Genomic DNA, 65770 nt, shown 5'->3' with positions numbered 1-65770 from the left:
CGGTGGTCCTAATTGTCTTATCATGGCAAATGCATCTTTTTTTAGTGCTTCTAAATTATCTGGTGATGTTCTTAGATTTTTTAAATCTCTAAAACCTATGTTTGACTTTAATATTTTATCCATATTTCTATTTACAAGCACATCTTTTGATGTGATTTTTCTTCCTTCATAAGTAAATTTTCTTAATCTAAAACCTGCATTTTGATTGACAAATTTGATTTCAGTTTTTACTGCTACTGTAATTATATATTCAATATGTTATGCAAATTTTCTATCCTCATTCCTTAATTCCCATTGGATTATTTCTTGATATGTAAATTTGCTTTTTATGTTTAATGGTCTTGGTTTTCCACAAAATAGTTTTGGATATGCCATTTCTTCAGTATTTTCATCTACAAATAATACTAATGGGTGTTGTCTTTGACCACGTGCTATAACTAAAACTTTATTTATAAAATTATCTATTTGATTTGCATCTAAGAAGCTAATTACCATAGTATCTGTTGGTAATATTTCATTATTAGGGTTGTCTATAAGATTTTCACTTTTATCATCTTGATTTAATTCTTGTTGTAATTCGTTTTCTAATATTATTTGTGTGTTATTATCTATATTGTCTAAATTTTGTGCTTGTTGAAACCAGTTTTCATCTATATTAATTTTATTTTTCTTATATAGTTTGGTTTCTTGTAATGTTTTTATACTATTATAAATATAATGTGTTCTGGCTATTCCATATTTATAATAATATTTATCAGTTAATCTTTGTTTCAAATGAATTGTTATTGTTTGTGTTTCTTCAAATTTTCTTGGTAGTTTATTAATTATTGGTTTAATATTAGTTAGGACATTTATTATTCCTCCTTTTATGCGCTGCTAATATTGAGGTTGATTTGGTATTGTTATATTTACAAATAAAATATGTAGAGCTATCATATTCTCCTCAATATCATTTAGTTGTTCTATATATTAATCAATTTGATTCATTCTAATTTTTTCTGGACTTTTATATTTTTCTTTATTTATCATGTATTGATTGCATGCATATTCTTGTTTTTTTATTATATTTAAACCAAAGTCTTTTACATATTTTACATGGATATATCGGTATATTCTGTATAGCTTCATTATACATTTGTAGTGCTTTCATACTTTTTGGATTGTTTATGTCATATTCATTTTCTTGTTGATCTTTCTCTTTTATTGTTTTTTTTTCTTTGCTTCTAATATAATATACTCTTCTTTTAAGTTTTTCATCTGATATAGTACTCCTTGTTCTTTATCGAAAAATATTTATTTTTTCATTTGTTTGTTTTTGTGAGTTCCAAGTTTCCATAACTATTTTGTCTTCTTCTGTTGTATATATATTTTTTTGGTTTTGTAAAGTATGTTCTTCATGTTTTTCGTTGGATATATTAATAGTTTTTATTTGCTCATTTTTATTCTTTCTTAATAAATAATAGTATCTAGAAAGAATTTATTGCTCAATTAAATCAATATTATGGTTGAATTTTAGTTCTTTTGCTTTTTTATTTGCAGATCCTTGAATTGATAACAATTTTGCATCTAGAAGTTTTGTCCATTCAAATTTTCTCTTTGTCATAATTTTGCCCTTTATAGTTAAATGCCCTTATTGCCCTTGATGTCCTTACACCCACCACATAGGTGGGTGCATCCAGATTAGTTTTTTTTATGATTGTTTAGCTTATCAAGATTTTTTAAAGAGATTCAACAATCAAACCGAATGGACTATTTTTGGCCTACTTTCAGCAAGTATTAATTCTCTATCTTTCAATCAACAGTTTTGTGAAGGCTGATAATTGATAATCTAGACCAATAGAAACAATCAAAGACCTTTTACTTCTCAATGTTATTCTGTTGAAAGCTATTTATGCTTGTAGTGCACGTGGTTTTTACCCTTTATCCTATGGTGATTTACCATAGGATAACACCACGAAGCGGAACCTAACCCTCTATGTGCCACATGTCAGATGCTACGTGTCACATGCCACATGTCCATAAACAGTGGTGTGGAACCTGAGGTTTAGGGCCTTGGGCCATTGAACGAAGGAACGGTGCCAAACTCCCAAGCATGGAGCCAAGGAGTGACAAAATCGAACCACGAAGCAACTCTCAAGCATATATCGCAAGAAGCAAAAGGATAGGGGCATGGAGTGACTTGGAACAGTCCTAAAGTAATCAGTATCCCAATGCCAAGACAAGCATGCAAAACGGAGCCAAATGGAGTCTGGTGCTATTTCAGCATACCAATGGCCTAACGTGAGGACATGGGTACTTCACTAGCTAGCATGGTATGGAACTTGGGCTTAGACCCAAGCCAGACACAAAACAAAGATAGGCACGCAAACAAGAGCTAGACTATGCCTTAGGTTGGTTGGCCATACTTGACCTACCCATTATCCCTACTATACATTTGGAACCCACAACCCCCCCTGACCCCACCCCCCCCCTCCCTCTTGAGGAACACACGCTTTGGGCTTTCACCCCAAGCCTCCTTTAATATCAGGAGTTAATTTCTAGGACAAGCTCGAAACTTACTAAATATGGAATGGCGATAGATTGTGAATTTAGACACGGGATGAACACCATTGTATTCAGGCCGATCTCTACATTCTGTAGATATGCCAAATGAGCAAATCTGGACACTTTCCATAAATAGCATTTGGGACTAAAATGAGGCTAACACAAAAGGCATGATAGCGAGGGTGTTTGGGAGATACAGTAAGTTATTATCCAGCGATATTGAGGGATTAATCTCAATATGCGAGGGTTCTTGTTAAGCCAGTGCAAGACAGAGCAAAAGAGAACTAAGAGCCAGGCTGAGTATGCTTAGCTAAAAACACATAGGAGTTCCTACTTTATGTCCATCTAGCTAAGTACAGGTGCTAAGCCCAGTTTATTAATACTCGAACAAGAGGGGCTGATAAAGGGAACCAGCAATACCGACCTCCTACCGTCGTGGTAGTAAGGAAAGAGTGTCCGTAAAGACTGACTGACAGGTAACTTTCAATACCCGAAGTCACATTCGCGACAGTGCCCTAAAGCTATATTAAGTCTTTATTTAAATGAGCCTAAAATGGGCTTATGAGAGAAACGTGAGCACAAGTACCAGACTCGCACATTCTTAGGTAATTGACTGCCTGCTCAATTGTATTGTTTCTAGATCTCTTTTTTTTGGGTTTAACACCACTACCTCGCATGGATTCTTGGGTCTTGCCACTTGAGCAGTTGAATGGATCATGCAATAGGAGATTTCCGAGGGAAGGTGACATTTTGTTTTTGTAAGTCTTTCAGGAATGGTCTTCATCTTCTTTACGCTACACTAGATTAAAGGACTGGACAGGGCACTGGACGTGGTTAGAAGATTGAAGAGAGATCCAGCACAAGGTGTGTGATCATTCCTCCTTTTTTTTTCTTTCTTCCTTTTGTTTTTCCTTTTCATTCACATAAGCTCCCACAGGATAAGAAGCTCTAGAGTAACATCGTGGCTTTGTTAGTTTTTGGAGCTGGTTTCTCAAGTTTGGATTTAGTACTTTGCCATTGGAAACGTAGAGTCTTTGCAGGTTCAAAAATTATACTAGAGGATACAAATGTAAGGATAGTGTCATCCCAAATCCTATGAGACAGTAGCTCTTCCAGTGCCTTAAACTTCTACTTCTGCCCAGAGAGAAGATTTTCATCATTACAAATCCGTAGTGAGAGCATCTTCAGACTCTATTGACAGTGGCAACCCTGGATAAGGTAGCCAAGTCCAAAGAAAGTTGTTCAAAATGTCAAGCAAGATATCTTCGACCAGGTAGGATGATTCCACAAACAAGTAACATTGTTCTCACTATGGAGACTGGTATCTAGCATGATGTTTTCAGTTTACAGGGTTGGCTGTGGAAAACCCTTGCACGTCCAATGACAAATCCCTGAAAAGTCGATGGACTCAAAGATGGTTTGAAGTAGTTTGTAACTTTCTTTCTCGTTAGGACATTTTTTTTATATACCTTGATGCAGGTACTTGAAATGATTTCTTTTGAGCTACTACAGGGTGAAGGAGAGCTCAACATTGCCAGATATCTAGGGCCAAGAACCAAAGCAAACCTTTGATGTATGTGTGCCTTCCCATTTAACTTTCTTCTAAGCTATTTTGTTTTTCTTTTGTAAGTTATCCAGTAGAATCTAGTAAGAGCACGGTCATTCAGAAGCAAGAGCCTTAGTTTAGCGATCCGCAAGCTCTGTGACAAAGAGATGTCAAAGATACAAGGACTTTTCCAACCCTTTTGCCAAGAGCACTACAAGAGCGTACATGGCTTCAAGCATCTAGGTCAAACAAATCAACAACAAAGCTAAAATTTGGAATTGCTTGTGGCTTAAGCTCTTTCACATTCATTTTCTTGCACATTTACTGCAAGATGTGGTTTAGCATCTAGTATAGAAAGCAATACACCACATTCTTCACCTAGCTTCTCTGAAGCCCTTAAGGAACTCCTTAGCCAGATGCACAATGATCATTTTCCTGGATTCCGGTGTTAGGCGTACAATGTTAATGTGGTAGATTACCTGAGAGGGGCTTTCAGAGGCAGCTTGTGTTTATTGCATATTAGTTCTCTAATTGATTGTGCAATGCAATCAGTAGCAATCTTGTGAGTCGTTGCCATGGGATTTCTAGTTTGTGTGCTTTGAAATCTAGAAATTGTTAAAAGAAGCACTGCAAGATTTCATGAATAGATATTTGTATTATAGAGAAAGCAATTGAAAAATAGACAAAAGACAATTGTATCTATTTTTGGTTGTTGGCAATTTCCATGGCTGAATTGTTTGGTGTCTCAAAATGGACAATAATATTTGCCTCATTCAATAGAAAGAATCCTGTTGGTTTTGAAGACAGATAAACGGCAATCTTTTCTGGGGACTCTATAGCAAACTTGACCATAGACCCTTCATCCAAATTATAAATTTTATCCACCATTTTATCATGCACTATAACTCTATATTCCATCATATCATTTGATATAATAGAACCAGTTATTGTAGCTGATTTACGAGGGATGGAACACCTTTTACACTTTGCACAAACAACAAAACTATCTTCTCTCTGCTCTAACATTGTGAAAGAGCAAAATGAGCAAAAACTTTCAGCTTGAGTGAGGCTCTGTTGGTTGTCAGGGATGAAATATCCACTAATCTGTATAATTGGAAGTTAGAGTTGAAAGTAGATGTAAACAATTTACATTACCTTGTCTTTAGAAGTGAGACCACGGTGTGTTTTATAAACTTCATTGAGCCTCTGAATTTCGTTTGAATCAACTAGTGGCAAAAATAAAGTACTTCCAAGTGTTGCTAAATCACCTGATACACTCATGCTTTTCATAATATTAAAAAATAAAAACTTTGGCATATATCCAACATACAAATCTGCTACAATATGATGATATTGCTCTTCATGCTCCAGGTGCATATAGAGCTATGAAAATATCTTAGAAATAGAAAATTAAATAGGAAAAAACATTACGATAGTAACGTCCAAAGGATTATCAAAAGAAGCAATCTTTTTTTTAGGAAAAACACCAATGTTGATTACAACAGCATGTCTAGCTTGTGGATAAATTCTAGTAGCCATTAAAGATGATATAGAAGCTCCTCTAGTTGGTTGTAATCTTAATTTAACATCAAAATCATCTATAATTTGAATGATAGAAGAATCTGTAATATAAAGAACTTTTTCTGAAGTTCCATGGTGGTAAACTGGGTTTTTCTGTCGTTCAACCCATCTGCAGTGAGAGAATTATAATCTTGTTAATTTTTTTAAAAAAAATTACAAACCTTGTAAGTGAGAAACATTTACCAACCATAAATTTATTATATAATCGTGCACACATGGATGAATCGTCATATTAAAGTTTGCAAGCCATGCATATCTGTACAATCCATTATATAAGTTAAGTATTTTGCACTTCGCAAAGTGTTCTTTGCAAGATGAACTTTATAAGTTCCATACCTAGGCAAAAAGCAAATCAAAACTACAGAAAAAAAACGATTTCAAAACCATACGTAGATAAAACCTTCAGCTCAAGAATTTTGGTTGAATTTGCTTTTTCAAAGACAAGTGATGCAATAGTGGCTTTTAGGATGGTCAACTTTGTCCTCTTTGCTTGTGAAACTACAAAACCAAAGAGAAATAAATCAAGAAATACTAAGGAATAAAGAGAAAAACTAAACCTTCATAAGAATTTGTTTCTGTAGACAAATCCTCAGTGTGACGACTGAACAATATCCATAGCACAATCCAAATCTGACATATCTATGTGATTGATTAAACAAAATTACCTCTAGTTAATTTATACTAGTAAAAAGATTCAAAAATAAGCTAGACTTCACTTTGAAGAATCGAAAACAAAAAAGAATAAAACTTTGAGCTAAAAATTAAAATCTGTCAACTTGCCAAACTTAGGGTTATGGTAGACAATAAACCAATTCGGCAGGTGACAAATCTTCTGAACCTTTTCAACCTTTTCGTGCACTGACTCTCCTCATTTGTAAACATCCTTGCTAGATACTTCTCATCATCGACCAAGCTGAAGCTAGAAGCAGCCTGACTTTACTCCTCAACTGCTACAATCTCCCTCCATCGGTCACTTTAGAAAAGAGGAATGAATAGGAATAGAAAGATTGTCCTCCACTGATCGTTGTTTTCTACACTGCCCACTCACATAATAGGGAGCCATACAGAGGAAGATCTATGCTCCATCCATAGATGCATTCCAGGTTGATTGATTGATTCTGGGCAATCAATCAGTACTGCCATAGTGGGTTTCTGATCTTGGATTGTGGCTCTCAGCTCAAACCTCCAGGGAGAGCCAATTCTCAATCAATTCACTAGTCCAAATATAATTTTCTTGACGCTTCCCAGGGACAAGAGCAATCCATTGGAGCCAGTGGACAATGCAGTGGCCAGGAATGATGATAGCATCATGATTGATCTCGAGGGGGCACTACTCAAATCCTTGAGCTGGTTTCAATGCTTCATGCTTGTCACAATTGAGGCTAGGAGGCCTCTATGAGCGCTCCTCCTATTTTTCATTCTTCCCTTCATGTGGATCACTGGCTGCTTCGTCCATCCAGTCTTGGCTCCAGATTCTCTGCTTCTGGATTGAGGGCCTTGGCAGTGGAACTTTGAGAGCTCCCTTGCAATTGCCATTATGGACATAGAGCCCAACCAATGCACTTTACATTACACAGTTTCTTTGGCTCATGCTCCAAAAACCATGTATGCTCATGATGATACAAAGTGGTTAGAAAAGTTTATAAATTATAAACATTTTTATAAATTATAAATATAAAATTAATCTAAATGAATAACCACCATTGGATGATAGAATATCCAAGTATATTCTAAGTATATTCATTACCATCCCAGTCCTCCTACAGGTTTGCTTAAGCAAACCAAAAATTCTCCACATATTAAAATCTTATTAGTTTAAATAATATTTAATACTGTATTATATAAACTGTCATATTTCACTTCTATTCATCATGAAGAAATAAGCATTTATATTTTAATTTTTTAATCTCAATACAACCACTTAAAATTATATATAAGTTTTTGTTTCAAATAATATTTATTCTTTATTTTTAAAAATAAATTAAATTTTTTTATATTATTATTTATTCTAATACTAATATTTAAATTATAAATGATGAAATTAGGGAAGAATCAGAAGGAAAAATTCCTCTAAATATTTATCTATCTACACCAAAATCGCTAACTGTTGATTACAGTTTTCTAAAATAAATGAAAAATATAAGTGATCAATATGTTTAAAAGATGTTTTTGTTATGGACCTTTATCACTGGGCTAGCTTCAAAATATGGTTTTGACAAAATTGTAAACACTATAAAATATTTAAATTATAATTCTTTATTGCAAAAGTAATTATTCCAATCTGTGAACTTTTATTTTAAATATATATTTTAAAGATGATAAGCATGTTAAAATATATTAAAACTAGGTTGTATGGTTATTTATTTAAAAACATTTACAGAATAAATTCTCTTTTAAAAGCTTTTAAGAATGAATATTCTTTTCTTTGCTTTGTGTAATATAAAAATGTTTCAATACTTCTTGTTTTTAGATTTATATGAGTTATGGCTAATTAAAATATGACTTTGCATGTACTCAAAATGTTAAATCAAATTACTTGGATCATGTTTTGTTAAAATAAAATTATTTTATTTAAATATGATGTATAAATTAAATAGTAATTATTTTACTGGATTTGAATTTAGTCTTTTTAAAACTTTTAAATAACATTAAACACTACTTAAACATAAACAATTAGAAACAATTAAATAATATAAATCCCCAAAAAACATATTCATTATTGTAGAACTTATAGCACTAGATTCTGGAAAGTTAATGATATCATTATGTTCTTTATTGGCCAAATATTTTGTCTTGATGTATTTGAGATGATTTAGTTGTTTATGCATTTAACCCTTGAAACGATTTAAGTTTTGCAAATAAAAACTTAAACAAGGTTGGGGATCCCAAATCCAACAAGAAGCAAAATTTAATCATAATTTGTCCCCATAAAACTAAACTCTCTCAATTATAAAATATTAACTATTATCCATCTCATGTGGTCGTGGGTAGGAGCCCCACAGACGGTGTGGCTGGAGCTATGACTTTGGGTTATTTATATCTTAAGACTCTGCATCTAAAACTCCAGATCTTGTATCCTAGTCCTTCCAAATCTCCTAGTAGATGTTGAAGGAAAACCACTGTAGATCCAAGTCCATCTGGTTTAGAAGGATTTTAATAACTTACATGCTACGATGTGTTCTTCAGTCATTCTTTCCTCGATTTCCTTATGCACACAAGAAATGAAAGCAAATCAATTGCAAAGGAATCGAGAAAGGCTGTGAAGATCTGCTCAGACCTTGGAAAGAGTGCCAGGCTACCATCTTCCCAAAGTGGATGAATGGACGTCTTAGTTGAGCGCGGCCCTCTCCAAATCTACAAAAACGTAAGATGGACCAAACATTTAGAAGGAAGTTCTGTCAAAAAAACCCAAGTTGTTTGATTGTACTCAATACGAAAAGAGAGTTAGAAACTTGATTTGCAAAAGTCTTTGGCTGCGATTACAAAAATTGGTTGTTTACTTCCTGTTTGCAGGGGGCTTGAGCTTGTAAATGCGAACAATCCAATTTGACGTTGTAAATGCTTCATCCAGGTACTCCAGCTCGAAATCCTTTTTGCCAATTACAGTTCCCCGAGCACGATCCCACCTATAAATAAAAAAAAAAACAACGATGCATCAAAAACTGGAAACCGAGAGGCAGCGATGATATCGTACCCCGGAGGCTTGCCATACTCTGTAGATACTTCGCCAAATCTATAGTAGCATAACTTGTACCTGGGGAAACACAGAAACACGATAGAGATTGGAAAACAATCTTAGAAATTGCTTACATCAAACACTCTAGCATCTTTGGAGCCGCGGCTGCATCGATCCGGTATTCTCCATTGTTGAGATAATCGGACTCCTTGATGACGGGAAATACGCCACCTCCAATCCGAACCATCCACAAGAATCTGTCCCAGTTTGAGCTCTCGTCAGCAGTTAAAGAAGAAACAAACCCAGAAGATCAACTGCTTACTTGTTTATGTCGTCCGAGGAATAGCCAGTGACACCACCGAATACTACCAGAACGTAATCCACATCCAAGGACCGCATGATCTCGTAAGCTTCATCCTCGTAGGACGACATTGCTCGTCCTACAGTAGCAATGTGTGTGTTGTTCCACGTATTGTTGTCCACTATAACCGTCCTGTTTCCCATCGCGGTGATCTGATACCCATAATCCCACCAAGACATGACCTTCGCGTCTGGAGGAGTGTTGTGCTGAAGCCAGAAGTAAGCCTCACGGAAGTCATCGAAGATAACTCGGTCTCCGTTGCTTTGCCGGGCAGCGAGAACTATGGAGGGTGAAGAATAAGCCTCGGAAGTCACCCAAGTACAGTGCAAAGCATAGCTCGTCAGGAGATAAAGAGCTCCGGCGAGGACGACAATGCAGGCTTCCCTTTGGAACGGAATCGACTGGTCCGATCCACCCTGTAGAAGCCATACAAGACATTAAACAAAGGCGAGAACAAGTAAGAAAAGAGCAAAAGCTACTTACCTTTGATTTGTCTTTGCCTTGTCTTTCAGGAACTTTACCCACAGGTTTCTCACGTAGAAGACCACATACGTTCTTCAAAGTCGAGGACACCGCGATAGCTCCGATGAGGCATACCGCCGGCGTTGCGACGAGGATCAGCCGAACCATAACCCCGGCAAAGTATAAGCTTGTCAGACCATAGATCATGATAAATATGGTGGCATCCGTCGGTCGTCGGAAGCAGAAGAAAAGCCCCGCCGGGAACAAAAAGAGGAGGAGGTGGTAGTCGAACATAAACGATGACCACGCTGTCGGCTGGTGCTCAGAGACCGAGGCGATAATCGGTATGTGATCCTTGGCATAAGTTGGATCCAGCAACGAGTAAAACCTGCCTGTCCACGGAGAAATATAACCCGTTGCCATTCCCACACCCAGTGCCAGTGCGCCGGCACCTCCGGTGACAATCACAGCGATCTTGAGGAACGCTTGGAAGAGCTTGGGCTCGACCATGCTCTTCACCCAGTTCACTAGATAAAACACCTGCAAGCAAGGAAAGCAAAGGTCTTAGCTCGTTTTCCACAGCAAAGAACGATTTGTAGTACCTGCATGAGGAAAAAAACTCCCATTGCGGCCATGTGTTCCCCGGACTGGACATGCTGAAAGCCGACGAAGCGAATTTGCATCGCCAAGAGCATGCCCAGGACGTACAGCGTGTTGTAAGCGACATAGAGCCGCAACGAGTACCTCCCAGTGACGAGCAAAACCAGCACGTAGATCGGCAGCAAGTTGATGATAAAGATATATCCTCCCCAGGCCGACACCATGTAGAAGTACGCAAACGCCGAGGCCACGGCCCAAGCCAGCGATCCCGTGTTCACAGCCTTGACGAACAGATAGAACGTAAGCAGCAACGCAAAGATGGCCACCCCCTCGTTGTCGTAAGACCCGGCCACCGATCTCGAGATATATCCCGGACAGATTGCTAGAAACGCTGCCGCCACCAATCCAGTCCCTGGATCCTTGAGCTCTTTCCCAAAGAAGTACCCGACCATGGCTGTGTTTGAGGCGAAGAAAGGCGCGGTGAGCACGCAAACGTCCCGGATATGAACGGCGAAACTTAGAAGCCTCAGCGTCCAGTAGAGTAGCGCGGCAGTGACCATGAGCCCCGGATACAAAGTCCCACCGATGATCCTGCCCAGAGGATACCAGCTCTCATAGTCGAACCAGTTCCAAAACTCGTAGAATCCTTTCTGCGTGAGATAGAGTGTGGTCCTGTAGTTGAAGTATGGATCGAATTCGTGGATCACGCTCTCGTAGCGAAGTACGCTGAAGAGCCGCGTCGCGAATGCCAGGACGTAGATGAGTAGCAGCGCGCTGACCCGGATCAGGAGCTCCTGCTGCTTCGTCTTGAGCCGGAATCGACGAGCCTGCGTGATGAGATCGTCGATTGAGCGCTTGGCGCGGCGAAATATCCCCTGATCGTCGTCCGGCGATGCGGAAATCTTGGATGCCTGGCCATTGCCGGCCTTGCTGCTGCTGCGCTCCATCTCCAGAGACAATGCTGTAGATTTTCTGGCGAGACTCTAGAATCCGATACACATCTAGTCGGAGATCTCAAATTCTACCTGCCGGATCGATCTACGCATGCATCGCCACTGCCTCGGATAGATCACAAAACCCCACGCCGCGGAGAAAAACCCTAAGAGGCCGCCATAGCTACCTAGGCCTAGGGTTTGTAAGTCCGCCTAAGCGCGATAAATCGAGTGTACAAAACTAGAGGGATCGCGGGTTCGAGATCTCTCCCCGGGACTCTCAGCTGACAACGTCCAGTAAGTTCCCGGACGAGGCGAGCGGTCTAAAATCGGTGGAGAGATTCGTGTCCGGCAAACGCAATCGAAATGCCATTGTCTCGAGATCAATCTGCTGGAAATTTCTGGCCGAGAGATTCATCCACGAAGATCGAATTGACGAGGACTCGCCAACTTGCCTGGAGGTGATCGCGCCTCGATCGTCGTCGTAGGAGACGAGCAAGAAATCCAAAGCTTCGCATCGACACAACCCCTGGAAGAGGATAAAAAAAAAAAAAACCTTTGAGCGATCTAGAGAAAGAAAGAGAGATCTTGATTACCTTCCACAATCCTTGGAATGGCCTCGATTTCGTTGGAGAGGATTCCACCACCTTGACAAAATGCAATTGCTCCAGCCACCATAGCCTTCCTCGGCTCTCGGCTCGCTCCTTGTCTCTCTTCCACTGCTTCCTGGCCGCTCTATCGCTTCCGGGGCTCGTCACTTTGCTCGTGAGGAAGCGATACATCTCGAAAGGAAAGCTCCCGGGAGGACTCTTGCCATAGCTCCTCGTCGTGATCTCCAAGTTCTCGCTGAATCCAAACGAGGCACTCGCCACCGCCTCGGCCAGGGAGATCTTCATCCTCGCTACTTGCCTCTGGCAATTCAGCTCCTCCAAGACGATGTGATTCTTCCCGGCAAAGTGGACGTCGACGAGAACCAGCCCGAGTCGAGATAAATCCTCCACATCCCACTCGGAGTCCATCCCCGCGAAGAGATCGCCAATCTTTTCGCTGCTGGAAGAGCCATGATCATCCCTGGAGCTACCTGGATGATCCTTCGGTGCGTGACAACTGCAGCAGCCACAATCCCGATCCAGCGCTGGATTCATGACGCAAATCTCCTTCCCATTCGCGGCAGCTCCCAGCCACAGAAATGGAATTCTTCGCACTTGATAGCTTCCCCTGCTCGCTGGAACGATCCGAAACCCATGAATCGAGTTCTTGCGCCACTCAAATCCCAGAATCTGCGACCTATTCCCATTGACACCCCGCCAGAAGCCAATCAAGCTCCCCCATTTCGCCAGGAGCTTGTACAAACCTCTGTAGCGCATAAACCCTAGCTCGCCATCGTCGCCCAGCACGCTCCTGCTCCAATCCCTCAAGCTCGTGAATCCGGCCCAGCGCCGGTGGCAGAGCGCGAGCCAGAGATCCGTATCGTCGCGGCAGAGGCGCTGCAATCGCCGGCACACGGCGGCGCAGCTCGCAATGTCGCGCGGAGAGAGGAAGGAGAAGATCGCGCACAGGACACCGTCGTCTGCCTGGTCGAGGAATCCCTGCATTGGATCCCGCAAAAATGGACGAACCCTAAAATCCTGGAATTCTCATAGAATATCCTTCCGCCGAATATGCCATTATAAAATATGCGAAGTTCCAATGCCAAGAAAAGGTGCTTGATGTTTTTTGGCCTAATTTAGCCCTGTAAACCTAAAGAACTGTTTGCTCATGTGCCATGATTTACCGTGCGAGTAAGAAGTCGGACTCCTTTGGATTCCATTCCAGTAAGGCCAAAGGGCTTTTTGTCAAGAGCCATATACGATCGAGTTTTTCCATAGTGCTTCAAAGTTGCTTGAGTAGTTGTCACAAACACGGGACTGAGAAAATGCCCCTCCAAAGATTCGCGCGCCGTGAATCGCGCCACACCCGGTTTAAAAACAAATTTCCCCTGGCCACATCGCGGCCGTCCACGTGTATGAGTTCTGAAACTCCCTAAACTTGGGCTTCGCTAGATCTCAGAGGGGAGGGGTCGATGAATCGATCATCCATCGACTATTTAATTCTTTTCACTCCCGCAAAGCTCCTCCCAAGCTCCTCATTAGAGCTCTGCGTTTTCCTTCTCTCAAGCGCTCGCTCGCTCTCTCGCTCTCTCTCTCTTTCTCTCTCTGTGGAGTTTTTGTAAGAATCATGTCTTCTTCAAGCTCTCGTTACAAGTGGCGCGGCAGCACTCGCAAGGTCGTCTCCGCTCCAATCGAGCGCCTGTGGGCCGTCGCTTCCGACTACTGCAATCTCCACCAGTGGATCCCAGCCCTCCATGTCTGCCGCTGGATCGCGGGCGATCACCCCCGCGCGCCCGGCAGCGTCCGCTACGTCGAGGGCTCGTCCACCGGATGCGACGGTCGCAAATCGTGGGCCAAGGAGAAGCTCCTGACCATGGACGAATCCAGCCACACCATCTCCTATGCGCTGATAGAGTCCAACCTGGGAATGGAGGACTACGTCGCCACCATGAGAGTTTTGGGAGGGCCGGACGGGCATAACACCGTGGAGTGGTCGTTTGAGCTGAGCCCCATGGAGGGAGCGTCCCAGGAAAAGGTTATCGGCCGCCTCACGAGTGTTCTATTCACCTACATTGGCTATCTCGAGGCTGCCGCGCGATCTTACTAATCAACGTGAGCTCCCAAAATGTTACAAAGATAATATCATGCTGGATATTGATCGATCGATATCCTTGCTACTATAGTATAGAAGGAGCTGGAGTCAATAATTGTCGGGTGGATTTTCCCCTGGATGACCTTTCAAAGTGAGAATTGGAATTTTTGAGAGGGCAATCCAACATACGATAGTGTAACCACGAGTTTCATGCTTCACCACTATGTGTTGTGGGTGCGAACAACACTAACAACATACTGATGTAGTGGACATTCCAGCAGATGTCACCAACATTAATGGGTACTAGAAATAAAGATACACAGCCATATAAAAATTCCAAAGTTGCTTAAACTTTCAGTATACTAAAATTATATTGCACACCTAACTGAGCATGAATAACCTATTATGTGAGAGCCCGTGCAAACAATAACAAGATCAATGAAAGGGACCATATAGGTAAAATAATGCCCTGCTCAAGCACACATCACTTTGTATTATAAATTCAACCACAACCATTACTTTTGACCGCCGATGACTGTCATGGAGCGATTGGTCAACGTAGGTCAGCGCACAAGACACAAGCACTGCCGCACGAATCTTCTAGGATCTCTGTTATGAGCTGGGAGGCGCAGCCAATCACGCAGCTCAGCAGCCCGCCAAGTAGCTTCTTGAGCGATCTGACCAATCCGCATCCTTTCTTCCACGTCTTTTCCTCCAATAAAGCGTAGCTCCATTCCATTGCCCTAGGAAAGATTTAAAAATGGCTGACATAAAACAGATTTAAAAAGGAATATTCGCCAGCTTTAAATATGCCGCTAAAATTTTGATAAAACGTCACTCTGTTTTTAGGGCTCCTTGGCTGTTCTAGGGTTTATCATGGCGGAGAAGAGAGCCGCGGCGTCGTTGGATGAGCTGCGCGCTGCCGTGGAGCGTGATTTCTCGAAGAATGTGGTCGTTTCTCATGGCCTCTTTCGATCGCCGTATCCGTTTGGGGCGCATTTGTTCTGCGAGGTAATTAACTAGAGCTTTGATTGATCGATTGATTGATAGAGCTCGTTTGGTGGTGGAAATCTCAGGTGGATACAGCGACTTTGGATCGGAAAAAATGGTATGCTGTAGAGATTTCGTGACTTTTGTTGCTGAAACCTCTTCGATTTCTGCCAGGGGAGATTCAAAAATGGAACTTGTTTTGCGTGTTATTGCTCTTCCTCCCGGGTAACAGAAGCTATACTTTATAAGCCATGACTAATTTTTTTTCTCTTTTTCGCTCTCAGGGATTCAGCTCCTCTAGCAGCATTCTCCAAATTCCTGAAAGTTCTACACAGAGATGCAACTCTGGAAGACGCGTCCTTCGAAGCTCTCGTATTGGCACTCGAAAAAACCAGGTTTTTCTCAAGTGGTTTGAAGGATCTTAGTAGGAGCAATAGTGCTGTAGAGGAAAGGGAAGGGGATGGAGATTATCAACAGCGATTACTCCATCTCTGTCTTGGCAGTAGTCATCCGTGCATAGCGCCGCTCACAGGTGCGTTCCTGGGGAACGAGACTTTATATCTAGTTTTTCCGCCAGCCCCATATACGCTGCGTTCGCTCTTGCATTTTAGCCCGGGTGCCTTGGGAGATGACTGGCAGCTGCGGTTCTTTCTATATCAGATCATCGCTGGTTTGGCTCATTGCCACAAGCTGGAAGTTTTTCACGGAAACATAAATCCATCCAGCGTGCTCATCACGAGCAGTATGTGGTGCTGGCTTACAGGATTCGCTACGACCTCTATACGTCGTGAAGTATTTAATCCAACAACGGAGACTTCTCTAGTTGAAGACGAGCTCGAGTGGAGAAGCCAGTTTAAGAAGTGGTTCCGGGGAGAGCTTAGCAACTTCGACTATCTTCTACTTCTCAACAGGCTGGCTGGAAGAAGATGGGGGGACAGGTGCTTTCATACGGTCATGCCGTGGGTGATAGACTTCACAGCAAAACCCGACCAAGAGAATGACACTGGCTGGCGTGACTTGACGAAGAGCAAATGGCGCTTAGCCAAAGGGGACGAGCAGCTCGACTTTACGTACGCCACTGCCGAGATTCCACACCACGTCTCGGACGAGTGCCTTTCGGAGCTCGCGGTCTGCATCTACAAAGCTAGAAGGCTTCCGCTGCTGGTACTTCGTCGAGTTGTGCGCTCAGTGTACGAGCCGAACGAGTACCCAGTGAACATGCAAAGGCTGTACCACTGGACGCCGGACGAGTGCATTCCAGAATTTTACAGTGATCCAGAAGTTTTCCGGTCGATACACCATGGTATGGGTGATCTTGCTGTTCCAAGCTGGGCTGAAGATCCCGAGGACTTTATCCGTTTACACCGTTCTGCTTTAGAGAGTGACCGTGTTTCGAGGCAGCTCCACGAGTGGATTGATCTCACTTTTGGTTATAAGTTGTCGGGTGAAGCTGCTGTTCTGGCGAAGAATGTTACGCTTTCAACTACAGCACCGAGCATGCCGAGATCATCAGGACGACGGCAGCTGTTTTCGAAGCCGCATCCTATGCGGATGACTTCCAGCTCCAAGAAAAACCTCTTGGAACAGCTGGAGGAGTCAGCGTCCTTTTGCAGTTCTGGAAGGAGTTTGTCTCCATGGTATGGTGTACCAGTGCCCGATCCGGAAGGACACAATTCTACAAACTCGGATCATCCTCCAGTTGCATCAAACGCCTGCGAGGCGATATTGCGAAACGTCGCAGAGTCCGACGAGAAAGTCTGGAGTGAGCTTTTCCAGAAGCTCCATTTCGAGCAGGACGATGACGTCGACGACGAGAACGTATCTTATCAGAGACTAGTTGCATGGCAACGTGAAGTTTCGGTGTTAAAGCCGATCCGGGAGAGCGAGGCTGCTGACATATTCGGCATCGGATGCTTGGTTGCAGAGATTTTTCTTCAAAAACCGCTCTTTGATTCAACCAGTGCTGCAGTTTGGCTGGAAAGGAAATCACTTCCAGGAACTCTAAATCAGCTTCCACCTCACGTCCGTATTGTCGTGGAAACAACTCTCGCCGCGGACATCAAGAGGTAGATTTCCTTTTTGATTTTTTTGTCAACTCATATAACGGGCATTTGTTTCTTTTCTAGACGGCCAAGCGCTGAGAAGTTGCTAGAGTCACCGTTTTTCCCTCCGGTAGTTCGGTCAGCTTACACATTCCTTTCTTCGTTTCATTTTCTAGCCAGCAACCACGACCGCCTGTTCTATGCAGCGAAAATGGCTCAACAGTCTGCGTTTGCTCTCATGGGACCAGTTGCTTCCGAGCTTTGTGCACCGGCTTGTTTGTCTGTCATCGCCCATCCTTACAATGATCTCGATCCTATGGCAGTAATTATCCTGTTGAAATCTTTGCTTCAAGTTCTCAAGCAACAGGCTTCAAGGCGTCTACTTTTGCCAGTCGTGCAAAGCATTTTGCAAGTAAGTCTGAACTGATGGCATAAATCTATGGTATTTAATTCTTGTATTGTTTTTTGCAGGAAAACGATGCTGATGCTCAGTTGAAAGCTGGATTACTTGGATCTTCATTCATCAGAAACTTGAGACGGCTCCTTGGCACACACGTGTATTTGCAGCACTTCCACTCGCTTATAGTGCTCAGTGTTCTACGTTCGCCCGAAAGCCAGCAAGCGAGTGCAGCATCACTTGTTTTGGTGGACACTTGCCAAGAGTTGGGATTGCCAGTCACACTGAACCAGGTAAAAGGATTAACTGTTGAATTGGTCAGAAACTCATTAACGTAGTTCTTTTGTTTGCTAGACAATTCTGCCACTCTTGCAGTCATTGGGACGTGACATCACTGTGCATGGCGTAGATTCTCTTGTAGAAATCGGTCAGTCAGGCACTTTCTTTTGTTTTACATTCTTCTTAGTTTTGAATTATGCTGTTTCAGGCGAGAAATTTGGACCTGAGGCAATTATCAAGCATTGGCTTCCACCTTTGAAGTACGTTCTCATGCTCAGTATTGAGCCATTAACACATAAGACTGCTCCAACACAAAGCTGGCGTTTATTGGCAGCGGCTGATGCCTTGACCGTGTTAAGTCGTCTCGTATTGCTATTGAATCCAGTTTCCGTATCGAGAGAGTTATTGCAGGTACCTAGGATTTACTCCAAGCTTGCGTTTATCGATTTCTTGTGCAGGAACCTAACAATTTCCTCTACAAAATTTTCCAGCAAAAGAATTTGCCACATCGCTTTCGTCAGGTTGTTCAAACCTTTTGTTTTCTTGGTGTCACTTATTTTTTTTTCCTTTTTGCAGTCCGCAGCAAAAAGTATTTTAGCCGCTTGTAGACGAAGTGGACCAGAGCTTACTTTTCTACACGTCATGCCGCAATTCAAAGAGTTCTTTCATGCCCTTGCGTACAGCAACATTTCCGAGGAACTGGACCTTGCGTATGTTTTTTTCTCTTTTGGTTCTTCCTTACTGACATAACTGATGTCGTTCAGATATTTGTTGTATTCTGAATTGGCATCACTCTTGGGAATTGAGAGAGTTCGTCAGTCTTTCCCGACATGGCTTGTTCTGGAACAAAGCCTTGCAAAGAAATATGATTGGAAGGTATGCAGTTTGAGTTGGCTCCGTCGTAAGTTTATTGTGGGAGTTTTGTTGCAGTGGACAGACACTAGCAGACATTTCACTCATTCTACAGAAGCTTTGCCCGTAGAAGAGTCTTCAAACACTGGAAGCTTTAGTCCTGCCAACCTCCTACTCAATGGTGTAGGATGGTCTATTCCGCAATCCCAGGCTGCAAAGTGGACGGGCTCTTTTACTTCTCGCAACCAAGATCAAGAATTAGTCGTGAAACCAAACGAGGAGCCATGGTTCTGGGTGCCGACTCATGACGAAACTCGTGGTGGTGCCGAGTCAAACAACAAGAGTAGAATTGGAGTGGCGCATGCCGGTACGAAAGACGAGCAGTCATGGAAGCTAAATGGGATCGTCGCACATTCCTGGCGTGCTCATAGTGGCACTGTAAAAGTCTCACGACTTGGAGGCGACGAGACTGTGATTTTTTCGGCTGGTGGTTTACGTGGAAGATCTGTCGTTCGAAAGTGGGACCTCTCATCTGCAGAATGTATCACGGAGTATTCTGGTCACGAAGAGGTAAATAGCAGCTGAAAACTTAGCGATGCTGACTTCTTTGTTTCCAGGCCGTGAACGATATATGTGTCTTTCAAGGATTCGAAAGAGTTGGCTCGTGTGATGGTATGCTTCACATCTGGAATTCCGAAACAGGAAAACGTTTGGCCCTGCTGGATGAAACTTCAATCTCCGGTTCTTTGAGACAGAGTGAAGTTGCTGATATGAGCTTGACGAATGGGACACTATCCGCTGGAAATGCTTACACCTTCATGCATTTCATGGAGGCAGAGACGAAGCTTGCGATTGGAACGACTAATGGCCATCTCAGGTGAGCTTGAAAATTTTGACGAGCTTCGGACGTCGTTTCTTGTTTTCCCGATTTGCAGGTTTGTAGATCCTGTTACAAGTCGCCAGCTGTTTTCCTGGCGCTGTGAAACTTCATCAGAAACCTCAGTTTCTTCGTTCGTCTCGTCGGTGACATCTTCGTCTCGAGAAGCCCCTGAAGAGAAATCGAAGTCTTTCTCTTCTTGGATAGGCGTCGGTTTCAATTCTGGACATTGCAGTATTCTTGATGCCAGAAGTGGAAGTGTGATTGGAAGCTGGCGAGCTCATGGAGCTGAAATCACAAACGTAAGTAACGTACTTTCTTCTTTCGTATCTTTCTCATGGAGTTTTCATTCTAGCTTGCGCCCCTGGAGGAGTATTATCTCGTTTCTAGCTCCTTGGACAAAACACTATCAGTATGGGATCTCCGGAAGTGAGTTCTTTGTGCTTTCTTTTATTGCTGTGAGTTACTCGAGTTTCCGTGCTTCGTGTTTCCAGAAGCTGGCCCCTTCAGCTACAGACGTTTCAAGGCCACAGAGACGCAGTGGCGAGCTTCGCTTTGTGGGGAGGCAACATACTCTCAGCTGCTGGAAACAAGATTGGAGTTTCCTCGTTTTCGAAACTGGTAAAGGTTTTTGTATTCGACTGGTTTTTTTTTCAAGCTATGTTCTCTTTCAGGGTCATTCCAGTCAAAAAGTAACGCCTAGAAAAGTCTATCTTCCGAATCGCAGTGGCAGAAATCTGTCAACGATTCACACCATCAGCGTGCTGCCATTTTCACGCCAGTTTATCATCGGCACCGAGGATGGTCACTTGAAGATCTGTGTTTAAAGAGAACGCTATCTTCGACTTTGGTGTAAGTATTTTTCCATTCTGTAAGTTGGAAGCTCTCATCTTCTTTGTAAGTTTTGGAAACAATCGTTTCTAGGACGAGGAGAAAGAGGTATGTTTGCTTTGAGAATTCCAATCGAAAGAGCTAACAAACACATTCTTTGTTCTTGACCAGAGTAGCGAAATGGCGGCTCTAAGTCCGTCCTCTTAGGGTTTATGGATTATCTGTCTGGAGGAGGATTGGCGACGGCGAGGATCTCTGATCTAGCGATGTCGCCTCCACAAAATGGGACGATGCTCTGCGCGCCGCTCGTCGCCGAGTCCGTGGAAGAAATGCTGCATCAGATCAAGGCTGCGAAGGCATCCGGGGCCGATGTGGTGGAATTGCGAGTGGATTACATCAACAGCTTCCAGCCAGGGGTGGATTTGCCGCGATTGATCGAGGGCAGGGTCTTGCCGGTGATTATCACCTATAGGTGAGAGAATTTATATTTTCCTGTGGAAATCACGAATGCTCTCAGATCTACAGGCCGAATTGGGAAGGAGGTTTGTACGAAGGCGACGAGGCTGCGCGAGTGGCTGCATTGAGCCTCGCAATCGAGCTACAAGCCGATTTCATCGACGTCGAGCTCCAGGTGATTTTAAGCTTCTAACGTAGAAGAGAGTTGTTTGTTCTTCTCTTTTGTAACAACGTAGAATGTTTCTAAGATAGTTTTTTGTTCTTCCAGGTGGCCGAGGATTTCATAGCCAGCCAAAGTTCCAAGCGGAGCTCGTCCAGCACCAGAATTATAGTCTCCAACCACAACTATCACACCACTCCTTCCTCCGAGGAGATTGGACGTCTTGTCGCAAGGATGCAAGCCACTGGTGCCGATATAATCAAGTTTGTCACTACTGCAAACAACGTGGTCGATTCCGCGAATGTGTTTCGGGTGCTGGCTCATACGCAGGTAAGTCTTCAAAGTTCCAGCGAAAGAAATCCTGCTTGTTAAGCTAGCTTTCTTTGAAGGTCCCAACGATTGCGCTCGTTATGGGACAGAAGGGTCTCATAAGCAGGTTGCTGTCACCAAAGTTTGGAGGCTTTTTGACATTCGGTACGCTTTCTTCTGGCAAAGAATCGGCTCCTGGCCAGCCAACGCTGACTGATCTCGTTCGAACATATCGGCTGCGTGAGATGGACTGTGATACTCGTGTCTATGGAATCATAGGCAACCCCGTTGGTCACAGCAAAGGTCCATATCTTCACAATCCAGCTTTTGAAGCGATCGGATACAATGCTGTTTATCTTCCATTTTTGGTGGACAACCTTGCTGAATTTTTGTCGGTGTACTCCGCGCCAGATTTCGGTGGCTTCAGGTACTTGACATTCCCGGACCATCTATTTTTCTTCTCATCTTTTTGTTTCTAGTGTTACGATCCCATTCAAGGAAGATGCTTTGAAATGCTGTGATGAGGTTGAATCTTCCGCAAAGGTTCGAAACTCAGTCTTCGTGTTTTTTTATATTGATTTGAAAGCATGCAGGCCATTGGAGCAGTCAACACAATCATTAGAAGGGCAGATGGAAAATTTGTTGGCTACAACACAGACTGTGAAGCTGCCATTTCTGCTATAGAAGACGGTGTTCGAGGTATTGTTGAATTTTGAGTTTGATGGCGCGGTTCTGATTGTCTTCTCCTGCCTTGTTGATTGGAAAGGGAAGAAAGTGGATACCACGGTAGCCAGCCGCTTTCTGGCAAGCTTTGCGTAGTTATCGGAGCCGGGGGTGCTGGGAAGGCTCTTGCTTTTGGAGCGAAGCACAGAGGGGCCAGAGTTGTGATTGCGAATCGGAATTTTGGTACTTTATTAATTTCGTCGTGGAACTCCTGCTTGCTGACTTCGTTTTTGTCTGTGCATGATAAGAGAGGGCAAAGGTGCTTGCTGAATCAGTTGGAGCAGAAGCCATTTCATTGGAAACATTGAGCAGTTTTCAGCCGGAAACTGGCATGATACTAGCGAATTCGACCTCGGTTGGTATGCAGCCAAACGTTCAAGACACTCCGATACCAAAGGCATGGCCAGACTAGATTCTTTCATCGCGTGCTTACCTCTCTTCTCCTGATCAGGCCGCTCTCAAAGGATATAGTGTGGTTTTTGATGCGGTTTACACGCCTCTTGAGACCAGGCTGCTGCGAGAAGCTAAAGAATCCGGTGCAGTCGTCGTAAGCGGCTTGGAAATGTTTATACGACAAGCAATTGGGCAGTTTGAACTTTTTACCGGCCAGCCAGGTAGTTTTCTTCTTTCCAGTTTGTTTCGTACTTGAGTTGATCCACTGAATCATGTTGTGCAGCTCCAAAGTCAGTGATGAGAGAGATTGTCGCCAAGATGGCACCTTAAATCGAGAAAGGTTTTTTGGTATAATTTGATGAGAGATTGCTCGTCCGCCAGGTACTTGAACGTCTTGAAAATCGAAACAGATCACTCGTTTTTTTATTTCCTGTGAGGAAAATTTCATTACAAAAACTCACAGCGGCAGCCTATATATCTTTCTTACATATACATACTATCACTCAGGATCGGAAGAACTGTCCCGCTTCCTCTTGCGGCTAAGAATCTCGGCAGTCTCAAGCTGTACTTGCATCCGTTTCAGCTCCAGCTCCTTCAGCATTTCCATCTTGGCAATCTCGATTCTGGCGTACACTTCCGTGAACCCGTTTATGCTGCTGGCTAAGTTCCCCGCCGAGCTCCTCATGCTTCCTGCTAGCTCCAGAATACTTCTCGAGAGGTGGTCAGTGCTTATTCCTCCGTCCAAGCTGTTACCAGTGGCTTGCTGTTCTCTAGCAGCTGCTGCCGCCGCCGCCGCCGCCGCTGCTGCTACTTGAGGAAATGTTACCGCTGGTGGTGGTGGTGGTGGTGCCGCTCCTGGAGAGTTATGCCAAGCAGGAATGGCTGCCGGGATGTGAAAGTTTGGGTGAGCAGTGGATGAATCCATCCTGGCATACGGGGCAGTCGGTATTTCAGGCTTGAAACCGGGTCCATCAACTTTGCTAAAGCTTAAACTCGGTGGTGGTGGTGGCGGAGCTGCTGGTGCTGGTATTCCTCCTCCTCCTGGCGATGGTGCTACTACGACCACTGGCTTTACTGGCGGGTAAGTACCTTCCTTGTTTTTCTCGCTCTGGCTCTGGACTGACGCGTCTTCGCTGTTGCTCAGGACTACTTTCTTCCCTCTCTTGTTTCTAATCCTCTCCTTTCCAGGAGGAATAACTCCCACAAAAGCTTTGCTGATGTTGCTGTTACTTGCCGAGGCAGCAGCGGCGGCAGCGGCCGCAGCAGCAGCAGCAGCAGCGGCGGCAGCAGTGACAGATTTTCCCGGAGAGCAGCCCCGTATGATCTCCATCTTGTCATACCACGGCCAGGAGCTCTCGGCTCCGGACAGCTTGTTCTTCTTCTCCGACTTGTAGCGCTTGGTAAGCGTGTCCATTTTGTTCCGGCAATGCTCCACCGTCTTAGCCGACTTTTGGTTGCTGTTGACTGTGTCCACGACCTCGGCCCAGTCCTTGCTCCGCAGCCCCTTGCCGTTCAATTGGCCATACTTGGCAGTGTAAGCATCTATGAGCGTCGATATGGCCGCCTCGCTCCACTCCTCCCTGTCCTTTCTAACACTCGGCTCATCGTTTTCCTTGCAGTTGCTCACCTTGGTGGTGGCTGCCAGTGATGGGCTTCTTCCCGGGGCTGCTAGCGATGGTGGTGGAAGTGGCGGTGATGAGATCGCCATCGTCGTCGTCGTCGTCGTCGTCGCTGCTGGGTCGATCTCTCTGGTGGTCGCTGGAAGATCAGGCTGCTGCTCCATGCTCGGCGAATTGGGGTATGGATCCAGTGCTCTCACGAAAACTCCGACCTTGACGGATTGCTCGTCGCTGCTACAGGGAGAATCTTCACTGCGATCATGGGAAGCAGTCAGTGATGCTACAGCGGTGCTCTCGAGTGACGGAAGGGATGGGTTTTAATCAGACCATGGAGACGACGCATCGCATCGGTGCGCGATGGAGGAGCGATGGAGGAGAAAGAGAGAAAAAAAAAAGAGTTTTTTTCTCTCTTTGGGAGGAAGTGGGATGGGAGAGGTGTGGTGTGGTGTTTGCACACATTTGATTCTCGGTGGTAGAGTAGCCACTCCATCGAGGGGGCGATCGTGGCCGTTGGATGTCCCCATCCGACGGCAATGCCGGTGTCTTTGTGCTGTCGTTTTCGAATGGACGGGCGGAGACCGGAAGGAGCCGTCGCCCGTCGGCCGGCGGAGACTCACAAGCGTGGCGCCCACCCCAGCCGCCGGTCGCGCCACCGACTATATCCCTAACGAAAATATTCGCGTGTATATTCCTCTCCCGGAAAAAATATTTTGCTCCAAACCTAAGTCTGCGCTTAGAGGACGACCGCTGCGCCGCGCCGACGCGCAGCCCAGCGCCGCGATGATCATCGCCAGGTATCGTCTAGCTCGAGCGCCTTGGATCTCCAGGCGCCACTGCCTCCCGCTGCTTGCATTCTCCTAGGGTAGAGTCTCTCGAGCTATGGCGCCGTCCGGCAAGGCCCGCCATCGCTCGCACCGCCACAGAAGGGACGCGGAAGAGGAGCTGGAAGAGGAGCAGGAGGGAGAGGAAGACGACTCTGTGGGCTCGGGTACTGTAGCGAGAAGGAAATCTAGTAGCAGCAAGCGCAGGGACAGTGGCGAGAAGGAGAAAGAGAGGGACGAGGCCAAGCGTGGCCACAGTTCTCACAAGAGGAAGCATAGCTCTGATGTCGCTGCTGCTCAACACTCGAGCCATTCTACCAAGAAGACGAGGTCTGGTGAGAATGAAGGGGTTGTGGTAAGTGCTCCTGAGAAAGTTCTGGTGTCCTGCGAGAAAAAGGACCGTAAGTCTGATCATGGTCGAAGTAGCGATTCTGGGCCTCGGCACAAAAAGTCCAAGGAGAAAAAGCATAGCGTGGCTGACAGAGATGGAGACAGGAATTTCACGGACTTGGAGAGTGATAGATACTGTTACAACGCCGAGGACGAAGAACGCCATTACTCTCGAGATCATAGGGACGAACCGGAGAGAGACAGAGAACGCGATGGTGACGACCGGAAAGACAGAGATAGAGGTGCAAAGCATCGAGAACACAAGGATGAGCGGTCTAAGAGAAGCCACAGTGACGTTAAACACACAGACCCGGACCAAAGCAAAGACAGTCGAAAGAAGTCCAGGGACAATGAAGATCAAACGAGGCCATCCAAGGAAGAGGATGGCCATCACAAGGAATCCAAACACAGAAGTCGTGACGATGATCAAGAACGTAGAAGCAACAGGGAGCGAAACCACGAGGTCAAGTCCAGCAAGGATGAGAGGTCTCACCGAGCGCACGAAGAAGAACGAAGAGTAAACGGTGGAGAGCGACATGAAGAGAAGCAGGACAAAGATAAGTTGAAGCCGAGGAGCGATGGCGAGAGAGAACGCAAGGACAGGGATGGCGAGAGAGAACGCAAGGATAGGGATGGCGAGAGAGAACGCAAGGACAGGAATGGCGAGAGAGAACGCAAGGACAGGGATGGCGAGAGAGAACGCAAGGACAGGGATGGCGAGAGAGAACGCAAGGACAGGGATGGCGAGAGAGAACGCAAGGACACTCAGAGTGAACGCAGCAGAGTATCGTCAAGAGAAGAGAGCAGGACCAAGGATAGCGAACGGAGGTCGCCAGGAGATGATTATAGTTCGCGAAAGGACAAGCGTAAGCATGAGTCAGATTATAGAGAACGAAGCCGCAGCAGAGATCGTTCTAATGAAGACGACTATAGGAGGCGGCAAAGATACTACAAGTATGAGCGCGACGAGCGTTCTCATCATTACAGGGATTACAGAGACGAGGACTACAAGCGTTCCTCAGATGAGAGGTCTCGCAGGGGGCCTTCGTCCTCGGGTCGTCCTGACGATTATTCAAGGCGAGGTGGTTCCTATCGAAGAAGAGATGGCGCGGAGGAGCCTTGGAACTGGAAAAACGGTTTTTTTCCGCCGTTTGCACCCCATTATGGTGTCGGCGGATTTTTGGAGCATTTTCCAGCTTCGATCTATGGCTCGAGAGGATCGATCTATTGTCATCCTAGTAGATTCATGCGAGATCCGGCAAGTTTCGTTGGAGAAGATGGATATTCACACCCCTGGTACAATGCTGCTACTATGGAGCACTTTCGAGAACCCAAGGATCAAGCTCCTCTGGACGAGCACGCTTTGCAGGCATCTCCGGAAAACAAGTATGAAGAGCCAACTGGTGGCAAGAACTTTTCCTTGAAAGACGCAAGATTCACCGAAGATATGAGGCAACTTATGTCCAGACTGAGCGTCTCGAAGGAGCTCGCGGGGCCTGAAGCTTACGAGGAGTACTTGAAGTTTATGACGGACGAGAAAATTGAAGCTCCAGATGTGGAGCTAGAAGCTGATGAACCTGCTATGGCCTCAGACTTGGACGATGATTTTGTTTTAGAGGTAAGAGTGCGGTTTATTGACACTAAATTGTTCTTTTTGTTAAAGCTTTTGATGTTTTCAGGCTGATCCCGAAGGAGAGGATTTGCTCCGAGAAGTTGATGGCCATGGTTTATCCGAGCCTCCTTTTCTCTCAAGTCCGTTTGAGGTATGGTACGCTCTACCAGGATATCTGCCCTTTCAAACTGATGGAGCCAACCATTTCAGGACGCTCTCAAGCTTTACAGGAAACCCGAAGAGGAAAATCGATTGCGGAAGTCCCTGGTGGGATCGTTTTTACTTCCGCTCGAATGTGTTTCTCTATTACAATCCGAAGAAGAGGCCCATCCAAGCCACGATTTTTCAGAAACCGCGAAGCGAGAGGAAAGTGGTGTAGAATATGGCACAGGAGACGACCCGAGTGTGGTAGACGGTAGACACACTCGAGGAGAGACTGCCGCATCACAAGAAGCTGGTGAAGCGTTAAAGGTGGTGACAGATATTAATGGTGGTGGGGATTTTTCTTGGGAGAAGAAGACAAACGATATAGTTATAGGCCTAGAGGTAGCGGACGACAGGAAGAACGTAACTAACATAGAGGAAAGAGGAAGGGACAATCCAGGCTCAGACGATCGTCATCTCGACTATAACGTCATAACGAGCAGTGGCAGCGACGGAGATGAAGATGGAGTACAGGGCGACGTGGGGGAAGATGCCGAGACTTTACAGAAAGTTTCCGAAGCGCACGAGGAGGAGAACTTGCGTCGACAAATCGAACAAGAAGCTACAGGCGTGGTCTCTGAGGTGGAAGAAACTTTAGCAAAAGCCGAGGATGACTGGACAGAAGGAAAAGATATGACGCCACTGGAAGCCGTGGAGCAATTGGAAGGTAGAACCAATTCTTGCCAACTCGACGGAGTTCTGGAGTCTCTGGAACACAGGAAATGTGAAGTCGAAGCGACAGAAGTGATCGCGAGGCTAGAACTAGAAGCTAGAGACCAGGCTTTGGAGCCTGTGGAAGACTTGGAAGCTAAAGAGTCGACTGTGGAGCCTCGCGAGAACAGGATAGAACTGGAAGCTGGCGACGAGGCTTTGGAAGCGAAAGAGTCGACCGTGGAGCCTCGCGAGAACAGGATAGAACTGGAAGCTAGAGACGAAGCTGTGGAAGACTTGGAAGCGAAAGAGTCAACGGTGGAGCCTCGCGAGAACAGGATAGAACTGGCCGAGGCTTTGGAACCTGTGGTAGACTTGGAAGCGAAAGAGTCGCCGATGGAGCCTCGCGAGAAACTGGAAGCTAGAGACGAGGCTTTGGAACTTGTGGAAGACTTGGAAGCGAAAGTGTCGACGGTGGAGCCTCGCGAGAACAGGATACAACTGAAAGCTAGAGACGAACAATCCGGTGTTAAAGAAGTCACCGCTCACGAGCACAGGGATGAAGCGGAAGACAGCGGCAAAACTCTGCTAGAGGCCGAGGATATCTCCAGAGAAGATCTGGAGACGCGTGAAGCATCCGGAGATGCGGGAGAGAATCCCGAGACGCCGAAAGGTATGTCTAGTCCTCCTCAGGATGAGCGTAAGCATCTTGGGGACTGAGCCGAGCTCTTCCGCTTCTCTCTTTTTCTTTCTTTTTTCTTCTCGTCTCCTTCATTGAGATGGATTTTTTTTTCTTTCTCTCATCTGATGGTTCGTTCCATGGTGTTTTTTCTCCAGCTTCTCCAATTCCTGGAAGGCTAAAAGTGAGGCTACCACTGCCAGTAAAAGAGAGTTCCTCTGTTTCTCCTGGGCTCTCTTCCTGGCCGTTGGATCGAGCAAATTTTAAGTGTTTTAAAGGGTTAAAGATTTTAAAGGAAGGGCTAAAAGTAGGGCTAGTTTTTAGCTCTGGGTTTAGGGTTAGGGTTCTAGCCCGCGCCCATGGAGCGCAAGCAGTGCCTCTACGAGGTGCTGGGCGTGGAGCGCAGCGCGAGCGCCGAGGAGATCCGGTCAGCGTACCGCCGCGAGGCGCTGCGATGGCACCCGGACAAGATCCAGCAGAGCGGGATTTCAGCTGGCGAGGCGACGGAGCGATTCCAGGCGATTTCCAGCGCGTGGGAGGTTCTCGGCGATCCGCTGGAGCGCAAATGGTACGATTCTCACAGGTCGGAGATCCTGTCTAGCGGCGATGAGCTCTCCGAGTTTGAATTCAACCTCTGGTCGTATTTCTCGCCCTCGGCCTTCTCCGGCTATGGCGACTCCCGGAATGGATTCTATGCGGTCTACAGCGAAGTGTTTGGGAAGATTTCCGTCCAGGAGCAGGTGTTTGATCGCAAGTTTGGATCCGGCAGTGTGAGGGAAGCTCCTCCTTTTGGTGGACCGACTAGCAGCCATAGCGAAGTCTCGGCCTTCTATAGTTTTTGGTCGGGGTTTAAGACGGTGAAGGACTACGCTTGGTGCGACGAGTATGACGTCTCCGAGGCTCCAAACAGGAAAGTTAGAAGGTTGATGGAGGAGGAGAACAGGAAGATCCGGAAGAGGGAGCAGCGGGAGTTTAACGATGCGGTGAGGCAGCTGGCTGCGTTTGTGAAGAAGAGGGACAAGAGGGTGATGGAGTGGAAGCTTGAGGCGCTTAGATTGGCGGAGGAGAAGGAGAAGGAGAAGAAGCTCCGGCGCCAGCAGCAAGAGGTGGAGAAGTTGAAGAAAGTGGAGAGCTACGAGGAGCAAGAGTGGTCTAAGGTGGAGGAGGATTACTCCGTGTGGGAGGAGAACCAGAAGGCGGGCCGGGGTGGGGAGCGGCAGGAGTTTTATTGTATCCTGTGCGAGAAGAACTTTAAGTCGGAGAAGCAGTGGCACAACCACGAGAAGTCGAAGAAGCATATCGAGAGGGCGTCGGCTTTGAAGGAGACGCTGCTGGAGGAGGATGAGAAGGTCCGTGCCAAGGCTCAGTCGGTCGATGAAGAAGAGGACCATGACGAGCCCGTGGTTCCAGAACCGAAGGTTGTGGAAGTTATCGAAGCCGAGACGCCACCTCAAAGTCCTGGAGCAGACACGAGCAGCGAGAGCAATGCCGACGATGACGAAGAGTCGAGCATACTCGAGGCGATGCTGAATTCACACCGGAACAGGGGTAACACGGATCGAGCAATGGAGTCTGATGAATCGGACTCGATTGTGGTCGATGAGGTGCCAGTTGAGGACAAGGATGAATGGTCAAAGAGAAAAGCTACGTCGGGAAAAGAAGCCGAGTCCGAGGCTAATGCGGAAGAAGAAGACGTGGCAAATCTCATGGAGGAGCTCAACACCGGAGAAACTCAAGAGGAAGCAAAGTCGACCAAGAAAAAGAACAGGAGAAAGGAGAAAGGAAAGAAACCAGTAGAACAGAAGGAGGTGAGGAAGTCCGGGAAGAGCAAGGCAGCAGCAGCAGTCCCCTCGAGTACCTGCGAAGTTTGTGGCAGAGACTTCGATTCCAGGTATATAGCTTAACTTTTTTTAATCCTTGCTTTTCAAAGTGATGATTTGCTTATTTCTTATTGTTTTGCAGGAATCTGCTGTTCAAGCATGTGGAATCCTCAAAACACTTCGCTCTTAAACAAAAGTAAACATCGCGGGAATGAAGCAGACACGAGCGAAGAAGTAAAAATGAGGAAAGATAGGTACGATTGATGTTCTCCCATGGACGAACTAATTTTGTAGTGAAGGATTGCTTATTTGAATCAATCACCAAGCGAACGACTCTTATACATATCAAGACCGAGGCTTGAACTTAGCTTTCAGCGCTTCAACCGTGGCGTGGTCCAGTCCCCCGAGGGAGGCCGCGATAACTTCGTCTCGAATCCCAGAGCCAAAGACACCGAGGCCAGCGGGGAAGATACCGGGACTCTGGCTGCCGAAGGAAGCCAGCACGGTGGCTCTGCTGGTGCCAGGATTGTATAGGTAGTGAAGCATGCCTTTGGGAACGATCATCACGTCTCCCTGCTGGAGGGTCTGGGCAAACAGGACGTTGCTCGAGTCGACAAACCCAAGTTCCACGACTCCTTCCATGATGAAGGAGAGCTCGGATGCTCGGGGGTGGTAGTGCAGCGGGATCACGGCTCCGACTCCCAGGTCGGCTCTGCCGAAGGAGAGGCCCATGGTGTTCAGAGCTGGGAAATTTGCCGAGGAAAGTAGAGTGGCATTCCAGGTCTGCGGAGGCGGGGCGTTTCCCAGGACTCTGGAGACGAAGTCACTGGGTGAAGGAATCAAGAGGACGATAATCAAACGGGATTGCCATATTCGTTCTGATGAGCTTAACAACGCGGCGAGATTATTCTCGGGATTGCCGGCTCCACATTGCACGTCCAAGCATGCGGAATCCGAGAATGTTTGATCCAAGAAAAGCCCAGCAAGTTCTTGACGGGAGGATTTCAATAGCTATCATATGACTCAAAGGATTCATTTTCATTCTTCCAGCCGTGGGACTTTAAACGGTTGAAGGTCCGGCCAGTGTATCCTCCGAATCCACATCCCTCACAAGAGTCGCTCTCCTGAATGATCATGCTCGCAAAGTGGGCATCTAGACGATCTTGAATGTTGGAGCTCTTTTATGCAAATTTCCCTTGGCTTTTCTGCACCTCCAGAGCACCACATTTTCCGAGGTCTTCACAAACCTGGAACTTCTCCTATGGAATGAGAAAAACAAATCTTCCACAAGAGAATGCGTCAATAATAATCTATCTAGAGAAGTAATTTTCTTTTGCTTTAAACTCTGGAACTGCTATAATCGCATGGCATGGTGATCAAACGATCTTCCAGAATTTGCGCGCGCGATTGAACCAAGAGATGAGCGAGATTGGAGCGCAGAACACCCTTAAGTCATAATGCCAATGCTAGCACCAGCCAACAGGTTCCCATCTCTTAGAGTATCTGTGTTAGTTTTCACAAATGTATCAGCGATTGATGTTATCTAGAAAAAAAGGAGAGAGATAAGTGCTTCCTTATACAGTGACAATATGAACTATAACCTAGGGGATTGTGAACGGCTTTTTATTCTTCTTAGTCAAGCCCCTCTGAAAGTTGGATTTGAAGACCTCATGCTTTTCTCAATAAGTCAATTATTTTTTTTCTGGGCACTCATGAAAAGACTTAAGTGAAAATGCATATAAAGAAAACAATGAAACAGAGTTAGCCTTAACCCTGATGGCTGATAGCGAGAGGAGAGTGGCAAGCAAATTTGAGATCAGAAGTGCGCTAGAGAGTGATCATCAGCTAGGTGCTCTCACCCATCTCAAACGAGTGCATCAGATTCTAAGAAACACACTGGTCGAGAGAGATAAGAAGAAAGTGCAAGTGCATTCTCAACAGAGCCGAAGAGTTGACATAATGCGAACCCAAGACAGATACTGTTATCCTCAAAATCTCGAGTGGCAATTCGATGCCGATGTCAAGCGTTGGACTCACAATCATGGCCTCTTCGACTTTGCAGAACGAATGGTGGGATATCTCATGAATCAAGTGAGCAACGAAAGGGCTCACTTGATGGATCTCACCACTGGCTAGGTTGAACTTGAACATTCGGAGTTGGTAGCAGCTCTATGTCTCCCAGCTGAAGGCGAGCAAGTCTCTACTCCACGCACATGGGCTTTAAATCACGACATCATGAAAGATTTTGGGAGCAACAACTTGGCACTTAGTTTGCAATTCTCCAACATCAAGGATGAGCTCTACAAGATTTTCAAGTTCTTTGTTCTCAACCTAGAGTTCCAGAAGACTGCAACGACAGTGAGCAGATCTGTGGCCTTCATCTACGAGGATCTTCAAGCTGGGAAGAAAGTGGATTTAGCAGGATATGTGATCCTGAAGTTTCACAAGGAAGTTAAGAAGGTGACAGTAGATCTCAATGCAGGGAGATGTGTGAGGACGTTGATACTACCGTATGTCTGAGCCATCATCACACATAGGAGTCGAGCCATGGTGATCTACAATCCACCACCTTTGCCTCTGCAGCACGCAGCCGTAGAAAGTTCAAAGTGCCAAGCTGAAAACAACTTGATGAACAACCAAGAAGAAAAAAGTCCAGTGAAAGGCAACAGCAACTCCACAAAGAAAGACACATGGACAAGGCTGAAGAAACATTAGAACTCCACAGGTTGATAGTGACGACAGTGATGTGCAAGCAGTCCAGCACAAGGTGCCAACACGACAACAACCAACAAGAACCTCCAGCTCCAAAACAAAACAGCAGCAGAGTTTGGCACCTACACAGCCATCAATGAAGAGCTTGCAACCTCCAAGCTCACCACAGCTGGATTTGCCACCATCGCCACTGCACGAACCAACGCCACCTCCATCTCCAACGACAACAATTCCAGTGGACGATCACTTTCAGCCGACACAGGATATTCTTGAAAATCCTGAGACGGTTACTATTCCACCATCCATTGTGCAAGGGCACATTGCTCTTCACGAACCACCTGTGCAGTAGGAGCAGCCTCTTGAGCAACACCAGCCTCAATAGCAGCCTGCCGTGCCACAGCAGTTTGCAAAGTAGTAGCAGCCTCCACTACTGTAGCCCATTGAGCAGCACCAACCTTCGCTGCCATAGCTTGCCGAGCAGCTATCTCCACCACAGCAGCTTGCTGAGGAGCAGCTGTTCTATTGCAGCAACTAGTAGAGCTACATCAGCCTGCTAAGGAGCAGCTAGCTTTGCCACAGCAGCCAACCAAGCTACAGCAGCTTGCAGCAACTGGCACCACCACAGTCTGAGCACATACAAACATTTGTGCTAGACATCAGCACCAACAACATGTAGCTGCTTCATTCAGCAATGCATTACTAGTTTCCTTACAAGCGCATGAGCATCAAGCACCAAGCACGAATCACTATGATAAATATGTCATCAACAACATTTCAATCGAAGCAGAGGAGTAGCTGCAACTGAAAGTGTACCATACCATGCCTACAAACTTTTTGGAGCAGTACCATAACTCTAATATTGTAGTGCACATGCAGGATGGCATGGAGAGCTTCTTTCGCAATGTTTTTGCATGACCACACAAGGGGAAGTTGGCCAGCATGGCTCAAGAACTCAATTAAGTAAAGGGAATCCTTCGCACTATGTAGACTCATGGACTCCCAACACTAAATACCTGCCAAGAATCTTTCGAGTTAGCGTAGCAGTACCAACTTGATAATGCTTGCCTCACCAAAGAAAACATGGAGCTCAAGACCCAGGTTCAAGTGCTTGAGATTGTCATTAAGAACTACACTTGCAACGAGCTCAAGGACTACGAGGAAGAACTAGAGGCTAACAACATAACTGCCACTACCACCATAATAGAAGCTTGAGCCGCAGGAGCTGCTCAACTTTAGTCGTCAGAGAATAAAGGTATATGCATTTTGCATCGTGATTTTTGCAAAGGCATTTCCTAAGTTAGAAATTGAGATTAGGATTTCTCTTGGTCTAAATTCCTAACTTAAGAAGTGCCTTTGCAAAAATTACAATGCAAAATGCATGTACCTCTCTACTCTCTGACGACTAGAGTTGGGTAGCTCTTGTGACTCAAGCTTCCATTATGGTGGTAGTGGCAGTTGTATTGTTAGCCTCTAATTCTTCTTTGTAGTTCTCAAGCTCGTCGTGAGTGTAGTTATTAATGGCAATCTTAAGCACTTGAAGCCAAGCCTTGAACTCTATGTTTTCTTTGGTGAGGCGAGCATTATTGAGTTGGTACTACTACGCTAACTCAAAAGATTCTTAGCAGGTGTTTGGTGTTGGGAGTTCGTGAGTCTGCATAGTGCAAAAGATTCCCTTTACCTGATCGAGTTCTTGAGCCATGCTCACCAACTTCTTTTCATTTGGTCGTGCAAAAATGTTGCAAAAGAAGCTCTCCATGCCGTCCCACATGTGCACCGCCATATTAGAGTTATGGTACTGCTCCAAAAAGTTTGTAGGCATGGTATGGTACACTTTCGATTACAGCTGCTCCTCTACTTCGATTGGAACATTGTTGGTGGCATATTTATCATAGTGATTCATGTTTGGTGTTCATGCGTTTGTGAAGAAATTGGTAATGCATTGCTGAATCAGATGGCTGCATGTCGTCAGTGCTCAGATTGTGGTGGTGCCAATTGTTACTGCAGATTGTGGTGTGGCTCAGCAAGCTGCTGTAGCTTGGGTGGCTGCTGTGGCAAAGGTGGCTGCTCCTCATCTGGCTAATGTAGCTTTGCTGGTTGTTGTAGAAATATTTGCTCCTTGACAAACTGCTGTGATGGAGATGGCTCCTTGGCAAGCTATTGCTGCTCAGCAAGCTGTGGCAGTGAAAGTTGGTGCTGCTCAACAGGCTGCAGTGGTGGAGGCTGTTGCTACTCTGCAAACTGCTATGGCACAGCAAGCTGCTGTTGAGGCTGGTGTTGCTCAGTGGGCTCCTCCTGCTGCACAGGTGGTTTGTGAAGAGTGATGTGCCCTTGCACAACAGATGGTGGAATTGTAACCATCTCAAGATTAGTTTTCCTTTGTAGTTTTCCACCATCGTGCTTGGATTTTGGCCCAGGTCCGAGAGAAAAACTCATCTCTAGCCTTTTTTTGAGCTCTTTCTTCTCGGCCTCGAGCGAGGTTGGCTTCTTCTAGAAATCCTGTTTTTCTTGTCATAGACAAGCAAGCTTGTGATTCCTCTTCTCTGCAATCTCTTGCCTTATCTAGGAGAAAAAACTCTCCTCCATGACAATCAACCCATGGCAATCTCGAAACGATCGACGAAAGACTAGAACATCAGATCACCTAAATGGTGCCATTTTAAGGCACCTAAACCCTAATTTCTCAGGCTGCTTGACTGCTTGATTCTCGACTAGATCTTGTGCACGCAGTACTGGGTGAGCCAAGGGAACAAAGGGTGTGAGTTTTGCTGGATTGTCATCCCATTGCATAAGCTGGGCGCTACGACACAAGGATAATGTCGTGAAGTCGTAAAGAAGGTTTCCAAGATCCACAAGGACAGCTTTAACAGGGAGGGGGAGCTACCATTGATTAAAGATTTGGAACACCGAATCAAGGAGTTCTTTTCTTTTCTTTTTGGAGCAGTGCTTTTGTGTTCTTCCCACTACTTAAGTTGTTTCTTTCTTTCCCCTTTTGAGTAAGTACTAGAATGGCAATATTCTCTAGCGACTTCTAAGATTAACGAGTGTCAACCTAATGGCAAGAGCACAGTAGCTTTGTGTTCTTAAATTGAAGAATAAGCAAGGTAGGCTTTTGTTTCTCTCCTTTCTTCTCCTGGTTTTCCTATAGGCTACCTATTGAATCTAGTGTCACTACGATCTGGAGTCTAGTTTTTATTATAGCAATGTTCTTGGTGAGGATATTTTCCTTTTGTTTTGTCCAAAGTTGAGTTGAGTTTAACTCAACACAAGTAAATGCAAGTAGTGCTTTAGAGTTTTAGGAGAACTGCTGCATAGCAAGTTGCAAGTGTTTGCCTACTTCCAAATATTGAAATTTCTTTCTGAATCCTTAATGGATTTTCTTTCTGAAAAATTAAATTAAATAAATATAATATATTGAAAAACTGATATAAATCTGGTCTTTCTTGTTGACATGATTTCAGTACTTGGTGAATTTAGAATTAAAAACTTATAATATGATTAAATATCTCCACAGTTTATATATTTTATTTGATTCAATATTAGTAGGAGTCCTATAGTGCACCTTAGCATCCTTAAGATGGCCCAAAATAAGAGGAACACCATCCCCCAATATCCGCTCCTTGCTTGCCACAGAGTGGAGTGACAATGGTTGCAATAGATTCAGCACAAGAGAGTGTCATATGCTGGCTTTCGGACATAAGGACATTATGAACAAAATATTCCCTTGAGTCTAGTAGATCTCAAAATTCCACCATACATGAAACAGCTTGCAATCGAACCATCAGCTCTTTGGCATGGTTGACAGCTGCTACTAGGACCATGCCTAAAACGTGCACATGCTAGTAGTGTTATTTCTACTTATTAATCCAGTATGGTGTCATTCAAAGCATTTCATAAATGCTGTAGCAACAAATAGATTGTTCTTGGTCAGAACATTTCCTCCAGTAGAACACAGAAACTCTAGTTAATTGTGTTGAACATGCTTATCCTAGAATCCCTGAAGGAGAGCAGCCAGTGTAAAGCTGCTTGCTTGAAAAACTTGTTATTCCATCTCTTGGAAAACAAGAATGGCCTTTGGGAGGAAAAGGATCATCACAGTTGACAACGATGGACTGTGTGGAAGATTTATTACAGCTGGGGGTGACATGCTTGAGATATGGGAAATGAAATACATTCTTTTGGCACCTTTGATTTAGGTGCAAGTCTTGACTTGTGTGTGAGCTTTGGCATGTAGGCATGCACGTCTTGTATGTATCCTGCCTGAGCATGGGCTTTTCTCATTGCACCAAGCAGTTTGTAGCCATTCTGGAAAGTTGGGATGAGTCAGATGTTATTGTGCTTCTGGCTAGCACCCTCTTAAAGTTCAACAGATCCTCTAGGGGTTGCCAAGCATGGATCTAGTCTAGAAGGAATTGTCTCAGAGATGAAGGCACACCAAATCTCTTGTCAATATACCTCTGCATGTTAATAAAGATGTAAAGGCATATGGGAACATTCTACGACAGCCATGGGCTGCTGACAAATTCCTGCTGCTCTATGCAAATGAGACTGTTGATTCTTTGGGCCTTTGCAGCAAACTTTATAGCTAGATCATACAAGGACAATCGAAGCTTGAGAGCAAGGCTGTTAAGTAGCGTGAACAAGATTTATGACCCAATCTGGTTGATGGGGGAAGAGCGTGCTAGTTGGCCATGCATGCGATACAGACCCACACAAATGAGTTGTGTCGAGACGGGAACAAGGTCTAGTAGCTGGCTAAGAAGCTCCTTGTAAAGGATATCAACTTGTTTACTCCAGGGTGGTCTGCCTCATTGGACTGGACATTGTCACAGTGCCACAATATATGAAGACTATTGTCAGGATTTTCCAAGGACAGAATGCTCTTGCAGCTGCAGAGTTGCTTCAAGGACTTGTGCGAGTTTATATCCAAGGTGATTGAAGAGATGGGAAGTTGTTCATGGAGATGGCAATCAGACTTGGCATGCTCTTGGCCATGTTAAAGCAGTATATCAAACCATCAGCCAACATGAGTATCTAAAAACTCTGTTGGTAAAGTGGGCTAAAGCAGGTATGGAAATCTTGCTTAGGGGAAGTTTTATGTTTTGTGATTGTTGTGGAACTGTTTTGTGTGCAACATGAGTTGTATTGGTTTCATTGGTAGTCAATTCCAGCATGGCGTGCGTGGCTTGCATATATGCTATGCTTGGTTCTTGATATTTTCTCAATTTGTTGAGATTGACTATTTGAATTTCTTGTCCCTAAGTGAGCTATGATGGGTGTTTGCATATTTGTGATCTTGAATGGTCCTTCCCATTGATGTACCAATTTGCCTCTCATTTTGTCGACATTTCCTTTATACCATAGAACATTTTCTTTATAGTTTATTTCCTATCGTGATAAGTTTTTCTTTTTGCTTGTATGGTTTCAATTGTCCATAAAGTATATAATCTTTCTTCATCTAACTTTTCTAGCATAGCCAATCTTTTTTTGATTGATTCTTCTTGATTAATTTGCAGCTGAATTGCCATTCTCAAGGATGGTATAGTATATTCTAGTGGTGTCAAAGCTTCAATTTGAATGGAGTTGAATTTATTGAAACTTTATATGCTGTTCCATAAGCCCAAAGAGCATTATAAACTCTATTATCCCAATCTTTAAGATTGGTTTGCACTATTTTCTTTAGTATATTCTTGAGTGTTTTGTTTGTGGATTTGGCTTGACCATTGCACTGTGGATAATATGGTGTAGATTTCTTATGTTTAATGATGAATTCATCTAGTAAAATCTTGATTGTTTCATTGAGGAAATGTGTTCCTCTATCCGGTACTATTTCTTGAAGTAATTTATATCTTGTGATAATCATTTTATAAAGAAACTTAGTTGTATTCTTTATTGTCGCTTTCTTGAGTAGTTGAGCTTCTGCCCATTTTGTCATAAAATCTATTGCCACTAAAATATATTGATTTTCATTGCTGCTCTTTTGTATAAGTTCTACAAAATCTAAGCCCCATTGTTGGAAAGGTTCTATTGCTATAGTCAGATTTAGTTCTTGTGTTTGTTTCTTGGGTGGAAATTTTGTACATTAATAAATATCACAAATTTTATAAAACTGTGAAGTGTCTTTCTATAATGTAGGCCACCATAAGCCTGCTTGCAATATTTTCTTGCTGTAATTTCTTTTGCAAAATGCCCATTAGAACAACTTGTATGGGCTTCTTCTAGTAACTCTTGTATTTCTTTTTGTGACTTACACATCTTCTTAATATATTATTATGTCCAATTTTATGAAGTTTTCCTCTGACAACTAAGTATCATCGTGTCCTCAAGATGAATTTTTTTCTTTGATCTTTCGTGGTACATGATGTGGGAACTTTTGTAGTTGTTAAATAATAACAGATTTTTTGAAGTGTATTGTGGGTGGTAATCTTAAAAAGATGTGAATCGGGTAAGTCATTGTTGGGGTCTTGTATATTTTCCCCGGTTGTAATTCTGCTGAGACGATTAGCTTGTTCATGGTATTTGCCAAGTTTGTGAATTATCTGGAAATTAAATTTTTGTAATAACAAAAACCATCTTGCTATTCTTCCACTAAGGATGGGTTTGTTAAGTAGATGAATCAATGCTTGATGATCGACAAATATTTTTACTTTGTTGGAAAGTAAATAGTGTCAAAATTTGGTTAAGGCATATATCATGCTTAAAGCTTCTTTTTCTGTAGTTGTATAATTCATTTCGGGTGGAGAAGGTTGTCAATTTGCATAATATATGGGGTGATCACAATTATCATCTTTTCGTTGGTAAAGAATTGCTCCTAGCACATAGTCAAAGGCATCAACTTGTATAAAAAATTCTTGAGTTCAGATTGGTTGGATGAGAATTAGTGCCTATGTAAGTTTATTTTTGATTATCAAGAATTCTTGCTAACATTCTTGAGTCCAGTGATAGAATTTGTCTTTCTTGAATAAATTAGTTAATGGTTTAGCTACTTTGGCATAGTTCTTGATAAATATTCAATGGTAACCCATCTTGCCCAGAAAACTTCTCAAACTTTTGAGATCATTAGGTGGTTGCATTTTCATAATGATGTTGGTTTTAGCTTTATCGATTGGAATGCCTTGAGTGGAAATAATATGGCTAAGTAGTATTCCTGATTTAATAAAGAAAGTATATTTTTCAGGATTAAAAACAACTTGGGTTTGTCTGCATTTGATAAAACATTTCTCAAGGTATTCAAGGTGTTTTTCTTTAGGTCTAAAAACACTAAAGTCATCCATAAAGACTTTCATAAAATCTATCAAATAATCTTGGAAGGTATCAGTATTAATCTATTGAAAGGTAAATGGGGCATTGGTTAATCCAAATGGCATTTGCATGTATGCATATGCTCCCCATAGACTTATAAAAGTTATTTTATGTTAATCTTCGATAGCTATGTGTACTTAATTGTAGTCTGAAAAACCATCAAGAAATGAGTACAGCTCATAACCAATTATGGCATTGAGTATTTGATCTGAAATGGTATGGGAAAGGCATCTTTTGTAGTGGCATCATTTAATTTCTTGGAGTTCACACAAATACGTAATTTCTCATTTGTCTTGGGTACAATGACTAAAGGTGATAGCTATTGGGCATTTTGTATTGGATATATAAATCCTGTTTTAAGGAGTTTGTTGATTTCAGCTTTTATTTTTTCAGTGAATGTTAAATTCATCCGATAAATAGTTTGTTTAATGGGTCGAATTCCTGGAAGTAATTTGATTTGATATGTACATAAATCAAGTGGTATACCTTTGAGGTCTTTATATAACCAAGAAAAGACATCTTTATACTTAGTAAGGAGTTCAATAGTATTAAGTTTAAAAGTTTTATCGAGTTGTGTAGCTATTAAGACGTTATATAGGTTTGAGGGAGTCCCTAGATTTAATTTTTCACTGTCTTTATTGATATTTACATGATTTTTGAATTCTTGATTTTTGGTGGTGAGAGTTAGTTTGCATTATATATTTAAGTGATATTCTGTAGTTTGTAGTTGTTCTGGTTGTATTGTTGGTCTTGCTTTTTGTATGGTGGTTTTTGTTGTATTTATCGTCTTTAAATTTAGTTGTTTTGAATCTTCACAGTCTTGACACTTGGATACAGGAAGTATCCTGTTGAGGTCAATTTCTTGGATTGCTTTAAGTTCAAGATATGCTTCAAATAATTTAGCTTCTTCAAGATCATCTAAGTCTTCTTGCCAATTGTACTTTTGAACATGTGTTGATCAGAAACTTCTCAAGATTTTCTTGCTCTTCAATATTGATATTTTAGTTTGTCCTTTTTGGGATTGTATATATATCTCATGTTCCATCCAATATTATGCATAAACAGCTTTATTAAGCTAAGTTCTACCTAGCAAGATCTCATAAAAAGATTCTTCAATTGACATTTTTAACACAATAAAGTTAACTGTAAATTTATGTCCTTTGATTGTCATAGAGACATCATATATAATGCCTGATAATCTGACAACTCTTTGATCAGCCATGCATATATTGAATGGTGTAGTTTGTATATTGCCAAGTCCTAAGGCTTTGTATAGTGCATAATGATGTTAACCCTAGAACCTCCATCAAGAATAGCTCCTTCAATTGATACAAGGTACATTATCATCATAATCACCGGTTGGATTCTTTTAGTATGTTTTTGTTGTGTTGATTGAGATTGGTGTTTTCCTTGTGTGCGAGCTTCAGGGATCCTTTGATTACATATCTTTAAGATTTGGTCTTTTATATATGGTGCTATTTGTAGTATTTGTTGTAGGGTTAAAGTAATTCCTTGTTGTAATATGTGCTCAGCAATAGTTGTATGCTCATCTTGAGTAAATCTTAATACTTGAGTTTGGTCATCTTGATTGTATATTTGATCATTAATAATTTTGGGATCTTTGTTTTAAAGCTCTTGTTGAATGGTTTGAAGTATTTTTTTACTTTTTATCCATTCTGTATTTTTAATTTCTAATGCTTGATCACTTTCATCTTGTTCTTCATAATTATGAAGTTGTTGACATTCATATTGTGTTCTTGTGATTGCTAAGACTTCTGGTTTTTTAGTCATTACTTTTTTTTCATATTCAATATTAACTTCTACTTGGACTGCTTGTGCTGCTAGTGGTCTTCCAACAGAAGCTTAATTGACTCTTTGGTTTTATGGATTGTATTGTTGTTTAGATTGATTTTCTTGTGGTTCATTTGTCTTGGTGGATAATTTTGTTATAATGCTTGATTGTTAAAAGTGTTATATTGCCTTTGTTGACTTTGGTTGTAATTGTTCCCTTGTGGATGTTAATAATTGTTGAAATGTTCATTGTATTGTTATTGGTTGTAATTGCCTCTATAATTGTTTTGTGCTTAACTATAGCTTTGATTTTGTGGGGGATTATATCCACAATTATATCCTTGATTATATTGTTGATTATCTTTGTAATAATAGTCTCTTGGTAGTCTTTGTTCGTTGTTGTTTTTTCTTTAATAATTTTGTCGTGGTGGTTCTCTTTGAACATTTTCCACTCTTGAAACTTCAGTGGTATTTCTATATCGACAATTCTTAGCTATATGTCCTTCTCTATCACAAGTATGATATTTAGGTAAATAGAATTTGCAGTTGAAATAGAATGTCCTTCATTTTTGCATTTTGTACAAAATACTCCTTGTTTAAGCTCGGTTAAAGCTAACTTCTTTAATACATGTTTAATGTCTTTATCTTGTGTCTATTGTTTTTTGGTTTTGATTAGTATTTCTTCCTCTTCATCATCCAAGTCATCATTAGTATAAGAAGATTCACCTTTAGTGAATTGCTTAAAGTGTTTCTCAAGTTTTAAAATTCCTTGAGATAGTGAATCAACACTTTCTTCATCAGGTGTATCAGCCAAGGTTATCATGTTTCAATAGGCTTCTCTTAATCCTTGTATGTAAGATAAACTCTTGCCTTTGTTGGTGATTAAATGTTTATATTTCTTTGCATGTAATTTGAATTATCTAGTATAGTCTTGAATTCCTTCCTTTGGTTGTTGTTTTATATTCTTAATTTGCTCATAATGCTCCTTCGGTGTTCCTCTGGCTGGGAACTGTTCCTTGAATTGTTCAAGTTTCTCGTCATATGGTACAAAATCCTTTAGAGTATTATACCATTCAAAAGCTCTTCCTTTAAGTGTGTATGGGAAAAGTATGGCTTGATGCTATTCTTGATTGTTCATCTTGACAATCTGGTTGAATTGTGTTACATGTAATTTTGAATTTTCTGACTTACTTCCAGTGAAAATTGAATATATAATCATGCTTCCAATTGTATTCATTGGGTTGATGATTGCCATTGATGGTTGCTAATCTTGTGTTGAGAGTTTGGTTGGCGAGCTTTGGGTTGTATGAAACCCTTGGTCTAAAGTGTCGTCCTCTTTCAAGTCTGAATTTGGTATAGTTGTGATAGAGGTTTTCTCACTTGGACTTTGGGAACTAGTAGTTCCTGTTTTACTTAAAAAATTCTTGTTCGACTTTATCTCATAACTCAGTTATTATATGCTCTTATTCCTCTATATGTCTTAGTTGGAAAATATTCCTTCATTTGTTTCTTATCTAGTTTTGTAAATCTCTTTGTTAAGCGTTTATAGGATTGGTCCTATATGCTCTATTTCGTTAAAGTGGGATTTATTCAGTAAAATGGGACTAGGTACAAATTTTCAAGTATTTGAAAATGACGTGAAATTATATGTTTTTTGTCCAGGGGCTAGACATATCTGGGGCATGGTGACTAGCGCGGTGACTTTGTGTCCAGACTGAGTCCATCTGGTTGTATAATAAATCTCATTGTCAAGGTGAACAAGCCGAATCTGAAGCTAAAAAAGAGCGATGGCATGCGCGCACACACTATTTATTTGTTCATTGAGCGTGTGGTGAGTTTTCCAAGATGAACGTCATTCCTATTAGCCAGACATATAACTTAATGGTGAGAACATTTAGATATTATTCAATGTTATCTTTTTCTAACGAATCTAATTGTGAAGGTGTAGCAAGAGGCATTGCTAGTCTGGAGAAGTCATTTAACTCATTTGACCCTTAGTGTATTTTCATGAAACTAAATAACATTCATATTATTAAGGAATTTTTCTAGTACCTTTTTTTTACGACATAGAGGCTTGCATTTCTTTCAAAGGTGATTTAGTAAAAGGCCTGAGGGCACATGCCATTCTATTTCTCAGACCGGTATTAAGATATACTAGTGCAAAGGGAAAAAGGTATTTGGTGATCAAGTAAATGGCATGAGGGCACACGCCATTATAAGCCTAAGCGCTAGTGGACACCTCCTTTTTGGTACTCTCAGCGGTACTATCATCCTTCTCCGGGTCAGTTGTTTTGCTTTGGATTGTTGTCTCTGACGTTACTGGGGCGTTCTCGATAGTTGTTAATGTTGCCATTTGTTCAGAAAAATGATCACCTGGAGTATAGTACGGGGAGTTTGGAAGACTTATATATTCTACATCGTCACCTATCTCCTTCTCCGTCTCCTTTTCTGCCTCACTTACAGATTTTATACTTGCCATGAGAATGCTCTTCACCCTAAAATATGGAGTTCGTTGTGTTATAAAAGGAAACCAACACACACGCTGCAAGGGAATGATGGTACATAAAGCACGTAAGCCCACAATATGGGTTTATGTGCCATTAATATGGGCCACACGCCATATTATTAGATTTATGCACGTGTGATTGGTAAATGCATATGTCACATCATCTTTGTTTTACCTCACACACTATATCAGGCCTAATGAACCATATCACATGTGCGCATATGCTATATATATGGAGAAGTATTATGCAAGGATAGAAAAATTCAATGCATGATTGTGGAGAGCAATGGCATGAAGCCACATGCTAAATAACATTTTAGAGAAAGAATTAAAATAGAAACATGCAAACAGTACTGAGTGGACCAAGACTTAGAAGTGCACAATTGAATGAGGTATTTCTAATAAATATTTCACTCACTCTCAAATGGCGTATCGCCTCATGCCATCACCTCGCAATTTGTTATAACAATCCGATGAATTCATATTCGGCTTGTTCACCTTGAACTTTAAGTAAGATTTGCTAGAACAACTAAGAATTTATACTTGTTATTTGTATCATCTCACCTAGGAATGGCGTAAGGCCACATGCCATCACGCCTCCTCTGATTCAGATTCGGATTGTTCACCTTGAAATAAAATACATTAGAAACTTAGTAAAAGAATATTAATGAATCTCACCTTGAACCCGGGTTATGAATGCTCTTGCTGCATCTCTTGCATGGTCTGGCAAGGTGATGGTGGCACTCTGCTTCCACATCCAACCATGCACAACATTATCCACCGATATGCTCATGCTGGGATCCCTTGGATTCAGCACCCATCTCTTTTCTAGGCAATCCTTCGTATATCCGGAACTTGGCTTGAACCACTCCACAGTTACATTGAAGGAGTTAGTTTCCGCGTCCTCCTCTGCATCAGTGATGCAGCGCCCCACCCATATCATTTGTTTTTTATTACTGGGTCTGACAAGCACTACCATTCCTTTGCAAACCTGTACTGGATTGAATGCTGAATTCGGCTTCTTGTTCCTCGGCCCACAATAGTGATCCTCAACATCGTTATCTGTCACTGCATTCCAGAGGACATTGTTCCGCTACTATCTGGTGCTCTGGGTTCTGGCCAAAAGGACTCTTCCAATTCTTCATATACAACCGGCCCATTTTGGATAGCAGATATAATCTTCTCCCAGTATTCGAGCAAAGGCTTGCACCTCTGAAAATAGGATTCTCCACCAAACACCAACCCCCTCTTCCAGAAGGCAATATGCTGTCTAATCCCGGCTACTATACTTTCCTGGTCTTTGAGTCCATCCGGGTGCATCGGCCGTGGGGAACCCGAGGAATCATAAGTTCCCTAGTTATGGGATCTCTCTTGAAGAGTTCAATGCCGTCCACTGCCAGCCACACTGTGTCCCATTCTCTCATCTTGTACCTCATCACTGGAGCACCGTCACGCATGCTGAAATGAAACTGAAGAGGCTTGGAGTGGCCAATCAGCGTTTCGGATCCGTCCCTAATGTAGCCTCTTACAAACCCCTTAAAGTCTGGAACCTCTGTCAGAAGTGCAGCTTCAATAGTGCATTTGATGCAATTTTGGAATTCATCGTAGAGTTGTGGGAGGGTGAGGACATTGGATCGCCGGAGGGACTCTACCAGGTGACTGAACATGGCATCGACGTCTTCATGAGTGTGCCCAACCATGAGAAAGCCAAGTGTAACCGTTTCAAATATGCCTTTGGCAACAAGCATCGCCAAGTACGCGAAGACGTACATGTTTTTGTTCTCACTGCCAGCATTGTCTGTTTGGAGCAGAAGATGGGGTGGAAGGCCACATCGGCCGCAAGAACTTCCTTGAGATTCTGCTTCGTTTGGATGAGGCTGTGCATTCACCGGGCGACCAGCCTCGTCGGAATGGCATGAGGCCTCACGTGATAACCTTACAATCTAACGGCCAACATATTCACTGGGATGGCATGGGGCCCCACACGATACTGCAAGCCTTTGCTCCTCCTCCAGCTGAACCCTGTATGGGGTTCGATCGACAAGGGCCTTATGCAAGGGTTGGCCGTTCAGCTCAGTCTGCGCACTTTGTAGAGACCTTAAGTGTTTTGCTAGGGACGCAATCATCATGTTTGCACCCCCGCCACCCCATAGAGGTACAAAGAAGTTCCCATAGTTCTGGGCACCATGCCCATGAGCGATTATGCCAAACAGAGACACAGGCAGCTACATGGATGAAGAGATTGCCTTGGGGGCAGGATTGAGTCGAGGTAAGCATGTCTTTTTCTGGTCCATTTTGTCGTGGATGATGCAGAGGTAAGAGTCAGGTCTCTCCATGGAGAGAATCCTGTTATGATAATATGCAGTCCTGCAGCTTCTTTGCTCGATGTTGTGGTCGAGCCGCCTTCTAACCAACGTCTCTCGCTCTTGAGCGATGCAAGAATTCTTCGACAAAGCCATTTTGATAGCAGTGCACTCGTCACACTTTGAAAAGCTGGAGTACTTTCCTATACTCACATCCCTGAACCTGTTGCTCCACAATCTACTAAATCTAGATTGGCTCAGCTTCCTGTAGCCATTACTCTGGAGTTCCCGATTCACATCTTCCAATATGGCCCTCTTGGTATACATGGAAGGGAGAACTCGTTGGGTGTCTCGAGTTCCATCTTCCAAGAGGCGGGTTTTATGTGGTTGTTACTCGCTACATGTCTTGACAAACCTCTTGAAGATTGCCTCTCCATATACAACATGACCCCTGGTTTTGTGAGTACCGTCGTTCCCATGGACTGCCTGTTGAACCCTTTGTTCCTCGAACTCAGTTTTGATTCTGTAGAATGTGGTTCGAGGGACTCCATAAATGATTCTCCATGCCTTCATGCAGACAAAACCCCTTTGGAAGACCATGCCCCCCACCTGATGTTTTGAAGCATCAACAGATGACCGTAATGCCTCATACACAAAATTGCGAGCTGCCTTCCAGGACAATGTCTTGTATCTTGCTCTCTCCTCTTCAATAGCATCCCAATCAGCATGTTGACAGCACCTCCTCTTGCAACAAGCAATTGTCGAGACCATTCGAACCTCCATCGCCATTTTCTGCATTTTCGGTTCGTTGCTCAGATCCCTTTGGCTGCGCTTTAGGAAGATGTACTTTCTTTTCCCATGAAGAGATGTTCTGTCATCAGTTGTAGTGGTGTTTGATTGTGAATCCTTCACATTCTAAAACAGTAAGTGCCTCAATTTCCACCGCACAATGCTTCCAATAGTCAGACTATTTTCTTCTGTGTCAACAACCTCTAAAATCGCAACTCCAATATCATCCCAGCCCAATTCTTGATTAGCAACCGCATCTCTTGGATTGACAACTGTGGCTAAGCCCTCAGCTACCACCTCCCCCTCGGGGTTGTTTAGAAACACCTTTGCCTGAATCCATGTAGCACGGTTCTTAAGATCCACGGAGGGAACATGCGTCGCACTTGCGGAGGCCATTCTGAAAGTGTAGAAAAGAAGTTAAGACCATACAAAAAATGATTGGAGAATGGCCTAAATCATAACATACCAAACAACCTCAATAGCATGAGGCCACATGCCATTATTCAAACATGCTATTGACACCCACGTGAAATTTCGCATTCACAAAATTGGCATGAGGCCTCATGCCATCTTGATATACACACAGCTGCAGGCAAGTAAAAACATACATGACAATACGCTAGCCATGAAATTGCAAGGGCCCAAGATGGCATGTGGCCTCATGCCATTTCTAAATGTGGTCCTAAGCCATTCCATGGTGAACATACCAGGAAGCACAAGTGCCGAATATCAAGAGGAAACGGTAGCCACACCAAAGACAGTGTTGCTCACAACACCGCAACTACTCGTAGTGCCGCTCGCAACACCGCAACTGCTCGTAGCGCCGCTCGCACAAACTGCCACTCGCATAAACTGCCGCTCGCAATGGCACTCGCAATGCCGCAACCGCTCGTAGACGCATAAACCACAACTCACAACGCCGCTTACACAAGCAGTGCTCACTGCGCTCAGCGGAACCAAGAACATGGCGCACAAAAATGATAGACCTAGGAATGAGTTCGAGAATTCAAAAATAACACACGCTTGAACGTCACATCAAATCCTCTGACAAACCAGATCTTATGATTCCTCTGACAAATTTCAAATTGAGTAGCTTCTAGACTTTGCTGTCGGAGGTTGAACTTTGTCACATCATGTCCTTGCCTCGATCCAGCTGTGCCATGTCAGTGATTCGAACTTTGCCATGCCATGTCAGCGATCCGCGCCAAGATTATTCGCCGTGTAAAGGAATAATTATGCTGTGTGTGTACGTCCATTTATGGCAATATAAGGCCACACGCCATTCAAAGAATAATGCTAGTCGAGCATTTTTTGGTGCATTTTTGGGTTCAAAATTGCATGAGCCCACACGCTATAAAGTTTACCTGTACCAAAAATAGAAACAGCTTTATTTACTTGGGAATTTAAGGAGGCATTTTTAAACTTACAAACACATGCCCTACTTACATTCCTTTGGTTGCTTAAAATTCAAAAATATTATAAACCTTTCTTTTTGCATTTTCAATATTTTCAATTATGGTTTTTGATTTTCGCAGGACCAGCCTAGTAATCTATTTGCATCCCGTCATGTTTATAGCTAGCTTTCGTTTGTCCCCTTCGCTAGCCTGAGATACATCTGCTCGGCATCTGCCTCTTACAGCATTTGCCCGCATCTTTCTTCACGCAGCATTTGCCACATGTTTAGGGTTTAGGGTTTAGGGTTTAGCAATTCAGTAGCTTGATAAACATGCAAATACAGAACTTGATGCAAAATCCTTTGATATATCACAATGCCCCTAGGACCATAAACACATTTCAATAGAGAGGGTCCTTTCATTTCATAACTCCTTACGTAGATCTTGGTGAAACCAGAGTTAGTGAAGTTGGTTTCTTGTGATCCCGCATTTGATTGTGGTGTCCCTTTGCAGTGTCAATGGAAAGGTCAATGCACACCAAACTGTAAAATCTTGGAGCAAAATAACGGTCGGATGTATGGCAAATGCCCCTGAAACATTGTAAGGCTCGTGTGGTCTCATGTGGTGTCCGATTGAGATGCTTCTCTGCAGGGTCATCAAGAAGGGCATTGTATACCATTCTGTAAAATCTAGTTGTGATCTAACGGTTGGATCTCCAGAAAACTCAAAAAAATCTCGCGCGTGTCAAAATATCCTAGGAATATACTCCTATGTGCCCCTGAAAATGGCATGCGGCCCCACGCCATTCAAGAGATAACGCCAGATGACGCCGAGATTTTTTTGGTGCATTTTTTGGGTTCAAAATTGCATGAGCCCACACGCTATAAAGTTTATCTTTGCCAAATAAAGAAAAGTTTATCTATGTCATGTGAGGTAGTTACAGTCCTTTGTGCTCGGCATCTGCCTCTTGCAGCATTTGCACTGAAAGGGAATTTTTCTCCATTCAGCATTTGCCCCTGAAAATGGCATGCGCCCACACGCCATTCAAGGAATAACGCCACAGGACGCCTGGATTTTTGGGTTTAAAATGTTTAGGGTTTTTTGGGTTTTTTCAAAATATTTTGGGTCCAACGTTTTTTGGGTTTCTTTGGTTCAAAATTGCATGAGCCCACACGCTATAATATTGATTTGAGAGAAAAATAGAAACAGATAGAATTTCTTTATTTAGCTGAACATCTGCCATTTTTGGAAATACAAGATGCTTTGGAATATCCAATCATGCATGGTATAAATATAGCGAGGGTATTAAATGATATCCCAATCATGATCTTTCTTTTGGATTTCGCGTGCATGCAGTCCGAGGAATGATGACATTGCGGATTTCTTTTGGATTTTGCGTGCTTGCATGCGCGCGGCAATCCAGAAATTAATGGTGGTGCCCAAGTCCGAGGAATGATGACGTTGCGGGATTACCAACCGTCCTGACATTTCGCGCGTGTGAGGTTATGTTTTGCATTTTGCTTCATACTCGCGCTCGCGCTCGCACACTCGCGCTCGCATCGCGCTCCCACTCGCAATCACGCTCATATTCGCGCTCATCTACCTTCTCTACAGGTTTCTCATGTGCATCGGCGTCCACTCGCGCTTGCATCACACTCGCCCTCGCATCGCACTCGTGTGCATCGGGGTCCACTTCAAGACACACCCAGTTTGTAACTTTGCCGCCAACTCCACCGCCCACTCCGCCACCCACACGCAGCCCACTTGGCGTCCTGGGAGATTTCAGCGCCACTCTCCAACTGTAAGTGGCAGAGTAGCCTTGCTGCTACAATCCGCTGCACACACAGTGCACATTCGCCAGCGAGTCTGGCCTCGATTGTCACGCCTCCATTCGGCTTCAAATGGTAAGTCTTTTAGGCCAAGTAGAAAATGGCATGAGGCCACATGCCATTCAGTAGCAACATTGGCATGCACCGATTGGGCTCTCGAGTGCAGTCCGGTTACAGATGGCGTGTAGCCTCACGCCATCTTAGGATGCAGCCTCAAGACATCTGATGCAGTGGTGAATGGCGTGTGGCCTCACGTTATTTCCAGCTGCTAGCTTTTCATCTGTCAGCTCTAATTGTTGTGCATTTCTGAACAGGCGAGGAATTGCGTTCTTCTTCCAGCCACTGTCAATGTGGATGCAGAGAAGGGGGAGGAGCTCACTAGTTGGACTTTCGGATGGAAGGCAAGAATCTGAGGCTGTACAACACAGATGGTGGGAGAAAAGAATGCATGGGGATCCTCATCCAAGTGACAGACACTCCATGCAGTTCCATGCAAGAATATGGACTGGCACTTGTGGTAGAGACAGCGTCCACCTTCAAGATCCACCTTGCACATCCTAGCGGCTTCCCAGAGGGGGGCAGCGGCTATGAGGAATTCCTAGAGGGAGCTAGGGAGAGGTTGTCTAGGAGGCCTACAATTCCAAAGACATTGCGGGTCTATAAAGATCACATGGAATCCACGGACCTCACCTACGGCGATGTTCAAAAACTATATTCCAACATTGAGCCGTTGAGAGTGCCTCCAGTTTGCGAAGCGAAGGGGAAGGGGGTCAATCTGGAAACTACCCCGAAGCAGAAAAGGGTGGTCAAGCTCAAGCCGACGTCCGACTCTCCTGGTCCAAAAAAGAAGCTACTCGGTGATGCCATTGCCTCGGGTTCGAACACTACACCCACCAAAAAGAAGAGCCGCAAAGAGCAGAAAGAGCAAGAAGAGGCAGCAAAAATCGTCGCAGATAATAGTACTTGTTACTATTCCAACAAAGTATATACAATCGATGTGAGCCGTATCGACATCCAAAGCAAATACAACCACAGGCTAGTATCTGATGAGTGGGTGGAGAAACTGAAGCAGAAGATGCTGGCAAGTCCAGTAACACCCGACATCGCAGACGTGATCCCCTACTACCGAACAATGAAGGGTGAGACAAGGTTTCCAGACTTGATCAATAGGAAGGTGTTGGACGATCAGAACATCCGGTTCTATGTTGTCTCCGGGCAGCATTCTAGCTTGACGATGCAAGAGATAGTTATGGATATTATGGTGGGCGAGGAGGTGAAGAAAGTCTTCAAGACAAGAGTTGTCCGCCTGATAAAAGGCAACTCGCCCCTCCGATCTATCATATCCATCTCCCACGCGCAGAATGTCAAGCAAGAAACGTGCTACAAATCAGGTCTGCACGAGACATTGGCACGAACACGGAAGCTCTGGGTTCAACTGAAGAAGCCACAAAAACCAGGACATGGACGTGCACTAGCAACTAGCGCCTGGCAGGTAAGCCTCGTTGCATGTGGCATAGCATGTGGCCTCACGCCATTTCCATTGCAGGAATTCTCGAGTCTTCTCTCGAAAACACTGGGGGTCAATGACACACTCAGCATCCATAACATTCTACTCGCGACAAAAGTTGTTTTTGACAAATGGGTAGATGTGCTGAGGAGGTACCATGACGGGGAGTTGCTAAACTCAATGGGTGTGGAGGATGGCCGGAAGCCCAATGATTTGAAGCTCAACGCCTTGTGTTTCTCGCGGTCTCTAGACGACGATGACCTTCTGACAGTGGCGAATGCTCTTCTACGTGGTGAGGTAGTCTTCAACAAGACCAAAATGACTCCCGGCCATATTGTGACATACGAGGACTTGTGCACGACTCTAAGAGCTCGTGCGCTATTGAAGGATTGGATCTTCGAGCAAGTGGCCGTGGAGAGGGTGAGCATCGACACCACGCAAGAGATGATGGAAGAGCTGGAGTTGTCAAATGAAGACATCGACGAGTACGTGAAGGGGGCCCCCAAGTTCATCGATCTGCTGCGGGATGCCACGAAAAGTAAAGCTGAGAAGTTGGATCAGTATCCAAATTTCATTAAGAGGGATGTCGATCGCCGGCTTCAGAAACAGCTCGACCCCGCAGCAGAGGCCTATCGAGAACCTTACCGGATATATGTGAATTCGGATGAGGATCAAATGTGGAGGAGCATCGTTTCCCGCGGAGATGAGCAGGTCAAGAACATCTTTTGTGTGATGGACTTCACAAACGAGGAGATCACTCATGCAGACGAAGTCAACTCCATCATTGACTTAATGGTGGGACTTGCGGAGGTGGAATCTTCAGTCCACTATATGATCTATGACTCCGAATCCTATCACAAGTTCTGGAAGGCCTTGAATAAGGTGAAGGCTCGGTTGAAAGGCAAGGAGATGTAGGAGATCCATGGGATAATGGCTAAGAAGAAGATACCGACGAATGTCCGCATCTTCACACTCGCCCTTGTTATTGGTCCTGCAGCAGAGTGGGACTGGAGTGACTTCCCAGCTTCGTTCGACAAGGCCGATCGAATTGATCTGAGGGAGGTCAATTTACCCGTGCCTGAGGAACTGAAGACGGCTATGGAGCTTTCGAATCCAGAGAAAACTCCAGGTGCAGCATGGGAAATGCTCAGCTGGGTCTTCAACGCAATAGCGGGTGGGTCACCTGCTTCCGACTCCAAGGGCAAATGCGTTGTCGAGTACAACTGCGGCGGACTATTCTTTCGAGCCGCACTACTCAAGGGTGTCCCGTGTGTTGCGGTGACAAACTCCATTGAAGAGGTGACTTCAATGGAGCATATAATTACAGTTGCCAAAGAAAAACAATATCTTCTCTGCAAGCCTGGTGAGTACGCACTTTAAGTTTAAATGTTATCTCACAAGCTTTGTATGCAGGAGCGTGGCCACCCCCAGATGCTGAAACGGCGTTAACAGCTACTGTTGAAGATACCCATGTTGGGCCGAGCTCACAACCTGCACAAGGTAAGGTCACGTGAGGCCTCACGCCATTTTGATTATAGATCGTTGTGAATATTCAGACACGAGGACTGAAAAGCGCACTGGTGGCGTGTCGAAGAAGGACAAACAAACAAGCAATAGGAAAAAAGGAGGTACAAATTATATTTGCAATGGCGTGTGCTCTCATGCCATTCCTTGCAGGAGACACTTCTTCAAAGGCAAAACAGGCAAGCACCAGCCAAACTCAAACTGACAGTGGTTATAAAAAGCAAAAGCATGTTGGACAGTTGTCGGGATCAGAGGCGTTTGATTCGAAAAGGAAGAAGGGCAACGAAAAGATGATAGGTAATGCCTCGCAGTTATGGCGTGTGTGCGAAAGCAGCTAGTCACCACCTCCTGACTCAGATTCCTATGGCAGACTCCCCTTCCCCAATCTCAATGGAGAGGTACAATGGATGAGGGATGCTTTTCAAGTCAGGGCCATGTTTTTCTCATCTTGTCGTCTTCGAAGGGTGCAAGAACGTGCAGAAACCATGTTAAAACAGTCGGGTGAGGATACGGTCCTAGGTCACGCACTAAAATAGGCTATGGATGTCTTGTATTTTGAGATGGAGACTCGGCCAGATGATTTTCCCAAGATGGTCCTGGAAGAACAAGCCATCCAGCCTGAGTAGCCTATGGAAGAAATGCAGGAGGGGGATGAGGAGCCAGAGAAAGATAATGAGCAGGAAGAGCAGAAGGACTAAGAGGAGGACAAAGAAGAGGAGGACGAAGAGGACTTGGATGGTCCTCACAATGGTGACGATCACAATAACGACGACAATGATGATGACGACGATGGCCAGCCTGAGGTGGCCAAAGAGCAACGGAGGAAGGTCATACAAGACAAACCATCAGGTAAATAATAGTACATCCATTCCTAACCTTTTACCATTTCTAACATTGTCCATGTAGGTCGCAGAGCAAATGGTAAGTAGAGATTATTCAGTTGAATTAAGATACAAACTCTAGCCTTTAGTGTCGAGGAAGGATAGTGCCAAGCAAGGGTCGAAATGTATGTCCAATCCTTCAGAATCAGCAGTGCGCCCAAGTGATATCGATTCTAGTTCCTCAATAACAGTTGATGGTAAATATAGTATAGTCGATTCAATGTGCTAATGAGTTTGTTTTTAGTAGCCAGTAGGGAGGATACCATCTCAATCAAAGGGAGATATTTGGACATGCATATGGATCCGCCAGTGGACTCTACTTGCCTGCAAGAGTCATCAGAGCTGGTGGAGGCTACTATCCATATCAATGCCAAGCAAGCTGACCACGCTCCACTTGATGCTGCCCATACCACTGAGTCAATCTTGTCCACGTATCCAACTGACGGTGACCAGGCGCCATTGGACCCGCATGAGGCCGCCCCAGCCGCCGAGCCGGTCGTATCCTCATTTCCAACGGACTCAACGTGTGCCCAATCATCTGACTACGCGCCGTTGGAACCTCCCTACACCGCCCCTGCTGCCTGTTCGGTCATGTCCACTTTGCCAACGGAGGCACCAGCTGAAATGGCGTGTGATCACACGCCATCGGAACCACCCCATGCCACTGTTGAGCTAGTTGTACTAGAGTCTACAGCTGAAATGGCATGTGCCCACACGCCATCGGATGCGATTAACCCCACATTGTAGAGGAGAGTATTTCCGCCCTTCACGTTTCCTCGACCAAAACCCTCTCAACGACCATCGAGTGCACCATTCGCTAATATTGTAGATGGTAAAATTGACTTGTACCATTTTTTATGCTGACGCATTTCATTTTAGAGTCACGGCAAAGGTACTGTATCGTTTTTGATCTGAACGGTGTCCTTTTCTCCCATGAGTGTGGCTCGTCCTCGAATGTCACTGCACCCTCCAAAGCCTGTGGTCACAAGTTGGTCAAAAGAGACAGATTCACATTAATCACACGAGAGAAACTACGAGATCTAATAATGACCATGCGACACTTAAAACAGAGGGCTGGGTTCAATTTGCAATTGGGAGTTTGGACATCCATGATGCGCCACAATGCATTAACGTTGCTATAGATGATGCACGATCAGACGCGAGTAATATTACCATTTGACTTTCTCCTAACGCAGGAGGATTGCTTGACTATGGTCCATATGAGGGGTAGCAAGCCCATCTTCGTCAAGCTAGAGGCTGTAGTGATGAACCGGACTGCTAGGTCAAGTGAAATCCTCATCATCGATGACTCGCCGATTAAAACTGCAGCGAACACGCACACATATGCAGTGCACCCCATCTTTTGCAGTATGGAAACTAGGGAGAAGAAACCATATGTTCTGGGGGACCTTGCAAAACGGCTTAGAGCGATGGTAATAGAGAACCGGCCAGTCCAGAAGGTGGCTGCAGAAATCAACCAAATGGCAGATGGAACGGTATATCAGAAGCCATTTGATCTGACAGACACCAGTCATCATTTATGGCATGTATATTGTCTAGCCAAGCACTATCCGCATCTCCATAATCTGCTCAACCGGATGGGTTCTTCGACCACTGAACATGAGTGTGGACGTATTAGAGAAGAGATGGCATTACTATTGGGTTTAAATCCTGATAGTGTGGAGAGTGATGAAATTCCAAGATTATTGTATAGGTGTTGGAGGCAAAAAATAACAGTCTGAGATGGCATGTATTTATTTAAAAATGTAACTTATTATGGCATGGGGTTCCATGCCATTGTATTAATATTAAAAGACAATTCTTTGAGAGGATTTGCATTATACTAGAAGTGTTACAGCATGTTATTGGAAGTCTACGAAGTTGTTTTATTAATAAGGGGAAAGTAAAGATTGAATGGGGACTTGGGCTCCACCTAGACTCGGAGCAACTGAGCCAATATTAAAAGGATGGAAAGAAATTGGACGACGATGACAAGGAGAAGAGAGAGGTGAAGCAGTGGCAGGGGGAGGAGAAGTGATTGAGTAGACATTTCCTTGTTTAAAATAAAATGGCATGTGCCTCAATGCAGTTGAATTTTGTTATATTTATATACTATATAAAGGTTTGGAAACCTTATTTTACAAGTGGGATAATGACAATTCCCACTTTAACGAAATAGAGCTTCTATTCAGTCGTTTAAATATATTGAGATATTCTTGTTTTAGAAACCTTCACTTTGGTGGTATATTTGTGTAAAGTTGAAGTCAAGCTATATGTCTTGAGTCTTCGAGTTAGTTTCTTGAAATTGCCTTAAATCTTCAAGGTATAATTGGATTCAAGCTCTATGTCTTGAGTATCCTTGTAATAATATTTGTTTGAAGGTGTATGTATTAATATCCTAAAACTTGTTTGTTTGTAAGTAATGAAGTCAATCTATATTGTCTTGAATCTTCAATCATAATCAGAAGTCAAGCTCCTGGCTTGAATCTTCAATTAAGTATTTCTTTTTGATTCTTCCTGAGTCTCTACTCAAGGTCACTTTCCTACTCGGACTCAAGAAAGGTATTTTTATATGGTTAAGGTAGTTGATAAGATGTCAGGTGTGGTATTATTCTCCAAGATTGGATCAAACAAAAATATATATCATCAAGACTCACTGTAAGAGTCCAATTCTTAGCAAGTATTCATATAGTGGTTTTGGGCTTCTTTTCCCAAGATATGGGCTCTTATAACCAAAGACTATGTTTTCTAATCAGTCATGAGATTGGAAGATTGTGGTTATGGCTCAATATATTCGAACCCTTCAATCTTCAGTTTCTTCATTGAGTATAGGTCTTCAAAATTCCTGTTTTGTGGACCTCTTTATCCTTGAGTTGAGTCTAGTGTCAAGGTAAAGATTCCTTTCTTTAGCTTTGATCTTGTGTGTGCATGGACCTATGCAACACTCTTTTCTCTAAGGTCCTTTCTTTATCTTGAGATAGGTATATTCATGTATAGGACTTTTGTCGAGTGTAAAATCTCCTTGATCTAATGTGTTCTAAACTAAACTAAAATAACATTTTTGTATTCAATCAGTAATCACTTATTTGCTTCCTGCAACTCTGTAATGCCTTGTGTCTATCAAATGAATTCTTGATTTTGTTAGCTTCTTGTGTTAACTCATTGGTTCTACCTTACATGTCGCCTTTGATTTCATGATGGTTCATTTCCCTGATTCTATACTTACCAGTGTTGTTCAGCTTCCTTTTGTTGTATAATACGTTCTCTTTCACGATCAGAGTTGATCACTTCACGAGCTTCCCAAGGTATAATCTTAATTAATATTCTTACATTATAAGTTTGAAATCTTGACACAGGATCTCCTAAAATACTCCTTAAAATGTTGAGATTTCTTGGATACACTCTTCCTTGTTAGTTGTGAGTGATATTTATCTCTAAGCTGGGGTTTCGACATTAGACCTCAATGTCAAAGTTGAAGTTTGTTATTGTATTTAATCTTGGCCCATTGTGATTCCGTCTTAAATTTCTCATCTTTCAATTTATAATCCTTGAGCTTTTAAGTCGTTCCCTTGAACTTGACTCAAATTCAGATTCCCGTCGGTTTCTTGAACTCGAATTCATAATTCGAATTTGTTGATTGCCTTGTCCTCGATTTCTTAATTCTCCAACTATTCTCGTCCATCCTAAATGATGCCAATACGCTATAATATATAGTTCAATAAGAGTGCTTGTTGATAGCATTACACCAAGAGGATTTTGAAGAAGTCGGTAAAGTAATTTTGCATTCTCTTCAAAATCTCTAAATCTAAGAGTGTCAACAAACCAATGAACTTGTGGTTCAAAGGTTCTATACTTTGTTGCTGCTATGACTCTCATCAAATCAGTGTTGAAAACAAATGTTAATTCTTTCAACATTTCCTCATTTTTGCATTCTTTCTATTTGCTAGACAATTTGTAAAAGAGTTGCAAAATTGTTTCTTGGAGTTTTAGAAAGCAACTAAAGCTTTGTTTCTCTTCTTGTTCTAAGCTATCGTTAATCTTTTTAGGTTTGTATTCTTGGATAATTTCTTTCACCTCGTTTTCTTGGTATTTTCTAACTTCTATTGCAACTGTTTTTTCATCCTTGATTCTTAACTTTGTTTTTCCTAGTTTGCAAGTGTTGCAACCAAGGTTGGTCCTGACCATTCTGAATGCTAACCAGCTGACCAGCTGACCATGGTTATCGACCGGCCATGAAAATGCCGAACAACCAAATGGTTCATAATTTTTTTTTGATAAAAAAAAATTGTTTTTAGTAAAACCACACTAATAATAGTAGGAAAATTAAAGCATTAAACCAAACCAAACCAAACCAAACCAACTACTACTCATCTTCTTCAACATCTTCGGCAAGTTCCTTGACATCTCCAGCATCTTCTTTAATAATCACATCCTCATTTGGAAGATTTTTTTCGGCTAAATCTTCTATATTAAGAGATTCAAGCCTAGCATATATCTCTACAATCCTCATCCATTGTAGTTTGATTGCAATTGTGTCGAAATCAATCTTTAAGAATTTCATTCCTTCATTTTCAACACGATCCACCACATTAGTGTAAGCAACCAAAGGGAATGACTCGAAAGATGATCCATGGGGTTCAAATATAGAGGGAAAGGGCCCATGAACAAGGGTGCACCCCCTTTTCCAATCGGTTAAGGGTCTTGGGATAGTTGGGGTTAAATGTCCTTGGGTTTGAATAGTACTGGGTTGGGTGACCTCTCGGGAAGTCCAAACTCAGGAGCTTACATTTGGTATTAGAGAGGGGTCTCAGGTCTGACTCTGTTGGTTGGTTAAGGGAATCATACCACATGTTGATTGACATCTTGTTGGTCCAATTTGCTCCCGCTGGGCTCGACCCGAGGGGTAGGGGGTCAAGAGAGCGAGGCTCTCGGGAGAGTTGTGGCTCTCAACTTCCGTTCACGAGGGCGTGAACTTGCAAGGAAGCGTGGTGGATTGTAAGCAACCAAAGGGAACGACTCGAAATACGATCCATGGGGTTCAAATATAGAGGGAGGGGATGGTCCAAAGTTGAGTTGAGCTCACGAGTTGAGCTCAATTCAGCTCATTTTAATGCTAGTCAACATAGTCAACCATAAGTTTTATAAGGAAATATTAAGTCAGAAAAATGTTATTCTTTGGTGAACTTGAAATTTATGAGTTTAAGTATCAATGGTTCAGAGAGATTTTTATTTTTTGAATCTTTCTAATGCAGTTTATACAATTTCTAGAATTAGAAGTTCATCTGAACCCATAGAAATTTTTGGGCTTTATTGGTCCCAAATAAAATGGGAATATTGAAGTTCAAATGAACCGGAAAATTTCTATTGTACATTTCAACATTTTAACATTTCAACAATTGACCAGAAATATATAAATAATTTGAAACACTGATTCACTCGTTCATTCTTTAGGGTTTACAGAGATGGGAAGCAAGAAAGACAAAAAATCTGTAAGTAGTTTTAGCATACAGAAATGTGAGAATGTGAATTTTGTTTCACTACCATAATCTCCATATTACACGCCTGGTCCTTATTACCCATCCGGGAATGTGGAGACCACTGTCACTATTGATAAAAATGCTTCTGTTACTTCCGAAACAACAATCCAGAGCAAGAGAAAGAAGAAATGGACAGCACAGCGGAAAGCACTAATAAATCCACTCTATAAACTTTTCAATGGCTTTTGTAATCCACTAAAATATTATAAAAAAATGTAAGTTTTTATATATGTCTTATTTCTTTTGATATGTTTTGTCTTTGCAAAGATATATGATGTAGACAAATCAAAGAATTAAATCTATATATGATTTTGGGATTGAAAGGTAATCTTGCAAAAAGGCATACTCGCGTGCTTGTGTATATTCGCTATTATTATATATGGTAGGCCAACTATATAAAATAAGGCTACATATTAATTTATATGCTAGTTTTTAGCTTCTGAAACCCTATAGCCACTTGTTTCTCATAGTAGGTTGTAATTACTAAGACTGACAATTATCATTCACTATAGTGTCATGTCATAATAAAACATCATTCCCAAGATTGAGATATAGTATATTAATGAGAGAATTCTTATTGCTAGGAAGTTTAATTCTTCTTGTGTGTTGCAATGGTTAGAAAGAAGTTTACTTTTGGTCCCGAAGGCCTTTCATATAAGTCTTCACCTCCATCTCTAATCTCAACCAATAATCCACCTTCACCTCTACGCAACAATCCTCCTTTTCATTTTGAGGGCTGTTGTGAGGCTCTTTCAGTTGCGACCTCGAGTGCAACTAAACAAAAACTCCTTCCTTATGATGTTGTTAAAAAAGTCTGATTGCCTCCAATGCTTCAAGAGCAATGTCAATATTTTCTTCAAGATCTTGCTCCAGATATGGCAGGGGAGCTTAATGTAGATACATATTATCTCCAGTGTCCTATATGCAACTTTTATTTAAACAAGACAGATGGTTGCATGGGTTTGGTAAATTTTATTGAGCATTGTCACAAATGCCCAAGAGCGGGTTTGGAAGGTGTGCACGCGTGGATGTATAAGAAAATCAAGAAAGAATTAAAAACACACAGCTATTATGATTTCATGGTGGAGAACAATATTCCATTGGTGAACACTGCATCAGTAAGTGCTGAATATGGGATATTTAGGCCACCCTTTAATGTAATATGAAAGTCATGCATAGTTTTTTCAAAAGGTTAATTCTTTATGAGTAAAGTGGAAAATCTTATATTTTCAAGAATGATATTATTCTAGCATGTATAAAGATATTATTATATATACAAGTGGTTCTGACATTGTTATAATTCTGAAGTCCCTTTTTTGAGACTGACAATTTAAACTTTCAAGAACCCCTAGATCTTTTCTTAGTATAAATACTAATAAAGGATGCTTTCAACATTGAAATTTTAGTTTGTTTAGAGTGTAGGAATGGCTAGGGAAAATGTTATTGCTACTCGCACTTGGCCCCCATGCATTTCATATAAGTCTCCACCTCTGTCTCCAACTTCTACCAACATTCCACCTTTCCCTCCATACATCAATCGTTGTGAAGCTTTTTCTTTTGTAGCCCCAAGTGTGACTGAACAAGAGATCCCTCTTCCAGATAATGTTCTAGATGTTGCTACTAAAGATGGATTGCCTCATGTGCTTCAAGAGCAATGCCAGATGTTTCTTCAAGATCTTGCTCCCGATATGGTTGAAACTTTTGAAAGAATGAACACATATTATCTCCAGTGTCCCATCTGTTACTTTTATTTAGATAAAACAGAAGGCTGTATGGGTCTAGAAACTTTTCTAGAACATTGTCACAACTGCCCAAGAATTGGTGTGGAAGGTGTGCATAAATGGATGTATAAGAAAATCAAGAAAGAGTTAAGAACACACAATCATTATCATTTCATGGTGAGGAACAATATTCCGTTAGTAAATCCTATATCCATAAGTGCTGAATATGGTATTTTTAGGCTATTCTACTAAAAATTCCAGCCACTAATAATTCTTACACTATGATATTATTCATCCCCCCCCCCCCCCCCCCCTCTCGCCTTTTTTTTATTAACAAAATTGTATTACCTATAGATAATAAACTGATAATACTAGTAATTATGAAATTTGACAAACTGACACTGTAACTTTGTCATCTCTGACACTGACACTGTCTTTGTCACTGATACTATCACTGTCGCTATCTGCTACACTGACACTGTCAGTGTCACAATCATTATCACATTGACATGTGACACATCTTTCTCATTGCATTCAATTGTCTTTTAATGTATCATTAATAAATAGATTTTTCATACCACTCCTCAATTTACACATTGCATACCTAGGAAGACTTCTAGAAAACTAAATATATATTATTTATAAGCTTTTAAAACATCATAAATTACCTCCTAGAAGCAACTGATAGAGAAGGACGAAAACCTCGAAGACGGCGTTTGAAGAACTCATATTCTTCAATTGCAAACACTGATCTACCAGAGTCACGTGCTGCTTCGACCATCGAACCACTACCTGCTATGCAATCGATGACAACACCTCTAGTTGGGCAATAAAGCTCAAGTAGGACATGCATCGCCGATGGAGATCGGAACTGATACCCAGACAATGTGTTGCGGATGTCGTCATCTATGAGATTTGGTATGATGTCAGTAAAGCTATCATACCCTGGCAAAACCCTTGCAGCACGCTCGCTATCACGAAAACTGTCATTTTCTTTTCTGCAAAACACATGGTAGGTCCACATCATAACCTGAATAATAAAACTTTAGAGACAACCAAAACAGAAAATGATTTCTTACCTTCTCTGGCATGCCTAGGACACCTTTGGTGTCGACCCTAACACTATCCATGATGCATCCGGAAGAGAACCTCTTGAAGTTGACTCGACTTGCATACCTCATAAGGCAGGACATCCAATGGGGGTCATTCGGGAGAATGAAGGCAACTTGACCGGTTGTGTGAAAGAGAATTGCTGCCAAAAGGAATGCATCCTTCAAGTGGTCTTTAGTCAGGTTGTTCTAGCTTGGGACATCACCATTAGCGTCTGGAAGACCATCTAGCATGTCAAAGAGCATGAAGTTTGTGCTCTTGAGCAGTCGCCTATGGATCTTCTGACAAAAGCGCTCCCACTTTTGCCAGATAGCCATATTCTCAGCATCCTCCTCAAAAGATGCCATCAATGAACTATAGGAGCCAATAAAGATCCCAACTTCACCACGGAATGCCACTAGAGATACAGGGCGAATCTAGGGAGAGAAGACAAAGATAAGATGTGAACTTAAGAAAAATTTACATACCGTCATGTGGCGTGTGGTAGATGTAAGTTCCTCCAAGTCCTCTTCTCGAGCATCAAGACGAGCTGGAATGAAGTTACTCCCGACAGTTTTTGCTGCAACCATTTTGAGGAACTAAGAAAAGGAGAGAATAAAAAGAAATATACCTCGAGAAGTTCCTCGGTTACGGGGACGTCTTGGACGATCATTATCACTGTTGACTAATTCCTCCAGATGTGGATTTGCTCGCTTTCGTCGAAGTAGAACTTCTTGGATGTTCTGGTTCTCTTGCTCGACTTCGTCTCGAAGAATCTCATTCTCACCGCCATCTTCACTCTGTTTGCCATTGGCACCAACAGGGTCGACATTCTCATGGCCATCATCTTCGTCATCATTGTTGCCTCTTGCAGCCTCATGGTGGGTTGGTTCATAATCTGGCATCTCCAATTCCCAAGGATAAGCGCGCTTTATTGCTGCTGGAAACTTCATTGTTGTCAGGTACATGCCTCCATCTCTCACACCATGCCTCAGGAGGCGTGTGCATACCGGTGTTTCGAGAGGAACGCCTCTATATTGGAGATACCTATAATAGAATATAAACAATTGAGTATAGTTGAGAAATTGTATGTTACCTGAAAGCCGCTCGACACATGAAGTAAGGTTCGCCAAGTTGTTTATCAAATGGAGTCGTGCTTGTAGCCTTCTTTGGCAGCCAGTCCTCTCCAAGTTTTGTAAGCTCAATGGTGACGAAGTCCTTAAATGGAAGTTGCTCAGAATCATCCCCTATGAAAGGCGCTAGAAACATCTCCCCTTCATATACAGTTTGTGAAATGTAAACGGTCCTCCTCATCACAGTCTCCATCATACTGTCCAAACCTTTTTCTCCTTCCCTGAGTCTGCTATTGAGGTCGTTCAGAATGTGTATCTGTTCCTCATATGTAAGCTTTGACTTTGAGATGTTGTAAATAATCTCATCTGGAGTCTTGCCCACTAAAAAATAACTTTTGTGAGAACCTTCATGTAAATACAAACAATACTTACTTTCATGACAAGCAATCTCTATTATAATATCGAACCACTCTTTTGGGTATCAAGGGTCAGCCATACTAAGTAATTTCTTTACCTTTGTCTTCTTTGTGCTGTTGATTTTCTTGTCAATTGCAGCTAAATGCTCTGAGAGTTCTTGATCATTTTCAGCTCGATGCGACTGTGCATATGCATCTTGCTTAACCTTCACCAATGGCTGAAGACAACACAAACATTCTATGATAAGAAGTATACTTAAAAGAACATACCTTACTCCACACAGCTGTCATAAAAGCCACTGGATTCTTGTACCATCTATTGGCATCCTGACGACCTCGTTGATGTCAAATAAGTGATGCTAAATCATCACCATAGTGGCTACGGACTGCATCCTCGTCGAGATTGGCAAGAAACCGGATCTGCTCGATATCATGTACTAGGCTTTGTTTCTGCACTGCAAACTGTCCCAGTCTGCAAAACACAAATTGTTAAAAGTGATTGAAGAAGGAGAGGTACTTACGCATTAATTTTGTGGCAAGCTATCACAAGCCTTGCCACATCTAGAGATCCTCTCGCGTGTACATGTCCAACCGGAACATTGATGTGATAGACAGGATCGTCTCGGAAGCATTCTCGGATGCACTTCATCCACGCGCACCAGCAATGATTTCTGTCGATAATGTAGAACATTTTCCCCACAAATTGTTGAGTCTCAGGATGGCTCATAAGCTTGTTGTCAAATTCACGGGACTTCATTTTCCAAATGTCATCCCAATCCCTCTCGATTTCCGGTGACACCGAGAGGGTATTTGTCGTTCCTGGCTTGAAAACCGAAACAAGGAACATACCTATGTTTGTCCCAAGGCCATTCTGTTTGTACAGACTATAGATGTCCATGTTGACGAAGTG

The 65770-nt window shown here is 43.2% G+C and overlaps 9 protein-coding genes across 12 annotated transcripts; 5 read left to right on the top strand and 4 right to left on the bottom strand.

The window, feature by feature from the left end:
• Window positions 1-9102: 9102 nt before the first annotated feature.
• On the bottom strand, window positions 9103-11915 carry LOC9634112 (dolichyl-diphosphooligosaccharide--protein glycosyltransferase subunit STT3B). Its single transcript, XM_002979194.2, has 6 exons — window positions 10773-11915; window positions 10192-10710; window positions 9670-10124; window positions 9482-9604; window positions 9366-9425; window positions 9103-9297 (listed from the first exon to the last, which is right to left on the bottom strand). The coding sequence occupies exons 1-6, from the start codon at window positions 11715-11717 to the stop codon at window positions 9168-9170; spliced, it is 2232 nt and encodes a 743-aa protein (XP_002979240.1). The 5' UTR covers window positions 11718-11915; the 3' UTR covers window positions 9103-9167.
• Window positions 11813-13307, bottom strand: LOC112349601 (F-box protein At3g12350-like). The gene is made up of 2 exons (XM_024684300.1): window positions 12299-13307; window positions 11813-12231 (listed from the first exon to the last, which is right to left on the bottom strand). Exons 1-2 carry the CDS (start codon window positions 13295-13297, stop codon window positions 11983-11985), a joined length of 1248 nt encoding a protein of 415 aa, XP_024540068.1. The 5' UTR covers window positions 13298-13307; the 3' UTR covers window positions 11813-11982.
• Window positions 13308-13723: 416 nt separating this feature from the next.
• LOC9634111 (lachrymatory-factor synthase) lies at window positions 13724-14570 on the top strand. Its single transcript, XM_002979334.2, has one exon. The coding sequence runs from the start codon at window positions 13920-13922 to the stop codon at window positions 14397-14399; it is 480 nt and encodes a 159-aa protein (XP_002979380.2). The 5' UTR covers window positions 13724-13919; the 3' UTR covers window positions 14400-14570.
• Window positions 14571-15258: 688 nt separating this feature from the next.
• LOC9634109 (protein GFS12) lies at window positions 15259-20902 on the top strand. Of its 2 annotated transcripts, XM_024684401.1 has the most exons (18): window positions 15259-15395; window positions 15461-15492; window positions 15549-15599; window positions 15659-17440; window positions 17501-17828; window positions 17888-18106; window positions 18168-18240; window positions 18301-18503; window positions 18551-18613; window positions 18669-18802; window positions 18857-18968; window positions 19023-19514; window positions 19562-19821; window positions 19880-20123; window positions 20177-20250; window positions 20316-20442; window positions 20496-20673; window positions 20860-20902. In XM_024684401.1, exons 1-17 carry the CDS (start codon window positions 15261-15263, stop codon window positions 20646-20648), a joined length of 4482 nt encoding a protein of 1493 aa, XP_024540169.1. In that variant the 5' UTR covers window positions 15259-15260; the 3' UTR covers window positions 20649-20673; window positions 20860-20902. The 2 variants fall into 2 exon arrangements, with proteins under 2 accessions (XP_024540169.1, XP_024540168.1); XM_024684400.1 differs by lacking the exon at window positions 20860-20902 and having other exon boundaries at window positions 20496-20679.
• Window positions 20676-23057, top strand: LOC9660689 (bifunctional 3-dehydroquinate dehydratase/shikimate dehydrogenase, chloroplastic). Of its 2 annotated transcripts, none has more exons than XM_024684404.1 (11): window positions 20676-20760; window positions 20824-21124; window positions 21178-21283; window positions 21377-21598; window positions 21646-22004; window positions 22057-22120; window positions 22171-22276; window positions 22349-22483; window positions 22549-22697; window positions 22752-22914; window positions 22977-23057. In XM_024684404.1, the coding sequence occupies exons 2-11, from the start codon at window positions 20865-20867 to the stop codon at window positions 23021-23023; spliced, it is 1611 nt and encodes a 536-aa protein (XP_024540172.1). In that variant the 5' UTR covers window positions 20676-20760; window positions 20824-20864; the 3' UTR covers window positions 23024-23057. The 2 variants fall into 2 exon arrangements, with proteins under 2 accessions (XP_024540172.1, XP_024540173.1); XM_024684405.1 differs by having other exon boundaries at window positions 20677-20760; window positions 21658-22004.
• A 28-nt stretch (window positions 23058-23085) lies between these two features.
• LOC9634108 (trihelix transcription factor ASIL2) lies at window positions 23086-24670 on the bottom strand. The gene has a single exon (XM_002979193.2). It carries the CDS (start codon window positions 24474-24476, stop codon window positions 23193-23195), a length of 1284 nt encoding a protein of 427 aa, XP_002979239.2. The 5' UTR covers window positions 24477-24670; the 3' UTR covers window positions 23086-23192.
• Window positions 24671-24784: 114 nt separating this feature from the next.
• LOC112349641 lies at window positions 24785-28941 on the top strand. 2 transcript variants are annotated; one of them, XM_024684403.1, is made up of 4 exons: window positions 24785-26121; window positions 26203-27141; window positions 27203-27286; window positions 27346-28941. In XM_024684403.1, the coding sequence occupies exons 1-4, from the start codon at window positions 25192-25194 to the stop codon at window positions 28708-28710; spliced, it is 3318 nt and encodes a 1105-aa protein (XP_024540171.1). In that variant the 5' UTR covers window positions 24785-25191; the 3' UTR covers window positions 28711-28941. The 2 variants fall into 2 exon arrangements, with proteins under 2 accessions (XP_024540171.1, XP_024540170.1); XM_024684402.1 differs by having other exon boundaries at window positions 24785-27141.
• Window positions 28942-28992: 51 nt separating this feature from the next.
• LOC9660688 (DNAJ protein JJJ1 homolog) lies at window positions 28993-30834 on the top strand. The gene is made up of 2 exons (XM_002979330.2): window positions 28993-30560; window positions 30632-30834. Exons 1-2 carry the CDS (start codon window positions 29029-29031, stop codon window positions 30687-30689), a joined length of 1590 nt encoding a protein of 529 aa, XP_002979376.2. The 5' UTR covers window positions 28993-29028; the 3' UTR covers window positions 30690-30834.
• On the bottom strand, window positions 30835-31221 carry LOC9660687 (germin-like protein 2-4). The gene has a single exon (XM_002979192.2). The coding sequence runs from the start codon at window positions 31219-31221 to the stop codon at window positions 30835-30837; it is 387 nt and encodes a 128-aa protein (XP_002979238.2).
• Between the last annotated feature and the right edge of the window lie 34549 nt (window positions 31222-65770).

Source organism: Selaginella moellendorffii, unplaced genomic scaffold (genome assembly GCF_000143415.4).
Source record: "Selaginella moellendorffii unplaced genomic scaffold, v1.0 SELMOscaffold_40, whole genome shotgun sequence".
In the NCBI taxonomy this organism is placed as follows: domain Eukaryota; kingdom Viridiplantae; phylum Streptophyta; class Lycopodiopsida; order Selaginellales; family Selaginellaceae; genus Selaginella; species Selaginella moellendorffii.
This window is presented reverse-complemented; position numbering and strand designations above follow the sequence as displayed.

Bases quoted from the DNA above. Each gene is read 5' to 3' on its own strand.
- LOC9634112 (XM_002979194.2), bottom strand. From the start codon at position 11,717: ATGGAGCGCAGCAGCAGCAAGGCCGGCAATGGCCAGGCATCCAAGATT. The intron at 10,711-10,772 runs GTACTACAAATC...CCTTGCTTGCAG, and splicing joins GAGTTTTTTTCCTCATGCAG to GTGTTTTATCTAGTGAACTG. The intron at 9,426-9,481 runs GTAAGCAATTTC...GTGTTTCCCCAG, and splicing joins AAGATGCTAGAGTGTTTGAT to GTACAAGTTATGCTACTATA.
- LOC112349601 (XM_024684300.1), bottom strand. From the start codon at position 13,297: ATGCAGGGATTCCTCGACCAGGCAGACGACGGTGTCCTGTGCGCGATC. The intron at 12,232-12,298 runs GTAATCAAGATC...ATCCTCTTCCAG, and splicing joins CATTCCAAGGATTGTGGAAG to GGGTTGTGTCGATGCGAAGC.
- LOC9634111 (XM_002979334.2), top strand. From the start codon at position 13,920: ATGTCTTCTTCAAGCTCTCGTTACAAGTGGCGCGGCAGCACTCGCAAG.
- LOC9634109 (XM_024684401.1), top strand. From the start codon at position 15,261: ATGGCGGAGAAGAGAGCCGCGGCGTCGTTGGATGAGCTGCGCGCTGCC. The intron at 17,441-17,500 runs GTAGATTTCCTT...TTTCTTTTCTAG, and splicing joins CTCGCCGCGGACATCAAGAG to ACGGCCAAGCGCTGAGAAGT. The intron at 18,241-18,300 runs GTCAGTCAGGCA...ATGCTGTTTCAG, and splicing joins AGATTCTCTTGTAGAAATCG to GCGAGAAATTTGGACCTGAG.
- LOC9660689 (XM_024684404.1), top strand. From the start codon at position 20,865: ATGGATTATCTGTCTGGAGGAGGATTGGCGACGGCGAGGATCTCTGAT. The intron at 21,599-21,645 runs GTAAGTCTTCAA...TTGTTAAGCTAG, and splicing joins GGGTGCTGGCTCATACGCAG to CTTTCTTTGAAGGTCCCAAC. The intron at 22,698-22,751 runs GCATGGCCAGAC...TCTCCTGATCAG, and splicing joins AAGACACTCCGATACCAAAG to GCCGCTCTCAAAGGATATAG.
- LOC9634108 (XM_002979193.2), bottom strand. From the start codon at position 24,476: ATGGAGCAGCAGCCTGATCTTCCAGCGACCACCAGAGAGATCGACCCA.
- LOC112349641 (XM_024684402.1), top strand. From the start codon at position 25,192: ATGGCGCCGTCCGGCAAGGCCCGCCATCGCTCGCACCGCCACAGAAGG. The intron at 27,142-27,202 runs GTAAGAGTGCGG...TGATGTTTTCAG, and splicing joins ACGATGATTTTGTTTTAGAG to GCTGATCCCGAAGGAGAGGA. The intron at 27,287-27,345 runs GTATGGTACGCT...CAACCATTTCAG, and splicing joins TTCTCTCAAGTCCGTTTGAG to GACGCTCTCAAGCTTTACAG.
- LOC9660688 (XM_002979330.2), top strand. From the start codon at position 29,029: ATGGAGCGCAAGCAGTGCCTCTACGAGGTGCTGGGCGTGGAGCGCAGC. The intron at 30,561-30,631 runs GTATATAGCTTA...ATTGTTTTGCAG, and splicing joins GGCAGAGACTTCGATTCCAG to GAATCTGCTGTTCAAGCATG.
- LOC9660687 (XM_002979192.2), bottom strand. From the start codon at position 31,221: ATGGGCCTCTCCTTCGGCAGAGCCGACCTGGGAGTCGGAGCCGTGATC.